Raw genomic sequence first — 60,948 nt, 5'->3', positions numbered from 1 at the left:
CTCCTCCCCACTCCAAACACCAAACCCTGTACAACCTCAGAATTTGCTTGAGAGTATTTTAAATTTCACATGGTGCTTATACACGTAAATCCTGGATTTTCCACTTATTAGCTGAGGGCTGTGGCCAAGTTATGTGACTTCTCCTAACCTTGGTTTTCTCTTCTTTAAAATGGCAATAGCTATTATACGTCAGCTCTGAAAGTTGGGGGAATTAGATGTGAAAATCCATATAAAGCACCTACTGTATGTATAGTAAAAGCTCAAACACTGATATGCTGTCAATAAGTTACATGTTGTGAAACTGAACTGAATTGTGAGAGGATGGGCAGGCTTCAGATGGGGGTGCGACCGCGTGCAAAGTGAGCAGGTACAGTTATGGAGGTGGCACTACTATTCCTCCATCTGGAAAGATGGACTGAAAGTCAGCCAGGCCCCAGGAGAGACTTAAAACTCCACAGTGGGCCCATTCTTCCCGCACAGGGGTGTGCAGGAATAAGTGAGGAAGCCTGAAAAGTCACACACGACTTGCTTCCTCCTCTGACTCTGCTGCTGATCAGAAGGGTTCTGAAGTGAGGGCAGTATGAGGACAGTGAGTGCTGGCCCACTGGGGTAGGAAGCTTCTCAGTGGCCCCAACAACTCCCATCTCCTGATATTCATGCCCTCATGTCATCCCCCCTCTGTGTGGGCTGCATCTACTGGCTTGCTTCTAAAGAATAGAATAAGGGCTGGCTGGTTAGCACACAGCCTTGTAACACTAAGGTCACAGGTTCATCACAGGTTCAGATTCCTGTCCCAGCCAGCCACCAAAAAAAAAAAAAAAAAAAAAACAGCAAAAAATAAAGAATAGAATAGGTAGGCAAAACTGATGGGATAGCACATCTAAGATTAGGTTATGAAAGACAATGACCTTTGTCTTGCTCTCTCTCTCTCTCTTTCTCTGACTCTCTCTGATGCTGTGAGCTGCCCTATGGAAAGAGTCACATGAAAAGTAACTGAGGGAGGCCCTCAGTGCAACAGCCTGTGGAGAACTGAATTTTGCCAATAACCTCGTGGGTGAGCTTGGAAGCAGATTCTACACCAGGTTGAGCCTTGAGATGACTGCAGTCCTGGCCAACACCTTGACTGCAGCCTTGTGACAGTTGCTAAAGTAGAGGACCCAGCTAAAACACCCTTGGGTTCCTGACCTGTAGAAACTGTCAGATAATAAATGTTGTTTTAAGCCACTAAGTTTCTGGGTAACTTATTACACGGCAATAGATAACTAATACACCCATCAAATGCAGACTGCCTAGGTTTTATTGACTTTGCTTCATACTAAAGCGTTTGGTTCATCCTGAAGCAGGGAACACAAAAAATTCTGAGTGCTTTTGCCGTTAAGCAGGAAACACTCCCCAGATGGGCCACAGGGAATAAGTTACCAATAATTATTGCCCAACATCCTGGCATTTACCTTCCTTAGGAAGCAAAACAGACCATGTAGGTCCACCATATCCAGTCTTCCTGAATAAGAACTAAGTGGAAAGTCTGAAAATAACCAGATAAACAGGATGGGCAATTAGGTAATTACATAACTGCTCTCATTCAAAGATATGTAATGCATAAAGAAGCAAACAAATAAACATAAAAAAAACACAAAACACCTGCAACTAAAATGGAGTAAATTAACACAAAGTACAAAAGATAGATGAGGAACATTCCTTGGAAGATTTGCACTATGAAACTAAATACTTTGCTCCCTCCTGGGGAAATTAAAGCAAACATGGAGTCTATGAAATTAGAAATTTAAAAGGAGATGAAAAGACAATGGTAATAAGGTGAAACAGCAGCTGGCATAACTAGAGAAAATAAATTAAGGAGAAAGATAGTTATGGAAGTTAAAAGCACCTTTGAAATTCAAAGTATAGAGTTGACATTACTGAAAATGAAGTGGTGATGTTGATGGCAGTCTTGAGAAAAGGTACTTAGAATGAAAGCTAAAGGACAAAAAAGTGAGAAAAAGATTTTAAAACAATATTCAGATATATACTGGAAAACATTGCTAAACTGAAGATTTGAACCTATGGATCAAAACTCACTACATATCAGGCAAAATTAATTAAGAACTATAAACATTAATCTAACCATCTGAAGTTACCAATTTACAAGATTAAACAAAGATGTTTACAGTATCCAGGTATTAAAATAAACTGATTGTTTACAAAAGTGAAAAAAAAAGTCAAGGTGGTTTCAAATTTCTCAGCAACATTAGATGCCAACAATATGAGAAAGATGGGACTCAAGAGTTCTATATCTGATCAAGCTGTTGTTCACCTGTATAGGCAATAGGAAGACATTATCAAAATGCAGATTCCAATTGTGGGGGATTTTGAATACGTTAAAATAATTAAGTTTAAATAACTATATCAATCAGGATTCCATCAGAGAAACAGAACTATTTGCACATGCACACGTGTGCATATGTGTGCACACACGTGTGCGTGCATGTGTGTGTGTTACAGGGGTTTGACTTACACAGTGTGGGAGCTGGTTAGGCAGTCTTCATAAGGCTGTTGTATCCAAATCTGATGCTGGAAATTGAAGCACAGTCAGGAAGGGATGATGGATACAAAGTGGAGAAGAGTAAGAACAGCATGAATCCACAAGCACAAGACCGAGTCCAAGAGGACAGTCCATGGGACACAAATGCATACCAGTTTTTTGAGTCCTTTTCAGAGCACTAAGCACACCCATCTGGTCCAGGAGGCAGAGAAGCTCCACGAGGATCCAAGGGAGGGTGGAGCAGGTGCAGGCCTGGCTGCTAACAAGCTGAGCAGCAGAAAAATGACGACACGCTGAGATAAAAGTGGCTGCTGCTTCCCTTCTGTCCTCCAAATCCCCACAAGAATCTCCCTTGTGGGCAACCCTAATCAAAACATACGGGAAAGATGTCTTAGTCCTTTTTATGCTGCTATAGCAGAATGCTCGGGACTGGGTAATTTATAAAGGATAGAAATTTATTTCTTTACAGCGCTGGAGGCTGGGAAGTCCACGATCAGGGGGCCCACATCTGGTGAGGGCCTTCTTGCTACATTGTTGCATGGTGGAAGGTGGAAGAGCAAGAGAGCAGCACAGGAGAGAGCAGGGAAGAGGGCCAAATTCATCCTTTTACCAAAAATCCACTTCTGCGATAACCAGCTCACTCCCACAATAACAGCATTAGAGCTCTCACAACCTAATCACCTCTTAAAGGTTCCACCTCTCAACACTGTTGCATTAGGGATTAACATTCCAACACATGAATGTTGGGGCACACATTCAAACCACAGCAAAAGGAGCAAAAGGTAATTCTGGAAAGAGTAATTTAGTCTGGCCAAATTGAAACATTACAAAGATATTATAGTCCACCCCTTGTCAACTTGGCATCCATACATGTTGCCCTAAACCATACTTAATCTCCAACTAAAGACAATAACAAAGTCATAACATTCCTCCTATGACCAAAACCACTAACCTTTTCCCCAGAAGAGCATCAGAGTCCTTTTTTATCTTTGGATAATGTTCATGCTTTTCATAGCTGATTCACACTCCCTCCTTGATATCTTATAGCATAAATACTTACATATAAAGTTATGTATTATTAGCACATCTGAGATGACAAAGGGATGAGAGGGGAGGTGAAAACAAAAATATTTGGTTCATATTTACTAAAATAGTTTCACATCAAAATATGCAAGAACTACTCATAACTATCACAGTCCTCGTTTCTATGACAGGTCACAAGGTCACAGCTAGTATTTATAACTACTGTTGTCCACTACCTATTCCATATTTCTTTTACCCTCACTTAGTGCTTGGTCATAGTTCCCTGCCTGATGAAATGACCCAGACCTTTTGTGAAAGGTCTGGGTCATTAGCAGTCTAAATTGGATTTTAATAGTTTTCCATTGAAATTGATCAGAGGGGTGCCCCCCAAGGATCTCCTGCAATCCTTCACCTTACCCCCATTGTGTAGTAGCAGTCCAATTTCCCCTTGATAGTCAGGACCTCAGCCACTAGTCTGCCTGTTGATGCACTGCCCAAAGAGGCCAGATGGCAGCTTCAAGTTCCAGTTCAGCAGAATCTTTGCTGTGTCTCCTGGTAAAAACATTTCTTCCTTTGTAACTAAGACCTTTAGACCAGCAGTGCCTAAAGTTGCAGGGATGGGAAGCAAAATTTTTACTACTGGATCAGTAGGATTAATAGTGAGAGGAGTCACTTTCATTTTTACCCCTTGATTCCTGGACTCATAAATCCTGGGTTCAGGAGAAAGATGGACATTGATTTAGAGCATCTATCACATACCAGAAGACAATGCCCCGGCCCCACAAGGTATCACCACCTAGCTGAGACAGTAACTAAATTTTCAAAAGGCCATTCAACCATCTGTCAAAGCAGTTGCTTCAAGATGATGGGGAACATGGTGAGACCAGTGGATTCCATATGTATAAATGCACTGCTGCATTTCATTTGCTGTGAATACCATGGCCATGGATAAGGCATTCTGTAGGTCCACAGGAGGTGGTTTTGGCAGAAGCATGCGGGCAGGGAAGGCAAACCTATGTCCAGAGCAGGTGTTAACACCAGTAAGAACAAAGTGCTGCCTCTTCCATAATGAAAGTGGTCCGATGCAATCAACCTAACACCAGGTAGCTGGCTGATCCCTTCGGGCAATGGTGTCACATTAGGGGCTCAGTCTTGTCTCTTCTGCTGGCAGATTGAGCACACACATCAGTGGTATAGCCAGGTCAGCCTTGGTGAATACAGTCCATGTTGCTGAGCCCATGCATAACCTCTATTCCTGTCACTATGGCCACTGTGTTCATGATTCCACAGGAGAGGCTGGAGAAGGAGGCTGTCTGATGTCTGTGGGATTGCTCATCCTACCCACCTGATTATTAAAATCTTCCTTTACCCTTTGGTGAGCATTCACATAGAACACAAGTATCTTCATACTCCACCATTCAGAGGTCTAGCTTCATACCTCTTCCTCAGACCTCCTGGTCATCAATTTTCCAATCATGCCTCTTCCAAGTCCCTGACGACTCAACCAAACCATGATTTGGTGCAGACCCATTCTTCTGTCTATCTCTTTCCAGGCAAAATGACCAACCAGGTGCACCGCTCTGTATTGCTCATGGGGAGGATTTCCCTTCACCACCGCCTTCCAGGGCTGTCCAGAGTGGGGCTGTGTGCTGTAGCTATGCATTTTCAGGTGATGCATGCTTGTTGTGCAGAACTGTCTGCAAACCAACCCTGAGAGCTGTCTTCCTTGGTCAACTGATCGTAGGGAATTCCCATGAAGGCATGGGTGTGGCTTCAGAATGTAATGTAGCAGGAATGGGGGCCGCGGGCAAGGCTAGGAATTGATTATAGGATCTTAGAGCAAGAGAAAATTAACCTCATCAGGCAGGGACGGGAAGGCTGCTTCTAGTGACCACAAAGGTTTGAGGTCCTAGCTTCAGTGGAATCTCGTCCTTTGACCCATTGTAATGTTGAGAATCATACAGCTTCCCAACCAACGCACTCACTTCCTGCAGAAGAGACCCTGTGAGGCTGGGAAATTTTTTTTTTTAAAGATGATGGGTAAGAGGATCTTAAGCCTTGATTTGGTGTTGTCAGCACCACGCTCACCCAGTGAGCTAATGGGCCATCCCTATATAGGGATCTGAACCCATGGCCTTTGTGTTATTAGCACCACACTCTCCCAAGTGAGCCACAGGCTGGCCCGAGGCTGGGAATTTAATTTACATTGTAATACAATGCTTTGTTTGATGATTTGCCGGAGAGACTCACAAGATACAATAGCAGGTTTTACTTACAGCTAAAAATTTTTATAACAAAGCATATACAGCAAAAGCAGCAGAAAACAAGATATGCATTGGTGGAGTGCAGGGGGATCCAGCAAAGACTTCTAATGCTCTTCCCGTCCAAGGGCACACTGGAGAGCTCACTCTCTAACAGCAAACCACAGGGATGTGTAGAGTCTCTGTCCAGGACGCCTGTTTTAGTCTCAACGTGTGAAGGGGCTGGGCATGTAGGCCTAGCCTGCTATGAACTCTTTCCTCACATTCTGCAGGAATAGACTTTGGGTTTGGTTTCCAAAATCTCAACCCTGCAACTACAGGTGGTGGTGTTTCTTTCAGGACAGTTCTAGAAGCTATCAGTTCCCTTATGTAAACTTTAAGCTGTGAATTAAAAGTCCTGTACTAGTCATTTTAATTTAATTTTATTTATTTATTTATTTATTTATTTATTTATTATTTATTTATTTATTTATTTATTTATTATTTATTTAATTTTTATTTTGTCGATATACATTGTGGCTGATTATTGCTCCCCATCACCAAAACCTCCCTCCCTTTTCCCTCCCCCCCTCCCCCCCAACAATGTCCTTTCTGTTTGCTTGTCGTATCAACTTCAAATAATTGTGGTTGTTATATCTTCTTCCCCCCCCCCAGTTTTGTGTGTGTGTGTGTGTGTGTGTGTGTGTGTGTGAATTTATATATTAATTTTTAGCTCCCACCAATAAGTGAGAACATGTGGTATTTCTCTTTCTGTGCCTGACTTGTTTCACTTAATATAATTCTCTCGAGGTCCATCCATGTTGTTGCAAATGGCAGTATTTCATTCGTTTTTATAGCTGAGTAGTATTCCATTGTGTAGATGTACCACATTTTCCTTATCCACTCATCTGATGATGGACATTTGGGCTGGTTCCAACTCTTGGCTATTGTAAAGAGTGCTGCGATGAACATTGGGGAACAGGTATACCTTCGACTTGATGATTTCCATTCCTCTGGGTATATTCCAAACAGTGGGATAGCTGGGTCGTATGGTAGATCTATCTGCAATTGTTTGAGGAACCTCCATACCATTTTCCATAGAGGCTGCACCATTTTGCAGTCCCACCAACAATGTATGAGAGTTCCCTTTTCTCCACAGCCTTGCCAGCATTTATCGTTCATAGTCTTTAGTCATTTTAATTTTAAAGAAACATGACAATCCTTTGACTAAACAACTATACATTTACCAATTTATTTTAAGGAAATGGTAAGGATATGAATACAAATATCACTATCAGGATGAATCACCATAGCACTGTTAAATAATAGTGACGAACTGGAAATTACTTGTGAGAAACAATTGGGAATTTGTTAAATAAATTATGGTACAACCATAAAATAGAATTCTCAGCAGCCATTAAAAATGTTATAGAAGAACATTTATTGACATGATATGGTATTTAGGACATATTGATATGTAAACAAAATAGACAGTAGAATAACATACAGGAATGATTCCATTTTTTGTAAAAAATATATATGTATATATAGCAAAAAAAGATCTGCAAGGATATATACTAAATTGGTAACAGTGCTTATCTCTGGGAAGGGAGTATATGGGAAGGGAGTTTATTTTGTTCTTTATTTACCTGTATTTCTTGCTTTTTCTATAAATTGCATCATTTGCTTTTGCAATAAGAAAAAGTTAATACAATCCTTTGTTTTGATTAAAACAGATCCATTTTTAAAAACTTAGACTTTTTTAAGAAGCAGAAATGAATTTTAAGTTGCCACAGAGGCAATGATTTTATCCTCTAAGGAAGCTGGTTGGAACCTTCGTAATTACAGCCCAAGTTAGATTCAGGGAAGAAATTTCTTCCAGCAGCTTCAGAGTCCTCGGCTTGGCTCCTGTGCCTGAGGCCAAGCTCAGTCATCTCCAGCCCAGTCCATCCTATTCTTGTTGAGTCACCAATCTCAGCATCTTCAGAGCCATGTCCCCTTGGTCAGAAGGAACCTAGAACCAATCAGCATCCGAGTTAGTGCTCCTGGTGCTATTCCTGGGGCTGCGATCAGGAGTGACATCCTAAAACCTAGCTCCCAGAAAAGCCAGCTCTGTGACAGCAACCTGTGAGCACAGCCGCACTTGGGTGCATCCCACAAAGAAAGGGTCCCTTCTGGAAATGTCTCTTGCACTGGACAAAAGCTCTTCTGGACCCCAACCGTGTTGGGTGACAGGTGCCTGGAGAAGTCAGCATGTAGGAAAGAACCATCTACTCTGGGAGGGGGGCTGATCTGTTGAATTCTTTATAAGGGCTATGCTTATGTCACTGGGACCTAGCCTGATCATGGAAAAAGGATGATTGTAAACATTTTAAAGGATTCACTGTGTAGGAGGGATCCCAGATTGGGAATGGAGTGAAGAAGGAGCTGAGAGGTAAGCTAACAGGAGAGCTGCGAACAAACACAAACCAACCAAGCCCTTTGTTTTGATGGCATCCGAATTTTGCACTGTTATTCAATTTTCTTTTGTTCTCCCTCAGATTTTTAGAATCAATCCTTTAAAAACAAATCTCCTCCCACATACCATCAAAATGGGCAAGGGCGGAAGCTTCAGTTTCTCCTCTTCATAGAAAGGGGTAGAGTAGATGGTCTCCCAGTTCTTTAAGTCTCTGGCTCCATAATTCCCTATGGCACACCCCATCTTTGACTCTCCTGCCAAGCAGGAGTCCCTAGGAGGCACAGGCACAGGGGGCATTCTAAAATGACATTAATCAACTAAAGAGGAAGTGGTCTGGGGATGACTTAATAACAGTCTCCGAGTGGTATTTTAAGGACGTCTCCAACTGATCTCTTGCTCAATGTGACAAACCAAGAGAAAAAGGCCTATACTCCAGCACGCTAGTGTGTGGCCAGCTCATCCTAGCCTCTCCTACCAGCCTGGGAAGGGACCTCTCTCTAGCTCAGTAACAGTGGTTTTTGTTTGTTTTTTTTTATTTTGGGGTGGCTGGTCGGTACGGGAATCTGAACCCTTGACCTTGGTGTTATCAATACCACGCTCTAACCAACTTGAGCAAACCGGCCAGCCTGAGTAACAATGTTTTGCACGAGGACTTCCTACTAGAGTTTCCCCAGTCAACACTGAAGGCACTCAGACACTCAGTGCCATCAACAGTGCCCTCTTCACCCTGTCCCCACTGCCTTCCTTCTGCATCCTTAAAGGAAGTAGCTGTCTCCTCTCCCTCTCTGCCCATTCACTTTCTCTGACTCTGGTTTCTGATCTTGCCATTTCACCAAAAATGTTCACCATAATTACTAAAGATACCAGTGTCACCAAATCATTGCTTCCATCTCAGTCCTTCCTCTGAGTTCTCAGCAGCACTTAACAGGGCTGGTCCCCCACTGCTGTGGGGATGTGATGTGTCCCCGGTCTCCCTCCTACTTCTCTCGCTGCTTCTTTCTTAGCCTCATCTGTGGGATCCTCTCTTGCCTCCTGCCTCTTTTATGTACTGGTGTATACTTTTCTATATCTGACTGTCAAACCTCTCTCTCCAAGACAAGTGTTTGTCTTGACTCCAGATTCACACGTATCGGTTCATACACTCAATTGTTTTATGCGCACCCCACCTGGCTACTCTCCAGGCGGTTCACACTCAACTCATGCAAACTGCCTCCGCATCCCAAACCATGGCGCTGGAGCAGGAGCCAGAAAGCCACCCTTCATTTCCTCTCCACCCCAAATGATGACCAAGTCCTGCCAATTCTCCCTTCTTACACTTTATCAAATTCATCCACTTTTCTCCCTCCTGGATTACCATAACAGCCTCATTGATTGGTTCTCTGCCCCAGTCTTGCCCCACGCCCTCTGCTGCTAGAATATGATTTCTTAGACAAATCTGAAAATTTCACTTTTTTGCTTAAAATCCTTCTGTGGCACCATGCTGTCTGAACTTCTCAGCATGATGTGCAAAGTCACCTTTCACCAGCCTCACCTCTTCCCAGCGTCTCATTGGAGGCCTCACTATGTGAAGGCTTCTCTAGACCTCATACGCCTTCTCTACTTAACTCCTACTCATTCTGTAGGGCCCAGGCTCCTAGCCCCCCAAGCTGGAGCTGGCACCCTTCCCCAGACCATCTCAGCCTTGCTTGCTCTGTGTAATAGGAATCTACCTGCCTGTCTGCCCCTTCATCTTTCTGCCCCCAGCTCCTAGCACTGCACAGTGTGCAGCACTCAGGAGACACTCAAATGTTTGCTCAATGAATAAATGAACAAAAGAGAAACTTTGGTTTCTCTTAAAGCCTGCAGGATCTTCATTTCTGGGATGTCTTAAGGAGATACTAAGGATCAGAGAGATTAAGAATAAGTCATCCAAACTGTCTGGTTATCTTGGTTAGTTAGAGCACAGTGCTGATAACACCAAGGTCTGGCATTCGATCCTTGTACTGGCCAGTAGAAGAAAAACAAACAAAAACAAAAATAAATCAACAACAATAGAAGAGACAGGCAATATTAGAATATGTAACTTGAAACAAGAAAATGTCAAGAATTGGGGGGGACGGTGCACTCACTGGCTGAGCACCGGTCACAAAAAAGACAAAAAAAAAAAAAAGAATTGGGGGGGAAATGACATCAAAGCATAGAGTTGGTTTTGGTTTCTTCTTTTTTCTTAGCAATCAAAGTTAAGTTTTTATTAGTTTAAAATAATCTGTCATAACTGTAACATGTTTTTTTGTAAGCCTCATCATAACCATAACACAAAATCCTATAACAGACATACTAAGAATAAACATCAAGAAATCAAAATATACTACTAGAGAAAACACTTAATCACGAAGAAAGAAAGACCAGAAAAAAGGATCTACAAATCAACCAGAAAACAAGTAACAAAATGGCAGTAACAAGTCCCTATGTATCAATTATAACTTTAAATATCAATGGATTAAATTCCCCAATCAAAAGACACAGTGGCTGAATGGATTATAAAACAAGAACTGACACATGGAGGTTCTAAAAGGGCTGCGTGGCCAGGGAGGCCATGGAAGCTCTGCACCCCTTCTCCCATACTTGGCCCTATGTGTCTCTTCATCTGTATCCATTGCAGCATCCTTAATTATAAATGGGTAAATGTGAGGAGAGTGGACTGGAAAGAATGTTATTTGCTCGGGAGTATACAACTAGCATATGTCCAGAACCCAGAATCAGATATTCTATCTTCTCAAAGATTAAATAAACCAGTAGTTGTTTTACACCTATACCATAACTAAATGATTAGGAAGTAATTGGTATCAAGAAATAAAGAAGGTCGCTGGCTCTCCTGGCTTCTGGCAGCATCTCCAAACCATCACAGAATAAGTTGTTGTTCTTGGCTGCCTATGTATGGACGTGGTCTGTATTAACTGATTCCTGATCAAAATGAGTCTATGTCAGGAGGTGAAGGAGGTAAAGCCACAAGAGAGGTGCTCTGAAGTGACCATACTTACAGAAAGCTCTGGCTTCTTTTGGCTGATCAGAGATCAGCATGCATTTCTAGGTACCCAGATATATCTATTGGACTCATCTTTTGGAGCAAGAGCCATTGGTTTGTGTAAATAATAACTGTAAGCAAACCCATGAGTTCTAAAATGGCCTCTATCAGGGTGGAAGGAAAAGTATCAAACACTGATACTGGAAGTATATATTGGTACAGTCACTTGGGGGGGCAGAGGCAATTTGGCAGTATCTATTAAAATTTAAAATGGTCACCTATGGCTCAGCAATTCTACTTCTTGGGACCTACCCTAGAGAAATACTCCCACATGTGCACAAGAAGTCATGCAAGAATAAGCACTGAAGGAGCTTTTAATAGTGAAAAACAGAAAACAACCAAACTACCCATTGTGATGAACTGAATAATGATGACCTCTAAAATGTCCATGTCCTAATCCCCCAAATCTGTGAATGTGACCTCAGAGGGCAAAAGGGACTTTGCAGAAATGATTAAGTTAAGGACCTTGAGATGGTGAGATTACCGTGTATTATCTGGGAGGGCCCTAAATGTAATCACAAGGGTCCTTATGAAAGGGATGCAGGAGGAGTCAGTCAGAGGAGAGACAGTGAGGTGATAACAAATCAGAGACTAGAGTGACACACTCTGAAGATAAAGGAAAGGGCCGCAAGCCAAGGAATACAGGTGGCCACTAGAAGCTATGAAAAAGGTAAGAGAATAAATTCTCCCCTGGGGCCTGCAGAAGAAACCAGACCAACACTTAACTTTTAGTCCAATGAGACACATTTTTTTTTTTTTTTTTTGTCTTTTTCGTGACCGGCACTTAGACAGTGAGTGCACCAGCCATTCCTATGTAGGATCTGAACCCGTGGCGGGAGCGTCGCCGTGCTCCCAGCGCCGCACTCTCCCGAGTGCGCCACGGGCTCGGCCCAGACACATTTTGAATTTCTGACCTCCAGAAATATAAGAGAATAAATTTGTGTTGTTAAACAACAAAAAAAGAATAAAAAACAAGAACCAACAGTATGCTGCCTATGAAAAACTCCCTTCACCTACGAGGACAAACATTAACTCAAAGTAAAGGGATGGAAAAAGATATTTCATGAAAATGGAAATCAGAAAAGAACAGGAGTAGCTATACTTATACCAGATAAAACAGATTTCAAGTCAGGGAAAGTAAAAAAAAGATAAGGAATTATTATATAATGATAAAGAGGTCCCTTCAACAAGAGGATACAACAACTCTACATATATATGCACCCAACATTGGAGCATCCGCATATATAGAGCAAATACTAGTAGATCTAATGGGAGACATAGACTCTGACACAATAGTAGTTGGAGACCTTAATACCCCACTTTCAGAAACGAACAGATCATCCAGACAGAAAATTAACCAAGAAACATCAGAATTAATCTCCACTCTAGACCTAATGGATACTTTTAGAACATTTCATCCATCAGCTACAGAATACACATTTTCTCAGCAGCACATGGAACATTCTCTAGAACAGGTCACATGTTAGGTCATAAAACAAGTCACAACAAATTTTTAAAAACTGAAATCATACCAACTATTTTGTCTAACCACAAGGGAATAAAACTAGAAATCGATAATAGAAAGATCACTGGAAACTGTACAAAAACACGGAAATTAAACAACATGATCCTAAACAAATGGGTCAAAGAAATCAAAAAGGAAATTTAAAACTTCCAGGAGACAAATGAAAATGAAAACACAACATACCAGAACCTATGGGATATAGCAAAAGCAGTTGTAAGAGGGAAATTTTTAGCAATAAATGCATACATCCAAAAAGAAGAAAGACTTAAACAACCTAATGTTACAACTCAAGGAACTAGAAAAATAAGAACAAAACAAACCCCAAATCAGTAGGAGAGAAATAACAAAGATCAGAGCATAAACATATAAATTAGAGGTTAAAAAAACAATACAAAAGATTGATGAAATACAGGGTAGGTTTTTCAAAAAGTTAAACTAGCTAGACTAACGAAGAAAAGGGAGACTCAAATAAATAAAATCAGAAATGAAAAAGGAGACACTACAACTGATTCCACAGAAATACAAAGGCTCATAAGATACTGTTATGAACAACTACATGCTAGCAAACTTGGAAACCTAAAAGAAATGAATAAATTGCTGGACACATAAGACTTACCAAGATTGAATCTTGAAGAATTAGAAAACCTAAACAGACCAATGAGTAAAGAGACTGAAGTAAAAAATATCTCCCAACAAAGAAAAACCCAAGACCAGACAGTTTTGCTGCTGAATTATACCAAACATTTAAAGAAGAATTAATCCCCATGCTGCCCAGCTGCCTAAACAAGAAAACAAATAGAATTTTTTTTAAAAAAAGAAGACTAATACCAATTCTTCTCAAACTCTTCTGAAAAATTCAAGAGCAAGGGATACTTCCAAACGCATTCTACAAGGCCTGCATTACCCTCAAATCAAAACCAGAAAAAGACACAACAAAAAAAGAAAACTAAAGAACAATATCCCCAACGAACATAGATGTGAAAATCCTCAACAAAATACTAGCAAGCCAAATCCAACAAAACATTAAAAAGATCATTCGCCATAATCCAGTGGGATTCATCCCAGGGACGCAAGGATGGTTCAACATACAGAAATCAATAAATATGACATATCATATCATCAGATGAAAGAAAAAACATATCATATCAATAGATGCAGAAAAAGCATTTGATAAAACCCAACACTGATTCATAACAAAAACACTCAACATATTAGGTATAGAAGGAATGTACCTCAACACAATAAAGGTCATATACAACAAACTCACAGCTAATATCATACTGAATGGACAAAAATTGAAGGCCTTTCCTCTAAGATCTGGAAGAAGACAAGGATGTCCACTTTCCCCAATCTTTTTCAGCATAGTACTGGAAGTTCTAGCCAGTGCAATAAAGCAAGAGAAAGCAATAAAGGGCATCCAAATTGGAAAGGAGGAAGTCAAACCATCCCTATTTGCAGATGACATGATCATATACATAGAAAACCCTAAAGACTACACCATAAAATTACTAGAATAAATGAATTCAGTAAAGTGGCAAGATACAAAATCAACACACAAAAATCAGTAGCATTCCTATATGCCAATAATGAAATATCTGAAGAAAGTAATTCTATTCACAACAGCTACCAAAAAAATGATATATCTAGGAGTTAATTTAACTAAGGAGGTGAAAGACCTCTACAATGAAAACTATAAAACACTGGTGAAAGAAACAGAAGAAGACACAAATGGGAAGATATCCCCTGCTCATGGGTTGGAAGAATTAATAGCACCAAAATGCCATATTACCCAAAGCAATCTACAGATTCACTTCAATCCCTATCAAAATACCAATGACATTCTTCAAAGAAATAGAAAAAAAAATCTTAAAATTTATATGGGCCCCATATAGTTAAAGCAATGTTGAACAAAAAGAAGAGTTGGAGGCATCATACTACTTGACTTCAAAATATACTATAAAGCTATAGTACCCAAAACAGCATGGTTGGTACTGGCATCAAAACGATTGACCAATGGAATACAATTGAGAGCCCAGAAATAAACTCATGCATCTGCAGCCAACTGATTTTTGACAAACATGCCAAAAATATTCACTGGGGAGAAGACAGCCTCTTCAATAAATGCTGACAGGAAAACTGGATATCCACATGCAAAAGATATAATCTAGACCCCTATGCCTCACCATACACAAAAAAACCAACTCAAAATAGATTAAAGACCTAAATTTAAGACTCAAAACTATGAAACTACTAGAAGAAAACACAGGGGAAATGCTACACAAAATGCGAGTGGGCAGCACTTTTTTGAATGAGGCTACAAAAGGCACAGGCGACTAAAGCAGAAATAGACAAATGGGACTACATCAAAATAAAAAGCTTCCTAACAGCAAAGGACACAATTAACAAAGTGAAGATACAACCTACGGATTGGGAGAAAGTGTTTGCAAAGTACACATCAGATAAGGGGGTCATATCCAGAATATATGAGGAACTCAAACAACTCATCAGCAAAGAATCAAGTAAACTGACTAAAAAATGGGCAAAGGACCGGAATATACACATGGCCAACAGGCAGATGAAAAAATGCTCAGCATCACTACTCATCAGGGAAATGCAAATTAAAACCACAAAATATCAGCTGTCCCCAGTTAGAATGGCTATTACCAAAAAGACAAAAAATAACAAATGGTGATGATGTGGAGAAAAGGGGACTCTCTTACATTGTTGGTGGGAATGCAAACTGTTACAGCCATTGTGGAAAACAGTATGGAGGTTCCTCAGAGATCTAAAAATTTTACTGCCTTAAGATGCAGCAATCCCACTACTGGGTATATACCCAAAGGAAATGAAATCAATATATCGAAGAGACACCTGCACTATTCACAATAGCCAAGAGATGGAATCAACCTAAATGCCCATCAATAGACGAATGGATTAAAAAACTGTGGTATATGTACACAATGTAATACTATGCAGCCGTTAAAAAAAAATGAAATCCTGTCATTTGCATCAACATGGATAGAACTGGAGGCCACTGTGTTAAGTGAAGTAAGCCAGGCACAGAAAGACAAATACCGCATGATCTCACTCATATGTGGAAGCTAAAATTTAAAGACCAGGAGAGTAGGGGGTTGGGGGTGAGATGAAGTGGTTGATTAACGGATACAAAACTATGCTATCTACACTAAGTAAATCTTCGTGCAGTATAGGCAAGAATAGAAACAACACAGTATACCCCACAAATAAGTACAAATAAATGTTAAAAAGAAAAAGAACAAGTTGTCAGTGGTCAGACTAATACGAAGCCTCATAAATTTCGTGAGGCGAAGTCTATCCAATACCCAGACTTCCCCCTTTCCTCTGTATTAGGGTTTCTCATTGTTGACACTACTGACATTCTGGGCTGTACAATTCTTTGCTGTGGGCTTTGTAGGATGTTTACCAGGATCTCTGGCCTCTGCCCACCAGATACCAGTTGTGACAATGAAAAATGTCTCCAGATGTTCAAAGTCCCCTGGGGAGCAAAATCAACCTTGGTGAGAGCCACTAAGGTCCCTAAGGAGAGGCTTAAGGGGAGGGCCCTTTGGTCCTCCCATAATCTCTATCAGCACTTTCTCTGCCATCCAAGTACACACACAATGTGCTGGCTGTACAAACACAGATTTGAGACGGTCCCCCAGGCCCACTTTCCAGCAAGATTGCTGGGGCCCCTTCTAGGTGGAGCCTCTGTCCTTGGGCATAACAGAGCCAAGGAGGGAGGGCCAGCCTGAGGGCCCCTCTGAACTCACATCCTACAGAAAATAACAATCCTCGACAGCAGAGAGACCCTTTATTTAAGTGGCCGGCCCCAGGCATAACCCAGCAGGAAGCATCCGGGCCCTCCTGCCTCCAGCCATTCCTTCTTCACTGTTTTGCAGGTGCATGTGTGGGGTGGGGGTAGGAGCCATATTTAGGCCTCCGTAATCTCCCTCAGCCAAGGAAAGGGAAAATAGCAGGTTTGCTATGCAAATGCAGGAGTGGGATGGCCGCATGGTCCATCTTTGAACCCAAAGCCTCTTCTAAACTAAAATCCCAGAGCGGTTGCTGCTCACAGACACTCCTCTTCCTATGCTACACTCTGGTGACTCAGCTTGACCAAGCACCCAGCTTTGGTTTCCACTCCCCCAAAATGGGAAAAGCAGTTTCTCCCTTCATCCTCCAGGACAAATCATTCCTTCAAGGCAAACCGTGAAGAGGGAGGTAACTTATTAATTCATTTAAACTAAAGAGTCAATGAGAGAAAGCCCTGCTTAACTCAGGAGGATTTACTCTTTAAAATCAGAGTTTCTGTTCACTGTCAAAGGAATGAAGCACTGACGACAGAATTGCATTAGAGAACTCAACATACTTCCAAGCCCAAAGCACTTCTGATAATACCAATCCAGGCAGTGGACAGACCATAATTAGTTGCCCGTACTTCCCTCTCAGAACAATTTTAAGCCTGGAACAAAAGCTGACTCTCTCTCCCTCTCTCATACCATGTGACCAGCTCTTAGGATCCAGTAGAAAGCCAGGTTCTTGTAGGACTTGACAAAAGCGGATGTTTCAGAAGATTCCGGGTTGCTGTACAGGGCCTTCCACTTAAGCTTATTGAATTCGGGCAGTTCTGGCCATTTCAGTTTCCGCAGCCAAGCTTCCTGACCTGAGGAGAGGGGCACAGAGAAGGGCCCAGCATTAATGGCTGGGTAGAGTAGAGAAAAAAAAAAATCTAGGTCCTATAACTTAGTGCTTTCCAAACTGTCATATGCATAAAACTCACCCAGGTTATTGTTAAAATACAGACTCTGATTTCAGTAGGCCTGGGTGGGGCCTAAGCCTCTGCAAGCTCCCAGCGATACCTAGGAGGACTGCAGGAGACCCACCAGCTATGAAGCCTGCCTATCACTGCCTGTGATTCTCCCTCTGCCATCTGCTCTTCAGGAAGGGAAGCAGGGACCTTTGGAGGCTGACGCTGTCAGGAGCAGAGAAGTCTCAGGAATGAGGAGATGGTTAGGAGGATCACCTGGGCAGTTCATGGAAGAAGTGTAGCAGCTTTTCCAAATGTCTTTAGTGTCCTGGCTTACAAATCCAAACTACGCAATCCTGCCAACTTCAAGAGGCACACTACCCCAGACCTCGTGCCTCAACTTGCCTGTCGGTTCTGAGAACCCATCTCTGAGCCTCTACCCGGCCCTACTGAAGTCAGAAGTGAGCATGTGGTAGTGGGCGGCAGGGCAGTACTCAGGGTTCCACATGACCAATTCCCTGGGTCCTCAGGACTAGAGAGTTGTTAGGGTTTAGTTTTAATCCACTTGGCAGTGCTTAACATCTACTGTGACATTGCACAAAAATGAGGTTTTCCCTCAATTAAATAGTGCATTTGTCCAATAGCCAGGAAAATGTCTTTTTTAAAATTTTTGCAGTGGGGGCAGGTGTTGTTCTCTTTCTTAATCATACATGAAGGCCTCAAAACTGGAAGGACCCGGGCTTCTCTGAGAGGTCATGGCTGTGTGCAGCTCTCCCTCTTTGAAAAGTCAGGGTCAGGGGTGGATGGATGTAACAGGAAATGGCCTTCCTCTTGGTATTTCAATGTTACCACCACCAAGACAGATGTGTCTGAGGTCAGTTCCCTTCCAGCTCAACCCATGAAACTGCCTCCACATGTCCCTCAGAGGTGGTTCCTACCCATGGTGTCCACGATGAGATCAAGCTGTCCATTATAGACAGTCACATTGACCCCGGCATTCAGCAGTTCATCCACAATGCTGATGACTGGCTTCATGAAGTCCTTCTCCATGTTAACGAAGACGCTGGTAGCCTGGCCTGCACATAGGGAAGGAGAAAGAGGTAGCAGCTTGGAACCTGCCAGAATAAGAGGCACCTTTCAGCCCAGAGCATCCTGGGCTGCAGAACCTGAAAGTAACCACTGTGCAGCAACTAGCAAAGACTGAATGTACAGATGCTTCGCAAACAGGGCCCAATGTGTCCAGAAATCCGTGCCCTGAGCTGGCCAGGTAGAAGGGAAGTCGATGTGGTCCGTGCAATCTAGAGCTTGCAATGACAGCAGATGCTGTTTTTGATGAGGAACTGAGACCTGGAGAAAGCTGTTGCCCAAGGAAACAGGGAGGCAGTGGCCCAGAAAATCCTGTTCAGACTGGTCTGCTCGGGGAATAAATTGTGCTTTGGGCCAATGTTAGTAGTCCTTTTGTGCTGAGTAACACCAGGGCCACATTTCAAGTTCTGAACAAGTAGGGCTAGTTTACCATAAGCCAAATCAGACTTAAACCAGTTCATTTCAGGAAAGTCAAGCAGGTAACAAGCCCCAGGCAAGAGAGGAGCTGGTCAGCAGAGCATTGCTGGTGGTTTTCTGCTCACCAGCAGAGGCATAATACTGAACAACCACAATAACAGCAGTAGCCATTGTGGACTTGCCAGTCACTGTGCTAAGTAAGCATTTCACAAGGGACATCCCATCTCTTCTTCATCATTACCCTAAGAGATAAGGAGAAGTAACCTGTACAACAGTTAAAGAAAATGAGGGGCTGGCTAGTTAGCTCAGTTGGTTAGAGCTCAGCCTCATAACACCAAGGTCACAGATTTGGATCCCTGTACCAGCCAGCCACAAAAAAAAAAAAAAAAAAAAAAAAAGAAAGAAAGAAAATGAGGCTCAGAGAGCCTAAGGAACATGCCCAGAGTGAAATAGCTAGTCAGAGTAGCAAGCTGAGATTTGAACTCAGGCCTGGCTGACTCTAAGTATGCTTCACTACAAATTGGAACTCAAGACCCTGGGGGTGTTGGCCAACGACAGTCTGTCCTTTCTGAACTATACACAGACAGATCTGGAGCCAAAGAGAGTTTTCTCTAGCAAACATCTGCAAAATCTGATAATCACCTTACCCATCCATCCACACTGGGCAGGGAGGGTACCTCTACCCAGAGAAGCACGGACTGGAAAATACCATCGTAAAGATAAAATGAGGAGGTGAGCTGAACAGATGTGCTCTCAAGGGCTTGGCTTATACCTGGCCTCCTGTGACTCCTCCCATCTCTCAGTGCCATGATAGCTCCCCATAGGTATACCCACCCCTTGCAGCTTCTGACACCATTTTCTATCTTTTTATTTGATCTCATTAATTTTTTTCATTTCTATAAAATTCTAAGGCGTGAGGGGAAATGAAGATACCAGTTTAGGATGAGCCCTCTGGTGACTGCAGGTTGGGATAGCGTGACCCATCTCCCTGAGGAACCCAAGAGCAGAGTCAAATCTTAGCCTCTCAGCAGCTGCCAATTGGTCACCCTAGAATGAAACATCCTAACCCCATAGCTTTGGGGTATCTTGGACACACATTAAAACCATCCTCAGCTTGGACTGTTTTCTCTCCAGAAACCTGGGAGTCCTGCTTGCTCAAGGCCTCCCTATAGGACTAAGTAGGAACTTATCCAAAATTTCTACCTGGCCCTGTCTCTAAGGACCCCAGTAGTTCTTCACTATGGCCTTCAGAACAGAATGTGGTAGATCCTAGACCACATTCAGCATCAGGATGCTTTGGGAGGCTAAGAAGAGAGAGATGGTCAAAACCTGTCCAAGCACATGGGCATGTCTGATATCTGCAAAGCACCCTTGGCTGGGGAAATCTCACCTGCAACCAACTGTGGCCTTGGACATGGCTTTTTAAATCTTTTTTATTATAGAAAAGTTTAAACTGATACAAAAGAGAAGAGTACGGGGTACTTCAAAAGGTTCATTTTTTATCTTAATTCTATTTTTCCACAGACTTTCTGAAGTGCCCTCATAGAAATAATGATCCCCGTGTACCCACATCAGGCTTCAACGATTATGGATTCAATGAATCATGTGTATTTCTCTCCCCATCTACTTCCCTACCAACCTCTTATTTTAAACTGATTTTGGTGGTCATGTACTGTCTCTCATCTGTGTGCTCATCTGTGAAATGTGGACAGTAATATTCTTTTACCTGCAACAAACCATCACCACCAACAAAACCCACTCTACAAATTAAGGCCTCTGAATGTAGAGGCCCCAACTCCTCTTCAACCCCAACTCCACAAACAGCACTTCATTAGGTCATATAAATACCTCCCCAGGAGTAATCCTCAGGAATAATTTTGAGCTTCTTCCTGATGGGACCGTTCATGAGCTGACTTAAGGAGTCTCCATGGAGGTATCTCACGTGGCGTTCACAAAGACGAACTAAAACCAAACTAGTAGATGGTGAGTCAAAGGACAGGAAATGAGACCAAAGGGATATCTTTTCCAAGCTGTTGGGGATGCTGTGCAGTAAGAGGGAGGGTTTCAGCTGGAAAAGGAAAAGTGTCACCTTGATTCACCCCAGAAGGAGGAAGACAGTCAGAAACAGGATGAAAGTGGAGAGGCTTTATTAATATTGATTGCTGCATTCTATGCAGTTTGGGGCATTTGCGATTACCCAGAAGGGTACAAAAAATCATCTGAGAAGTGGAATCTAGGGGTATATGCCTCTTAAGAGGGAGGATGCAGACATTCTGCATCGGAATTGAAGCGGGATCAGCTGAAAGACAACTAAATTCAGCCTTTAAGGGAACTGACATTGTATTTGATGTACAGAAGTTGGTTTCCAAACTTCAAAAACATTATGCTAAGTGATAGAAGCCAGATGCAAAAGACTGACTATTGTACGATTCCATTTATATAAAATGCTCAGACAAAGCAAATCTAGAGACAGAAAACAGATTTGTGGTTGCCTGGGGATGGGAGTGGAAATGGGAACTGACTGCAAACGGACACATGGGATCTTTATGGGGTGACGGAAATGTTCTAAAACTGGATTGTGGTGATGACTGTGAATATACTAAATATACTCTGTGAATATACTAAAAACCACTAATTATATACTTCAAATGGGTGAATTTTCTGGTACATAAATTATGTGTTAATAAAGGTTTTTTAAAAATGGGTTTCTTCTTGCAGGGAGGCTGAGGCAGGGTCTGACAAGTTCAAGGTTCACTCACCAAGGTGGTTCTGTGTGAATTCCAGGCTCGACTCCATTGCAGGCAAGGGAGTGCTTTTAGTTAAGATGTTATAGAAGTTCACCCCATCTGTGTTCTGAAATATAAAAGTATACTTGGCTGTTTTCTTTATTTTTCCATCACCAAAGTTGCAAAACAAAAAGGTGCATGGCTTTCCATCTTATCTAAGGAGAGCTTTAACTTTGTAAATTTGCTCGGACCATAAAGAAATGCAGCTCTGAAGGCTCAGAAACCTGCTGGAAGCGGTGAGCAGCTCCTGTGAGCAGAGCTCAGACACTGTAGGAGAAACCAAAGGCCCGTGTGTTAACCGACAGGGAGAACAGAGCTACTGAAGGACCACACACCTGATCCTCAGCCAGTGCGTTCTTCCCTTCTGGCTCATTGGAGTCAGAATGTTGCTTAGCAAGGATTCAAATAAGGGAATATGTTGTCTCCGAACTACATACTCATCTCTGCAAGACACACTCTTTCTCTTAGAATCCATCCATTCAATCAACGACAACCAAGCCTTACAGGGGCTGGGTGGCTTTCTGACCCAGGGCCACTACGTCACTGCTTAGACCCATCAGAGTTATCATTTAACATGCAATCATTTCCAGATTTGTGGGGAGACTGAGGTTAGACCCCAATCCTGACAACTCCAACAATGGGCCCTGTTCCCATCAGAAAAAGCCAAGTGGGCTGGCCCCTGATTTACCTTTTCAATGACTGTTTCTGCTTTCCCCCAGAGCTGCGTGGCCTCCTTGTAGAACCCCTTATTTACAGCATCCAGGACTTGCTCTGCAACCTCAAACACCTCTGCCAGACCACTGTCATCGAGAAGAGACTGGAATGCAAAAAAGAACAAAAAGACCCACTTGACAGGTAACATCCACCTGGTATGGCTGCAGGTAGGGATGGACAGGAGAGAAAGTGGGAGGAAGGAGAAAGGGAGCTCATGTATGAAAGTGTATTGTTACAAGTCACATATTTATTTGATGGAATAAATACAGCAAAATGTTAACTGAATCCGGATGGTGGGGATGTGGGTGTTCACCGTGTTCTCTCAGCTTTTCTGCATATTTGAAATTTTTTATAATAAAAAGATAGGGAATTAAAAAATTGTGCTTCATATACATGGAAAAATGAAGTATGCTGATTTTCTTTAAATTTGTCCTGGAGGCCAGCTATTGCTTAGGGTCTCCAATTTGATATGGACTAATAGTTCCTGAGGAGCAATGTCAACCACATAGGCAAACTCCTTCCTTCAGACAGAGCCAGAAGTAGTCATTGGGACAGCTGACCATGGAGGGTGCACAGGTAAGGACCCCCCTACTTACCATGCTGTACAGGTAAGGTCCCCAGGAGAGCACCGAATCTAAAGAAAACCACATATGTACAAATTTATTGCATCATGGCTCTGTCTTCCCAAAGATAAACCTAACTGGCTTCCCTCTGAAGCAGAAAGAGATGGAAGCAAGAAACCTGGTGGCTTTGGGTTTGAAGGCTCCTCCACTCACCAGTAACCCGTGTGGGACATGGGCTGACGTCTCAGTGGCTGCAAGGGGGATGAGGGTGTGGGGGCCTTTCTGCTGACTCTGGGGACTAGTGGCACGTTAATTTGGCCTGACACTGGCTTGGCAGGTGAGTCATTGCCAGTGATGGCACCCCACAGGCAGGCTGTGGGTGTGTAGGTGGAGGCTCTTATCTGCAGACTTCTAGACTTTCTGACAGCTTAAAATATTTCCCCGCCTTCACATTTCTGCTCTGCATCCTGTTTGCTCCTCCAGCGTGGAGACACTAGTTTCTGCCAAGGAGCTAATTAAGGAAAAAGACTAATGAGTTAGTAATTCAAGTGTCTGTGGCTAGCCTGCCAATTGATTTACTTCTATTCCACAAACATATTGAGAATTTGCTAAAGGTCTGAAGGCACCAAAGAGCTTGAAAAGACATAAACATGAGTAACAGAATGCCTGCCCTCAATGAGGATAGTCAGGCTTGGTTTAGACGAGGTCATAACTTCCATATCACTAGGTAGGACAAGTGCCATTGAGAGACATGTCAACAGAGAATCAATTTATAAAACACATTTGAGTATGTTACACCTTTGCTGAAAAGCCTCTAAAGGCTCCCTCAGGCCAAGCACCTCAAAGCACATTTTAGGGACTGACTGGTTAGCTCAGTTGCTTAAAGGGTTCTGCTGATAACACCAAGGTCAAGGGTCAATCGCTGTACCAGCCAGCCACCAAAACCCCCCCAAAAAACAGAAAACAGAAAACCCCCCAAAAGTCTCAGTTCTATAGGATTTTAATCTACGTATTAGAAGAAAAAATGATTCTTTGATTAAATACCTTTGGGGTTATGCAAAATATAACCCATTTCTTTACTGCAGGACTTTTCAGAGCCTTTAATGTGCCTGTGAACCTTGAGGAGGTGATTAGCACTTCCGAAACTTTTACAGGGCCCTTTGTATAGCATCTCATTGGACTGGTATTCTTCAGAGTCCATCCTGAGAAATGCAGGAATACCAGGTCCTCCATGAACTCGCTATCACTCACCTCTCCAGCTTAACCTTCAAACCTATGTCTTAGTTTCTTGACATGCAGAATTGTTTGCAATTTTCCAGTGCATCCCATTCCCTCCTTGATCTAGACTTTCTGGCACTGACCAATTTTGTCTGTAAAGGGACAGACAGTAAATAATTGTGGCTCTGCAGACCAGCTGGTCTCTGTTGCAACCACTCAACTCTGTACTTCCAGCCTCCAAATAGCCATAGGCAATATGTAAATGAACAGGTGTGGCTGTGTTCCAATAAAAAACTTATTTACCAAAGCAGGCAGCAGGACAGACTTGACCCATGGCCCATGACTTTGTCAACCTCAAATGTAGACCTTCACTGTCCAATAGAACTTTCTGCGATGAGAGAAATGTTCTATTATCTGTGTGATCCAAAATGGTAGCCAATTGGGCCGGCCCATGGCTCACTCAGGAGAGTGCGGTGCTGATAACACCAAGGCCACGGGTTCGGATCCTACATAGGGATGGCCAGTTCGCTCACTGGCTGAGCGTGGTGCTGACAACACCAAGCCAAGGATTGAGATCCCCTTACCGGTCATCTTTAAAAAAAAAAAAAAAAAAAAAAAACCCAAAATAGTAGCCAATAACCACGTGTCTATTGAGCACTCAAAATGTGGATAGTGCGTGCTCACTTCAGCAACACATATACTAAAATTGGAACGATACAGAGAAGATAAGCATGGTCCCTGCGCAAGGATGACATGCAAATTTGTGAAGCGTTGCATATTTAAAAAAAAAAAAAAGAAATGTGGATAGTGCTATTGAGAAACTGCAATTTTAATTTCATTTGATTTTAACTAATTTAAATTTACATAGTCATGTGTGGCTAGTGTCTACCACACTGTAACAGCCACATGGCGCTAGTGAAGGTGCAAATCGGACCATCTTGAAGACTAGGAGCATATCTGTGTCTTTGCTAGCAACTAGCATGGTACCTATGACCTCACAAGCAAGTAACAATTGTTCATAAAAAGTAACAGCATTTTTCCCTCAAAAAAGGAATGCTTCTGGGATGGAGGGATGATATGTAAAGTGGATCTGGAAGGTTGGATTATAATCTGGACAGGAAAGTTCAGAAGGTGAAATCGATCATGCCAAGGAGAAAGTAATTCTGGGCAGAATGAATAGCACCTGCAAAACCATGAGGCTAAACTTACTGATCTTACAGAGGTAGTGTAGCATAGTGGTTAAGGGCATGGATTCCAGTACCTGCTACCTGGGTTTGAATCCCAGCTCTATCACTTTAGCTGTGTGACTCTAGGAAAGTTGCTTAACCTCTCTGAGTCTCAGTTTCACCATTTATAAAATTAGGATAATAATAGAATCCATACCATGGAGTTGTTACAAGGATTAAATGAAGTTACCCCGTGTGAAGTGTTGTTTCATGCTATTGTGAAACTGTGATGAGACCCCATCAGGAAGTGTGAGGGCCAGTGCTGTAATTTTAAGTTATAAATAACTCTTATCTGCTCTCTTAACAGGGATGCTTAGTTATGAAACTATAAATGTCTGAGTTGCAAAACCTGATGATAACCTCATTTGGCCATCAACATGAGCAACAGAGCAACATCTGACAAGAAACCTGCTGGACTGTCAGGCCACTGATCAAGGCATCTGTGATTTCACGATGTCCTACGAGGTCCATCCAGGAAGGAAAAACAAACAGCAACCATCCTCTTCACGCTCACTCAGTTTTATGCTATTTCAGTCCCACCCTGGAGATGCCAAACATGAGGGCAAGAAATAACCATTCCAAGTATCATCAAACTATCCTGAATTCATTAGGGACATGGCTCTGTAATAAGTCACATCCCTATCTTTTAGGGGGAAAGCATTACCTTTTACAAACTATTATTCTTAAAAATTGAGCCATAATCACACCCACAAATCACAAATGTACCTTTAGAAGAGTTTTGGTAAATGCATACACCCATGTAACCACCACCCTGATCAAGATACAGAGCACTGACAGCCTAGAAAGTTCACTCATGTCCCTTTTCAGCTCATTCCCTCTCTCATCCAGAGGCAACCTCTGTTCTGATCTTTAACTCCACAGTTTCATTTTGCCTGTGAAAAGTCACCTTTTTGTTAGATTAGAACAGTAGTTCTCAGCCAGGCACGATTTTGTCCCCTGGTGACAATGTCTGGAGACACTTTTGGTTGCCACACTATAGTGGTGCTACTAGCATCTTGTGAGTAGAGGCCACGTATGCTGCTAAAATATCCGACAATACACAGGACAGTCCCCCACAACAAAGAATTATATGACCCAAAATGTCAAAAGTGCTGAGGTTGAGGAACCCCATGTTAGAGTTAACCAGATCAAGATGACTATTTCAGATGCCTGAAGCCACACCCTGGATGTCTGCAATGTAAACAACCCTTATCTATGCTTCCAACAAGGATGCTCAGTTATGAAACTGCAAACCTCTGAGTTGCAAGACCTGATGATAACCTTGTTTCCCCATCAACATGAGCAACAGATGGGAATTTCACCCCAAATGCTCATGCCAGCATCACGGTGGTGGAGGTGGAGAGGACAAGGTGACAAAACAGATTCACCCTCGTACTAAGTCACACAGACCTGGGTTTGAATCCTTACTAGGCCACTCAGTCTGTGTCAGAGGCATATTTCTTCACTTCTTGGAGTCTTTAGAATGTCTACAACTGTAAAATTAGTTTCTTTTGTTGTGAGAATCAAATAGGAGAACTCAGTTGAGCCCTTAGTGGCCCATGTAGGCGCTATAAATGAGTTCTCATCCCCCAACTTCTTAGATGCACCTGTGACAAACACTTTCTGTGCTGACTTCTCCAAGGACCCAGAAAATTCTGCTGCCTTGTTCTTTAATCTGGACAACACAGCCCATAGTCCCAGGACAGGGTGGGGGAAAGGGAAGTAAATAAACGCCTGTGAACTCCGTACTTACCAATGGGGGAGATCCAGGAATCACCCAAAGCAACCCCAGCAAAGTTGCATTTGACGGTCCCTTGCTGAATGGCCTGAAAGACGAGTGAAGAAACATCCTTGTCAGGGGACCCCGGGGGCTTCCATCCCCTCATCATCAGAGGGAGGGAGCCAGGCCTTGATATGCTGCCTTTCCTGAGCACAGAAAACTTCTGCCCATCCTTTTCCAACAGTCCCCAGGTATCAAAAGACTACATACAGATCCAAGAGCAAGGACAACTCTTTTCTGCTGCCATGTGCAAAACAAGTAGAAGTGTTTAAGCCTCTTTCTACCTCCATCACAGGGTGTTGGCAGGATGTGTGTGGGGTCTGGTGCAGCCCTTGTGTTCTTTAGGAGGGACAATGCCACCCCTGCCCCTGAGGTCTGTGATTTCTCACAAGGTGCTCAGGGGCTCCTTGGGTACATTCACCACTGCCAAGCAGCAGTCACTGAAGGGCTGGGAGGCCTCCTCAGGAGGTCCTCGAGGTTGGAATGGATGGATTAGGACCAGAAGCTCATACCTCTCTGCTCCTACTCATTTTAAAAGTAATACATCTGTCCAGTAGCAGAAAGCTGGAAACAATTTAAACATTTATCAATAAGATGAGCTAAATGAATTATGGTTATTTCCACGGTACACAATGCAACTTAAAAAACAAAGGAGGAGGCTCTTTATGGGCTGATATGAAAAGATCTCCAGGGTATATTGTTAAATTTTTTAAAAAGAGATATAAAATAGTGTGTAGTGTATACTATCATTTGTATAAAAATGGGAAAAAAAGAATACTTATGAATTAGCTCACACAGGCATATAACATCTCTGCAAAGATACAGAGGAAACTAACAACAGAGGGAGAAGGACGGGGCAAGAGGGAGAATTTTTACAATATACTTTGTGCATTTTTTAAAATTGTGAATTATGTGATTGCGCAAGCTATTCAGAGATCTAAAGCAAGAAAACAATGAACATCCTGACTTTGAACAATAAGAGAAATAATTATGCATATATCTGGCTTTTCCAGAAGGAACTTATTGCACAGTAACTTAAATAGTGCCAGGTGCTGAGGGAAGTTCCACTTTGAGCAGAATGCCAGCTGATAGATGTGAACACAAGGACAGGAGGATAAAACTGAAATTCTGAACCTCCTAATGAAATTAGTGATTTAGGTGAAAATTACAAATCAATGATAAAACCATTAGGTGAAAGGTGGATGAGGAACTGGACCTCCACAGAGTGTTAAAATAATACCACTCACATAACTTTCTGTCTCAAGGGAGGCCATAAGAGTTCAAGGGAGGGATCACACTATGTGTCTTTTGGTTTGATTCAAAACAGGTGCACAACATCACCTATGACAGAGGCTGGCAATTTTTTCTATAAAGGGCCAGATGTCAAATATTTTAGGCTTTGTAAACCAAATGGTCTATGTTGCAATCTCTCAACTCCACCATTGTGGTGCTAATGCAGCCACAGCCAATATGTAAACAAATGAGCATTCTAATAAAACTTCATTTATGGACATTGAAATTCGAGTTTCATATAACTTTCATGTGTCATGAAATTACCCTTCTTTTGATGCTCTCCATCCTCAACTGTTTAAAAAGGTAAAAACCATTCTTAGCTCATGGGTGGTACAAAAACAGGTGGCAGGCTGCATTTTACCTATAGACCATAGTTTGTTGAAAACTCACCTATAACATACAGTGTTCTAGTCATAACATTTACCATCAAGCCTTCAGATATAACTTCCAGTGTTGTAGGAAATAAAGTGAATAGAGGAATAGGCTAAATAACACCATGAAAAAGCAACCAGGCAAATCCAGAAAACAAGACATTCTGTAACACAAACGGTCTGGTCTCTTCCACAAATCATGGTCATAAAAAAGGGGACTGAGTTGCATGAAAAGAGACCTTATGACCTCACAGCCTGATGCAATTCATGGATCGGGACTGAGTATTGGCTTGAACAAACCAGTTATAAAGGACCTATTGGGATCAATGTAAGAAGTCTGAATATTCAAGATCAAAATCTACTGAAATAGAAAGGTGAGGACTATTGATTGAAGAAAGCAGGCTGAAGACAGGATGTATACTATGATGTCATTTGGTTAAAAAATTATTTATAAATGTGCAGAAAAATACTTAGAAAGGTATACATTAAGGTGTTAACAGTGGTGACCTCTATCTGGTGGGAAGGTGAAATTTCATTGGTGCCTGTTCTATTTTCCAGTTTTCTGAAATGTACATATACTGCTTCTATAAAAGGTTCTTTTTTTAAAAGAAATCAATAAATCTTAAAAAAAAAAAGAACTTATACAAGATCACTGTACAAAATTGAAACACAGGAGGACACAGGAGAGAGTGGGAAACTCTTTTACTTTGCCCCCTTTTACTGTCATTACTCCCCAGTTAACATTTTGTGTTCTTCTAACACTTTCTTTGCCTTCACAAGCACACACCCGAACACACATTTACAAACAAGTTATCTCATCTTGTGCTACAACTTGCCTACAACTTAATACCCAAAGGACAACCTTCCATACCAGTACATACAGATCTCTCTATTCTTTACGACGGCTGCAAAGTGCTTCCATTATGGAAGGATGCGTCTACTTTAAGTAATCCTCCAATGATAGCGACTGAGCTGTTTTCAGTTTACGGACATTATAAACAGCGGTGAATATACGTCCTCTGACACATACATATGTGTAAGTATTCCCATAGGACAGATGCTTGGAAGTGAAATTATTGAGTCAAAGGGCACATACATTTGAAAAGTGGATAGATATTGCAAAATTGCCCTTTTAAAATGATTTGCCAATTTCCATCCCCACCAAAAGTGCATGAGAGCAGTTATTTTCCTGACTTCTTACCAAAACGGGGTGTTATCAATCTTTGAAATATTGGCAAATCTCATGGACTTGGCTTATTAATAAAAGTTGAAGAGTTTTCATATGTCCACAGGCTGTTTGTGTTTTTTCTATAAATTAGCTTGTCCACGTTCTTTGCCCATTTTTCTAGTAGGATATTGTGTTTTTTAATTTTTTTATTGATACGAACACCTTTTTCTATTATAGATTTGTATATGTGTGTATTTGTCTATATGTATATATTTGCATATACATATAATCTCTTTCTGGATTCTTTATCCTGTTGCATTTAATCTATATGTCTGTGGCTATATCAGAACCACATTCTTTTACTCACTGTAGCTTTATAGCTTGCTCAGCACCTAGTAGGGCAACCTTCTCTGTTCTTTTTAAAACTTTTCAGTTATCATTACAGACTTAACCTTACTCTCCATGTACAAGGCCCTATTCAAAGTTATGTTCAAACAGGTGAGTATAAAAAAGTAACAATCAGTTTTCTATCCCAACCCATAACAACAAAACCATTTTCTCGGTTACCTTATAAAGTTCTAGACCAATGCCAGCAGCCATTTTTCCTCCGTAGGACTCTGAGAAAATGTAGAATGGAACTGTCTAGCAAGAAAAGGAATTTACAAAGAATTAAATATCCTCATTGCCTTTTAATTCACACAAATTAATTTCAAATTTCTATTGCATGTAATTGCCAGAAAAAACAAACTTGCTTTTGTCTTCCCCCCCCCTATGTGATTATTATGCCTGACTAGAATACTGACTCCAGGGTCATTCTTTGAAGCCAAAAATGTCTTTACAAATGATAGAAACAAAAGTCCACAACCCAATCTTGGGTGTAAAAAGGTTTTCTCTCATATCAGCTGGGCATTGAACGCTGGGAAAAGTTTACATTTATCCTTTTTTGTTAAGTTGGCAGCTGGCTGGTAAAGGGATCCAGACCCTTGATCTTGGTGTTATCAGTGCCACACTCTAACCAAGTGAGCTACCCAGCCAGCCCCCGCATTTATTCTGATGTAGTGCTGCTACTGCTAGCCCTTTACTTAGCTGTTCCTGAGTCTTTGCTTACCTGGAATTCTTTGTGGCAATCGAAGAAGGTCTTCAGGAGAACCATCATGTCTGAAGACACTGTAGCAAGGTCCTTGGCATAGGCACCACTCTGGTTCACGTAACTGAACCCACTGCCTACAGGATTATCCACAAATAGGAGACTGGCAGCCTGCAGCTATATGCCACAGAGGAAACCCAAATGTTGCAATCAGTCAGTTGGTTACCAATTTTCTTTTAATCATCTTGTACGAGCTCAGCAAAAACTACACATGTGAGGATATCAGTGTGGTAATGATGTCCTGCGGCTCAGAGGGATTTTTAAAAAATAAGGGTTGGGAACACAGACTGCAGCAAAGAAAGGCAAAATTTTTTTTAAAAAAGGAAAGGGCTGGCTCTGGTTAGCTCACTTAGAGTGTGATACTGCTAACACCAAGGTCAAGGGTTTGAATCCCCATACCAGCCAGCACCACTCACCGCACACCCCCAAAAAAAAGGAGGCAAGAAGGAAAGATTAACATATACATGGGGATCAAAGAATTGAAGCTACTGCCATGTACACAACACAAATGTACTAAATGTAATACACTAGTGCAGATGGAACCCTGCAGTGTCACTCCGTGCAATGAGTCCGAGCAGTGAGAGGACACTCAAGGTGTGAATATAACATGTCAGCTTCTTAGAGATTAATCAAATTTCCACTTGGGCCTGGCTTTCCTGTATACTGCAAAAACAGGTGTTTATTCTAATACCTTTTCCAAAGAGGTGGAGAGTATAAAATTTTACATCTGAAAGGATCCTTAGCAATGACAGTCCAGACATATCTTTTACTGACCAGGAAATTAAAGCCCTGCAAAGGTCACAAAGTTGGATAAGTAAAGGCAGCACCAGGACTAGGACCTGGGGCTCCTCACCCCTCATTCAGTCTCTGCCTCAGTCATATTGCCCTTTTAGCTCTGGGGTGTTTAGGGACAAGCCATTGGGTTGCTCTGCTACTGCTACTAGAAGTGATATTTCAGTTGGAACCAAGTATGGAACGTTCCAGGCCAAGAAAGCAGCATATGCAAAGACGCTGAGGCAAGAGTAAGTAAAATGCACTTATGAAAGAACAGATAGGTGAGCTCCTGGTGAGAGAGGAAGGCTGGAGGAGCCTTGAGGAAAGTGGGGAACATTCACAGCAGCAGGTGTCACTGGGAGAGGCGCAGAGCAGAGGCACAGAGCCAAGGACAGCTGTAAGCCCTGAGGGAAGCCAGCAATTGTGTAACTCCAGCCTGCCACCAGTGCGGTTTTGCCCGTCAGTGTGTGGCAGCCTGAGAGAAGGGGTGGATGGGTAGACAGTGGGACTGGCCCAAGGGTGGGCTTGGCAAGGCTGTAAAGGGAGCCAGGGGGTGAGGGGCTGACCAGAGGGGCTAGGAAAAAAAGTGACGCTAAGAATGGGGTAGGGGTGGGAGGTGTGGAGACAGAGAACCAGAGAGACATCAAAAGGGGAGGAGACACCGAACTTGAAGTCTTGATATTGTTAAGACACAGGTAGGAGAGTAGGGAGAAGAGGATTGGAAATCACAGTCAGAGGGTGGGGCCCTGGAGTCTGAGACTACAGAGATGGCCAACATGTGAGTAATGACAGGGACCCGGGTGTCTGCTAGAGTAGGTTTCTGAAGGCAGGTGGAGAGAAAGGTCACCAGGTTGGAGAAGGCAAGAGAGATTAGTGTGGGATAAACTGTCCCAAGAAATGGGAGAAGCTGGGCTACAGAGGAAGCCCTTGGACAAGTGCCCTGGCCCTCAGGACACAAAAGAGAGAGAAAAGGCATGACAGGGTGGATTGCTAACCCCACCCAGAGTTAGGCAGGGCTGGGCGGGGCCCAGCATCTGACAGGCCACAGGGCAGGTTCAGTTAGGGCCTGTCCTCACTGTACCCAGGTGGTTTTTCGTGGTTTGAGATCACTGTCAAGGGGCCCAATTTCCTCAAAGTTTCCAAATCCAGTGCTGGAACCTCCTGGACCACCCTGTGGACAAGAAAAGAAATAAACATAATACAGAGAAAATTTGAGCCAAATCTCAGTCATTACAATGGATGACCACATTCACTGTAAAGGATTTATAATTCAGGAATGGCTGGGTCGACCTGCCCAAAAGACAATCTCTGCAGTGAACCAGGGGCTTCTGCACTAACTGAACTTCCCTGGTAACTACTGAGTCTTGCTCTTCGAAAGGAATGCAGCTGGGCTAAGAGGCTGTCGAGGGAACTTTCCTACCTCCTGATTCTCTGAGCTGGCGCCTTCACCTGCTGTGGGACTCATGGGCTTTCAGCATTGGAAGCGCCTTCAAGAACATCTCATCTAACCTCTCTCATTTCAGAGAGGAGCAGGGATATGGCTGGCCATGGGCCACACAACCATTCAGGTCTCTGCCAGGACCAGACCCTAGGCCTTGCAACTCGCCAGCCCCCACTCTCTCTTCAGGGTCCCTGTGGGTTGATAAGGGATGCAGACAGGGGCAGTTTACCGAGCTGATTCTCTGAACATAATGTAGGAAATGCAGAAATCCCAGGGCAGGGAGCACTTGTGGCCAGCTAGGGGCAAGGGACAGGCGGGATTCTGAATTGAAGCTTGGTGCTGGCCCCCCCAAACTGAAAGAGGGCTCCAAAGGGCTCAGAGGGGAAGGGGAAAAAACTAAAGGGCGAGATGGGGTGGGTTGGGTGGACTTTTGGGGGGGCCTTTGGAAGATGGTCAGGGGAAAGGGTGGTACTTTTCTGGACAAAATCTAGGAGCCAGCTGAGCCGGGGAGACTGTGAGGACAGCATTGTCAGCTGAGGCTAGGGGACAAGCCCCGGGCCTATAATAAAGGGATACGGCCACTCTGTGCATGAGCAGATGGGCAGGAAAGGGAGATGTGACAAATGAAAGAGAATAGCTCAGTCAAAACAAAACCCAAGGCAATCTGTTTAGGGAGATCTGAATAAAAAAAAAAAAAAAAGACAAAGTCAGGTCAGGGCCAGGAGTAACTAGACAACTGCAAGAGGGCCCCAATAGGGAAAGACTTTATAACACTAATGGTTTGAACCTGCACCAACCTAACTGTGACAAAACTGGAAGGCTATAACTCCCTCTGATTATATGCACTTTGTATCTTAAGATTCCCTAACACAGTGGTAAAAAGTTCACAGACCAGATGGAGATGTCCATCACAGTACTGTTTATAAGAACAACAACAAGGGTGCAACTCAAGTGTCCCCCAGAGGGAAGGGGTTAGTAAATCACCGCCCATCAACAGGATGGAATGCTGCACTGCCATTTAGAATCATGAACTGTGAAAAACTATGCAGTGATGTGGAAAAATGCTTATAATGCAATACACAATATATTAAAACCACGTAGATATGCTCAAATGAAAGCTGGATCCCTTTTTCCTAAGAGGACTTATTGGGATAGGGCAGGATCAAAGCGAAAGCTGGGAATCCTAGAGATTTGGTCATTGTGGGAGAAATCCCATTTCTCTGCCTGCTGTGGTGCTCCCTCCAAATACTTCCCCCCACCCCATGGTAAGATGCTGGCTGGAGGATTGTTGTGCTCTATTTGAACATATCCTATTGCAAAATCTTTATTTGTCTAGAACTTTGGGATGGGGTGCTACCATGGCCCAGGGCTATCCAGTGACTGAAGTACAGTAAATGTGTCAGTGGGTCAAATGAAATGTTTAAATGACTTGAAAGTATACCTAAAATAGCTTGCTACTCTGCTCAAATGATGTGACCTCAATTCTCAAAGACGGCCCCAGAGAAGTCAGTGTACACGTCCTCAGCAGCATGCTAAAACAGATCTCCTTTTAATCTAAATGACTTATTTCTTCCTTAAGCATAATCTTTTTTCTTCTCCCTTGGGCCTCTGCGGGAATGGAGAACAGCAATAATAACGTGCCTTCAGCTGACAATCTTCAAATAGCATCTCAGATCAAAGGGTTAGTCTAACCAAAAGGTCACAAACTGGATGGCCTCCAGGGACCAAGCAGAGGCTATGGAGCAGAACAACTTAGATGGGAGCAGGGGCCTCTCTTGCAGGAGCTCTGGCCTTCTCTGAATGGGAACCACCATCATTCAGCTTTGGGGACAGTGAGTTCAGGCTCCAAGCTGCTAGATCTCCTGATTTTTGGAAACAGGAAGAAAATGTCCTGATTTTAAAATGTTGGCAACTAATTCAATTCAAATAACAATTCCAGTCTGCAGTCAACCAAAAGGACAGTTTGCAACTTCTGAAATTCAGTGTTTTTCAAATTGATTTCCTGAGTACCCAGAAAGGGTCCCTGGGGTAGCCTGGGACATGGGAGGCCCTGTCCCAGCCTCAGCACTTCTGCTTTTCTCTGCTTTGGTTCCTATGTGTCAACTGACACTGGGGGTGAAAAAAAGTTCTGCTGGTTAATAAAAAGTTTGAAAACCACAGAAATTCCCCAGATTAGAAAACCAAGGCCCAGAAAAGGGAAGTATCTTGCCACTGCTGTAAGTGGCAGCACAATGGCAAGGAGAACCTATGTCTCCTGGCCAGCACGCCTGGGCTTGTCCATGACCTGGTTATCCTGAGGTGGTCAGAGCTTCCTGGGCTGGCACAGATGGGTTCTTTTTCTGAGGCATTTTCCTATCTGCATCCTCGGACTGAGTGAGCCTCACCTCTAGGCCTTGGAGGAGGCCCATGTGATAATCCTAAGTGAGAAAGCCTCGTCCCTGAAAACTGCTCATCTTCACTCTATCACCATAAAATCTGCATTGACTGGCCTGGGAGGCTGCTTAGAAACACTGGTATTTTTGGAGGAAGTCTCATTTGCATCCCATGGAGGTGAGTCCCTGGGTGCCCTACTTACTGAAGCAACCTGGAGCCCAGCTGGGCCATGCCCACATTTTCCAGAGGCTGAAGCAAGGGCATGTTCCCCAACCCCTCCCAAGAGATTGTTCTTCTGGGTGGGCATGGGTCACTTTTGGACAAATATTTCAGGAATTCCAGGAAGGATTCCTCTGCTGGCCTCTAAACACCATCCAACCAATTCCCCACCTTCAATCCCACAGTCAGAGCTCAAAGTTAAAATGTAAACACACTTAGGGAGAAAGGGAGGGCTTAACATTCACACTAAGATACAGAAGGCTGGTAGCAGTCCTTTCAAAAGATCAGCTTTTCTAGGGGCCAGAAGTTAGGGTCCATGAGAGGCTTGTGGGGAGAGGGAGAAGATACGAGGGTCAGGGTACCTCAGTCTTTGCTTTGGAACCTTTCAAAACACTTTCTATGAGTAGGAAGTCAAATGCATCATTGGGAGCTTTCAGCAAGGGTTCCTGCAACTGTCTGGACTCAATATAAAAATATCCTGGCAAACGACTAAAACCCGCTCACCCTCTGATTTAGCTTCTTTGGTTGTACCATTGCCACAGCCTGCTCAGAAGGATGCCAACCCCCCAGGCCTGGCTGCTGGACCAAATTAGTGCTTCACTGCTGAGCTATGAACCCTGATGAGCAAACAAAGTGGTAATTTGGAGAGACCTGGCTTCACCCTCAGGCCAGGCAGGGAAGCCTCTTTACCTGAAGCCACATGACCAGGGGCAGTTCTGAGAAGTTCTTGCATGGGTTGGTGGCATAGTAGAGCCACCAGAACATGTGGGCATCCTTGCGGACAGTCACGTAATCCCATACTTCCTTGCCCTCCTCTGTGGGCCAGTCGATGACAGCTCCTGAAACAGAAGCTCAATTTCATTTTCCTGAAGAATGTCTAATGTCCAGGTAAATTCCAAGTCTGGTAGAGATGGCCATGACAGAGTAGAGATGATTTATTTTATATTTTAGGCAATTTACTCACTTCAGTATATTTTGAGGATAAAAAAAAGAACCTTGGCTATGAAAAAAGAAACCAAACTTAATAATAGCAAAGGAGGCTGGGGCTTTCCCTCTTTCTTCTACACCTTTCTGTAACTGGATTTTTAATAATAACCATGAAACACTTATAATTCTGCAAAAACAAGAGATGCTTATATTTTGAGGGAAAAAAAGAAAAATTTAAAATTCAATACACTGGGTTTTGTTTTGTTTTGTTTTGTTTTAAGATGATTGGTAAAGGGATCTTAATGCTCTTCCAAATGAACTAACCAGCCATCCCGATATAGGGATCTGAACCTGTGGCCTTGGTGTTATCAGCACCACACTCTCCCAAGCAAGCCACGGGCTGGCCCTATATACCCTGGTTTTTATATTGCATTTAACACATGATTTAAAAAGTATCACAAATTCGCTGGCCCCAGACAAAAATAAATCTGGTCTGACCAGGTCAGCTACACTGTAGTGCCTTGGGGGATCTGGAATAAGTCAGTAGTCACCTGCACATGTCCTGGAAAACTATCAATAAGACCATCTTTACTTAGAAGCAGATATGATGGCACCATAAAGTCATAAAATAACCTAGAATGCTTCTTGTAACCCTTACCCTAGATCCCTACACATAGTATATAACCTAGTAACATCCCATCATGTATAGAAAAACTGATGTAATAATAAGGCAGGGCTAGGACTGTCCTCTCTCTCCTTTGATTCTTTCGCCTTCTTGTGATTATAGAATGCTGAGCTCTGCTGGCCCTCTTTGCAGCGCATTTCTCAGGGCGACCCGACCTATGCGCTTCCCTGATTGTAACAGTCATACTGGCTGTGTAAGTCCTATGCTTTACATGTTTGGCCTTAGTTTCTTTTAGGTTGACACTATTCAATACACATTATGGGGGCAACTGTGATTTATTTATTTATTTTTAGAGGAAAAAAATAGAAATTTAGGACCTTTCAACACTATTTAAAAAAAAACAAAATGCTGGCCAGTTAGCTCAGTTGGTTAGAGCACAGTGTTATAACACCAAGGTCTGAGGTTTTGGATCTGCCTAAAACAAACAGACAAACAAAAAGTCACATGCTATAAACCAAACTAAGTTCCAAGTGGATCAAGTATTTAAATTTTAAAATTTAAATATTAAAAATAATACAGAAATACCGTTGAATATTTTTCTGACTTTTGGATGGAGAAAGGATTTAAACAAACCCCAGAAACTGTAAGGAAAAATATCAAGAGGTGAGGTGAGGACAGAAACTTGTTAAAATTCTATACAACAAAATTTCTGCACATCAGAAATAAAAACGCAGACAGCACGGAAAGATGTGTATCAAATATGAAAAAGGGTGATTTTCCTTACTCATGTAGATCAACTTTTTAAAACAATTGGGGGAGACAGGTATCTATACGTAGATATCCTTTAACCCCCACACCCAACTCCAATTTTCCTTAGTTAACTTTTAGCATCTGCAACATATGTATCAGAAAAGAGTAAGTGAAATATATTTTCCATGTCACTTTTTGCTAAAGTAACAACTTCTAAGATACAGCATCTTTCTTTCTCAAAAACCCCTCTGTGGGTAAAAACAAAGCTGGTGTTAAAAGATGATAGGAGGAATCTCGTTGGTGACTGCAGTTTTCTGCTCTGTACATTCTCCTTTCTCACATTTCAAGTCTTTTGGCAAGTAGGAGAGGTCCTCAAAAAGTGCATGGAAAGGTTTGTATTATCTTTCAGTTCTATTTTTCCACGAACTTTTTGAAGTGCTCTAGCAAGATGTGGCTATAAGGTTCTACATACAAGTAATACAAGATTAACAGTCTCCTGGAAAATGACAATTAAGACTGGGGTCTCTTGAGAATAACGATAAGGCTCTGGCCTCCTGTGACCTAACCCCTGGCAGTGGCCACTGTTAAAATTTGGAGGGCAACATATTTTATAAACAACATTTCCCAGACACAAGCTGAAGGGTCAGAAGATCCCCATTTTCCAAAAGGGAAAACAAGAACTGTTAAGCAAGTTGCTTAAGACCACAAGACAAGTTTGTGGCCTGTTCGAATTCTCAGTTCTTGATTCAGACCAGGAGACATTTTGCTGAATGAAGAATGAAAGTCAATTTGCAAGTCATCTTATTACACATAAAAGGGATCACTGTGGGGCGAGATGTTACCTTGTCCGTTCTTCTCAAGGAGAGAGAGAAACACCTTATTTCAATGAAATGGCCTACTCCCGATAGGATTTTTTTTTTTTTTTTTTTTTTTTTTTTTTTTTGGCTGCTGGCCGGTTCAGGAATCGAACCCTACCCTCTAACCAACTGAGCTAACCGGCTAGTCCTGGTAGGATTTTTAAAGTATTTATTTATTTTTTTTTAAAAGATGACCGGTAAGGGGATCTTAACCTTTGACTTGGTGTTGTCAGCACCACGCTCTCCCAAGTGAGCTAACCGGCCATCCATATATGGGAACCGAACCTGTAGCCTTAGTGTTATCAGCACCACACTCTCCCAAGTGAGCCACAGGCCGGCCCTAAAGGATCTTTTTGACCACGTTTCAGCTCAAAATCAAAAGACCTTATGACCTCATATAGCAGCCAATCACAGCAGGAAAAGGGGGGTGGCCTTAAGATCGTGGAAACCTCATTGATCAGCAGTTTCCCCAAATCATACACTCTTGCACAAACGTTTCTCCCTAGGCGTAGGAAAGAAAGAAAACACCAGACCACTCGAGCCAGAAAAGGGTAGAAAGAACACTCTAAATTAAAAAATAAGAGTGCGATTTAAGAGCAACATAATTACTCAAGGTTAAGAATCAGGAAAAAAAAGATTTGCTTTGAAAAGCACAAACCCATTAACGAACTCTCATCCCTAGAGTCAAAGGAGGCACCGGCCGCTGGTGCGACTTCTGCACGAACCTACCCGCGCTCAGGCCCAGCAGCAGCAGCAGCGGCGGGAGCCACCGCCGGACGGGACAGCTCCGCGGCGCCAGCTCCATGACGAACACTGCGCGGCAGCTTCAGCCACAGACTGGACCCGGCGCTCCGCCACGTGACGGCAGCGGGCGGAGCGGGGCCGGGGCGGGGGCGGGACCTGGGTGGTAGGGGCGGGGCCTGATCGGTCCAGGCGGCTGGCAGAGCCCCGCGCGCCCTCTGCTGGCCAGGGGTGGGCCAGGCAGGACCCTTGCACTCGCCCTCTGGGGTTCTGTCTGCCTGGCCCAGTCTTTCCTTGCCATTTAGGGAGGTGGTTGCTGGGACAAGGCGTTCACTGCATCTATTTGACTCAGGTTGTGCGACCAGATTGAGAGACTGCAAGGGAATAACCACAGTCTTTCCTGCCCCGCGCATCTCTTCCTTTCCCAACAAAAGGCCTGGCATTTCAAAAACTGCTCCATCTGCCCCAAATCGGATTAAGTCTGAACCAGTTGGTCATTGAAAACTGCGGGATTCCGTTTGCAGAGCTGTGTTTTAAAAATTATTCTTCTCTTAAAATTACAAATATTACGCTTACCAGCCAGCTGAAAAAAAAATAAGTAAACGAAATAAAATAAAACTACGTACGTTATGAACATTTTGGAAGTGCAAAAAAATTTTTAGATCATACGTAATCATTGTTGGCATTTGGGATTTTTTTTTCAGTCCTTTACTTCATCTTTTAAAACACAGTAGTAAACATTTTTACCGTTTTTTTCTCTAGCGTTGTCCTATGTTGTTACATGATCTTCACAATAGTCATTTAATTTATTTATGTATTTACTTAGGTGGCCGTCAACAGTCATTTTAAAGAGGGAATTGGAGTTTGAGAAGGGGAAGGAAGAAAGTTGTATGGCAGAGACGTTTTCGTGTGTGTGTCTGTCTCTGTGTCTGACAGTCATTTTTATTTTAGGGGGTATCGAATAACTCAGCTCACAGAGCTAGGAAACAAGATACAGCAGGGGCTGTATGAGGGTCACGTTACTTCTGTTACTCTATTACAAAGTACACATGACAAAAACAAATGAACAAACAAGAAAACCAACCGGCCACACACATACAACAAAACAAGAAATGCGGCAACAACTCCCTTTTTCCTCCTCCCCTCCCTGCTCCCTTCACTCCTGTCCCTCATAAATCGACAGAGTTTTTTTGTTTTTTGTTTTTTTAAAAAAGATGACCGGTAAGGGGATCTTAACCCTTGATTTGGTGTTGTCAGCACCACGCTGTCCAAGTGAGCTAACCAGCCATCACTATATGGGATCTGAACCCGTGGCCTTGGTGTTATCAGCACCACACTCTCCCCAGTGAGCCACAGGCCGGCCCTCGACAGAGGTTTTTACTCGGCAGGTTTGTGGTATGGCAGAGCCCTGACCCCACTCTGCTGGTGAGGGGAGAGGTCACTCACCCAGAACTGGGGAAGCAAAAGAAATTTGCTTCCAGCTCCTTTCATGACTTATCATGGGGTTGTCCCGAAGACATCAAATCCCATAATACCAGTATTGGGGAGGGCCTCTGGACAAACATTTGGAAGACACATTAAAGTTACACCCTTAGTCAAAAAGGAATAACTATGTAGCAAACACTATCCTAAACTTTTCCTGCTTAAGCTTTCTCGACTGTCTGTAATCATCAGAGCCTCGAATACACCTAACCATTCCACTGTACAGTAGTTACCATTTTTAGTTAGGGTTTCAGTTTTTTTTTTTCTGCAAAAAAAAAACTGCAATAAATATATTTTTGCATATGGTATTTTTCATATTTGGGATTATTTCTCTAAAATAAAATAGAAATGATACTGTTAAATAAAAGGCCACAAATGTTATTATATAACTTATAAATTGTTATTTTCTAAAAATCATGGTGGGCTTATTCAATAGGGATGATGGAGGGACAGGTAAGGACAAAGGAACTGCCTTATGAAACAATCATGTAAAAACAACCAGAAACTGTGATTGCCCCTGGGGCAGTAAGGGCAGGCATTGACTGGGAAAAGACAGGAGGGAATTTCCTGCAGTGAAGGAAATATTGTATATTTTGATAGGGGTTTGGATTACACAGGTGTATGGGTGTGTCAAAACTCAGCAAATGCATACTCAAGATTTGTGCATTTCATAATATGCTAATATTACCCCAAAAGGAACAAAATTGTAAACAAAAGCTGACCTCCAATTAATGATACGCATGTTGAAGTGTTTAGGGGGAAGTGTACTAATGTATGTAATTTTCTTCGAAATACACCCAGAATATAATATGGGATTGATGGATAGAAAGAGGAATGAAGATGGATAGATACATGATAAAGCAAGGATTACAGTAAGATGTTAATGGTAGAATATGGGAGGTGGGTAAATGGGACTTTTTTTTTTTTCTTTTTAGGTGGCTGACGACTGGTTCAGAGATCTGAACCCTTGACCTTGGTGTTATCAACAAACACCATGCTCTAACCCGGTAAGCTAACCGACCAGCCCTAAATGGGTCTTGTTGATAAAATTTTTTCAACATTTCTATGTTTGAAATTTTTTATAATAAAATGTAGGGAAAATTAGCTAGAAAAAAAGTGAGGCTGGACTTCTTGTGGATTTTTTTTTTTTTTTTTAAAGATGACCAGTAAGGGGATCTTAATCCTTGACTTGGTGTTGTCAGCACCACGCTCACCCAGTGAGCTAACCGGCCATTCCTATATGGGATCTGAACCTGTAGCCTCGGTGTTATCAGCACCGCACTCTCCCGAGTGAGGCACGGGCCGGCCCCGGAATTTATTTTTTTTATCATTATACAATGTAAATATTTTTTGTGGCCCTTCCTGGTAGATTTAAAAAGCCCATTCTTACAATATCTTAATATGTGATTTTGAAAGCATACTATTTCATCTATTTTCTAAGTCACTATTGTTTCCAGGGTGGAACTTTTTGATGATATAAGCAAAGGCTAACTGAGTTAGGGAATCTCCAAAGTGCTCTTCTGACACAAAGAATCATCAAACATAGAAATGCAAAATCTTGCCAAAGAGAAAAAGAAAAATCATCAAACAATGGACTACTTATGGGAGTTGTAATGTTGACAAGTGTGTCATGCTATGAGTAGGTGCACTATAACCTGGTCTTCAACAATACATAGTCTTTTACTAGGGCAAACACTAACATTTTCCTTTTTCATTACAGTTTGTAATCACCAGAACTAAACAAATAAACAAAAAAATACATCTGGAAACCAAATGAAACTTGTCATCCTAATGGCCAGCAGCAAAATTCCAAACTTAAGGACTGAATTGGTCTGTGCTTGAGATGAATAGTATATTGGTTCACTGAAATTAGGAGACAGGAGCTGATGGTTTAGGGGTGTCAGCCAAGGCAACAAGGGATAATTGCTAAACTGCACAGCACGGGACTGTAAGAGGAATTTTATTTTGTTCCTAGGAGGAAAGAAGAGAGAGAGATGAAAAGAAATGGACTGTGTAGAGAGAAAAGAGAGCCAGTGGAAATTTCCCTGATGAGTTAGCTCAGTTGGTTAGAGCACAGTGCTGCTAACACCAAGGTCCAGGGTTCAATCCCTGTACTGGACAGCTGCCAAAAAAACCAAAAAACTGGTATCAGAAATTTCCCTGATGGGAAGTGGCTACAGAACATTTTTTAAAAAGCGATGCTTGTGGTTCAATTTGAATTTGTTTGCATTTCTGCAATGTAAACCTGTCCTCTTGAGGCAGCTCAAAAATATAATAGGGCTGCAAGGGAGGCCAGATTAAAGAAAGATACTGGAAGAAATCTGGATAGATACTGGAAACTCACTTCAACACTGTGTTTGCCAAAATTATTTTTTAAAATTATATGTTTATTTTGGGAAGGGTTGGGAAGCTGATGGAGATTGGTTGGGGGCTTGTTATAGGCCCTTCCAGCAAATTCTTGGTTGAGATGTTGCTGGTAATCCTTGGCGTTACATGGCTGTCTTCTGTTGATGTGTCTTTGCATCTTCTTCCCTTCTTGCATATTGGTCTCTGGGCACTTGCATGTGCTGTTCTACCTGCATGGAATGAACCTTTCATGCCTTTCCTTCTCCTGCATCTGGATAGTTATTGTTGAACCTTCGGCTGCCAGTTTAAACATCCCTCCTGAGGGAAGCCTTTTCCAGCGCTGCAGACTAGGTTAAGACTAGGACCCTCTTAATAAATCTTTATATCATCCTGTACCTCGCCTTCATGATTCATAATTGTTTTAAAACAATCACTTGGGTGGTTATTTATTTTAATTATTTCTTCCTTGCTAAACTGTGAGCTCCATGAGGTTGAGGATTGGGTTGTCATTGATGGTTGGTCAAATGGACTCTAATTATAACGTTGTGTTTGAGAGTATCGTACATGAGCCAGGAAGGGTTATTGGAAAATGCTCTTCCATGATGCCAGAAAGTCATCATTTTTCCTTTGTCTAGGTTTGGGATAAATTATTATTTTGTGGTGTGCAGGGCCTAAGCGGCCCTGGCATATTTGGGGAGCTACAAGTAATGGGGGAGTTGTTGGAGAATAAAGTATAAGAGGACTTGCGTAAGTCTGGACCAGAATGCAGGATCCTGAGCATGCTTGGCAGTCATGCCACCAGTTTCCTATTTATCAAAGGTGATGTGAAGAGGGTTGGGCATGCAGTGTGCCATGCTATGAGTAGGTGCAATATATAGCTAGATCTGCATGTCAGTCACTTTTGTTATGCTGGTATGATTATCTCTTAATCACTACAGGAACTATCAGAACTCAAATTGGCTAATAGAAGTGATGTAAAATCATATAACAAAGCCCTCAGGTCAAGGAGGAGGCAAGATGTAAATGTGCTTAACAAGCTGAGTAAGGACAGGAAAATATGGGAGGTGAAATGGATTAAGAATCATTCTCAGGAGCAAGGGAAACCCAGAAAGGCCAGAGGGATGTTTTGTACCCCTCTCCTCCTCTGCAGATTTCCAGAAGCCTGGTTTAATGAGTCATTTAAAATTATATACTTTTTGGTGAGTGCTTTTTTAAAAGTGGCAGTGTGAGCTGTTCATAAAAGGACATGTTAGGAATAACCCAAAAAAATTTGTGGTGATGGACCCCTATATCCAGAAGTTGTTTGGAGCCCTATTTTCAGCTTCAGTTTCTAAATTTAAATTCCTGTAGGTGCAAAAACAGAAATAATAATTCAACTCTATGTGTAGGATGCATCAAAATGCAGTTAATTCTTGAATTTTCAAACTCAAATGAAAGAAAATCAGGAAGGGCTGGCAGATTTGCTCAGTTGATTAGAGTGCCTTATTACAACACCAATGTCAAGGGTTCAGAACACCATACCGACTAGCCACCAAAAAAAAAAAAAAAAAAAAAAGTAAATAAGAACTTGAGTTCATTTGTACACATCAGCCAGGATGAGACCTGTACAAAGAATTCCTGCCACCAGCAGCAGTGATGAGAAGCCCACCCCCTTTTCAAAGGTCAACAGAGCCCAGGTAGGGAACCTGGACTTCTATCCCCACCTGGGAATGATGAGGTGGTAACTTCCCTCTCCCTGCCAGGGCAGTGTCAGAAAGCCAGATAAAATGAAATAAACAAGATCCAAACAAACAAGATCTCAGAACATAATATGAAAATGTTTAGATTTCATTTGAGAATCACTTATACCAAGAACCAGGAGGATTTAAAACTGAATGGAGACAGACAACCAATAGATGCCAATTCTGAAATAACAAAGAAATTAGAATTATGGGACAAAGATCTTAAAGTAGGCATAATAAAGATGCTTCAATGAACAATTACCAACATGTTTGAAACAAATGAGAAAATAGAAAGACTCAGCAAAGAAATAGAAATTTACAGCAAAGAAATAGAAAATAACTGAAATTCAAAGCTCAGTTATGGACTCAACAGCAGAACGATAGGGACAGAGGAAAGAATCAGTCAGAGTGTGGTGCTGACAACACCAAGTCAAGGGTGAAGATCCCCTTAGCGGTCATCTTTAAAAAAAAAAAAAAGATAGCAGACTTATCAGAAACCACGGAGGAGACAAAAAAGTGTCAATATTTTACAAGAGAAAGAACAGAGCCGACAGCCCAGAATCCTGCACTCTGCAAAAATATTCTTCAGAAATGAGGAGGAAATCAAGACGTTCTTAGAGGACAGGAAACAATGAAATTGAAAATAGAAAACAGAGAAAATGAAACAAAGAATGAGTTCTTTGATCTTTCACAAACTTCTAGCAAGACTGACAAGGGGAAAAAACAAGAGAGAGAGAGAGAGAGAGAGGAGAGAAGACCCCAATTACCAATATCAGGAATGAAACAGAGGATATTACTACAAATCCTGAAGATACTGAAAGGATAATAAGGGAATACTATGAAAACTCTATACACAAATTTGACAACTTAGACAAAATGGACTAAGTCTTTGAAAAACCCAAACTACAACAATTTGCCCAATATAAAATAGGTCATTTGAATAGTCTTTTTTCTTCTTTCTTTTGGCAACTGGCTGATATGAGGATCCAAACCTGTGACTTTGATGTTATAAGGCTGTGCTCTAACCAACTGAGCTAACTGGCTAACCCCAAAACAGAGCATCTGAATAGCTCTATAACTATTAAGGAAATTGAATCCATAATTTAAAAAACTGGGGCTGGCCAATTAGCTCAGTTTGTTAGAAGGCAGCCTTGTAACACCCATGTCATGGGTTCAGATCCCTGTATTGGCCAACCACCAGAAAAGAAAGAAAAAGAAAGAAAGAAGGGAAAAACAAACATAATTTTTAAAACTCTCTTAAGATAATAAAAAACTAGCCACAAACTAGGAGAAAATATTTGCAAAACACATTTGATAAAAAATTTCTATCCGAAATACACAAAGGTGCCCAGCTGCATAAACAAACTACACATAGAACTCTTAAAACTCAGCAGTAAAAAAACCAAACAGCCCAATTTAAAAATGGATAAAAGATCTGAACAGACACTTCATGAATTAAGATAAACAGATGGAAAATAAGCATATGAAAAGATGCTCAACATCTTTGTTATAAGGGATATACAAATTAAAAAAAAACAATGAGATACCATTACACACAATATTACAGCTAAAATCCAAAACACTGACAACATCAAATGCTGGCAAGGATGTGGAGCAACAGGAACTCTCGTTCATTGTTGCTGGGAATGCAAAATGGTACAGTTATTTTGGAAGACAGTTTGGCAGTTTCTTACAAAACTTAACATAGTCTTACCCTACAATCCAGCAATCATGCTCCTTGGTATATACCAATGTGAGTTGAATATCTTATGTGCACACAAATGCAGCCTTGTTGATAATTGCCCAAACTTGGAAGCAACCAAGATGTCCTTCAAAAAGTGAATGACCGCTGGAGCTCGGGGAAGAGGAGGAGAGACCAACGGAGTGCATGAAGGGAAAGAAACCATGATGAGAGAAAGAAAAAACTGTTTGGAGAATTTCAGGCCATGGCTGCTTTAAGCCTGGAACTGCTGAGTGCATGGAGCAGGAGCCAGCAGAAGCAGCAGCTGTACCCTTCGGATGGAGTTGCTTGGAGGTGGCAGGGGAGAAGAGGGCCTTGGTGGCCCCCAGGACAGCAAGACCACTAATAGGGTTCCCATGGATCCATGCAGGAGCGAGGAGCCAGAACAGCTGAAAATGGGGAGCCATTCAGAGGCCAGTGAGTCATTGCAAGGGACCTGTGCAGGGCCTGTCCCATGGGAAGTGTTTGAAGCACGGGCAGCGGGGGAGACAGGCCCACCAGGAGAACACTGGGACACAGCAAGGACAGATGATCCACGCCCCAATCAGTGCAGGACCACTCAGAGGAGACTGGTCGGGAATGCAGAATTGCATGGGGTGCAGTTTGATGAAAAGATTCAGGCCCAGATCAGAGTTTATATGCAACCCAGGTGCACCCAGTCTCTGGAGAGCTGGAAGTACCTGTAAGGTCAACCATTAAACCCTGAGCTGCACAAAAAGTCTTCCCTAGGGAAACAGCAGCAAAACAGCAATTTAGCTCAACCACACAGCTCAAGTACTGGTTCCCAAAGGAAGTTCCACAGTGTCAGAAGTAAGCAAAGGACAAGAAATTAGTTCCAGCCCAGGCACACCACCAGCACATGGGGGCCCACCAGGGGACCTGAGGTATGGAGCTGGGGACCAGACCCCCCCACTCCCACAACCAGCCACACCGCCAGCACTGTGGGGCCCTGCCTTGGGGCCCAGGGCTTGGAGCCAGGGACTGGACACCCTCGCCCACAACCAGGCACACCACCAGTTCTGCGGGGCCCACCCAGGGACCTGGGGTATGGAGTCAGGGACCGGACCCCCCTGCAACAACCAGGCACACCACCAGTGCCAAGGAGCATGCCAAAAGCATCACCTCCATGTGGGTGGTCCACCACAGCCAACACAGTAACCTCAGCTGCCGTGGAAGTGGCTAGATGTCACAACCACCACACAGATGATCCGCCAGACACTTGAGTGCATTGACACAAGGAGAGTCACCAGCAGAGACCAAAGAAAAGAATAGGATGTCTCTCTCCACAAAACCCATTCCAGAGTGACAGAAGAAGCATCTGCTCTATGATAATATTGGGGGACCTGAACCCACCTTTCAGCATTGGACAGATCATCTAGGCAACAAATCAACAGAGTAACCATTACTGTTTCAGAGGGAGAGAAGAAATCTAGGGTTATCAGTGGTGTGAGGTGGGAGGGAGAGGGGGACAGGGAGAGATTGGACAAGGGGCATAAAGAATAAGTACAATTTGTAACAATATATACATACTAGTAATATTGATTTGATCAACATACGTCAACATTGAACCCCCAAAATATGTATAATCAATTATGATTCAATAAAAAAGCATAGAAAAGTTACAGATTATAATAAAAAAAAAAGTGAATGGATAAACAAACTGTGGTATATTCATACAGTGAAATATCACTTAGCAATTAAAAAAAAAACAAAAACACCCCTACCCTATGAAGCCATAAAAAGACATGGAAGTACTTTAAATGTGTATTTCTAAGTGAAAGAAACTAGTCTGAAAAGGCTACATACTGTGTGAGTCCAACTATCAGACATTCTGGAAAAGACAAAACTGTAGAGACAGTAAAAAGATTAGTGGCTGCCAGGGTTTGGGAGTTGAAAGGGAAGGAGGGAAGAATAGGTGGCGCACAGGGGATTTTTAGGGCAGTGAAACAATTCTGTTTGGTACTGTAACTGGATGCATGACATCATACATTTGTCAAAAGTCAAAGGACTGTAAAACACAGAGTGAACCCTAATGTAAAGTATAAACTTTAGTTAATTAAAAATGTATCGATATTGATTCATCAGTTGTAACGAACATACCACACTAATGCAAGATCTTAAACAGGGAAAACTGTGTAAAAGTGGGTGGGATTGGGAGAGATGGGGTATATGTGTTACTGAACCCAAGTCCTGCTGCCTGCCACCAGACAGAAATAGATGATTCAAAAGTCAGTTAGTTGGTGAAAAGGGAAGGCAGCTTTATTTAGGACCCGTAAACCTGAAGGACATGGTAGGCTAACCCATCTCATATTCTCAAGTCAACTGAGGGTTTTTATGGGGTAAAAAGTGGGAAGTGAAAAGCAGGAGGGAGGGGGACGTGAGCTGTGGGGGCTCCCTGTAAGGAGCCTGGTGCAAAATCTCAGCAAGGTTCCGTCTGGCTTCTCTTCCCATCCTTGATCTTATCTTAGGTCTTGCAGGATTTTGATTTATTTGGGGGGTGGAATCAGCATAACTTTATTGATGTCTTCCTTTGTTTCTCAGGGTCTGGAAAACAGCTCTACATTTATGTAAATAACGTCATCTTGCCCTGGAACCAAAGTTCAAAATATCAAGTAACCATGGGAAAAGAGAGAACTCAGAGAAATGCATGCTAGCTAGCCTTTATGCTTATCTTATATTCTGCTAGACAAGCATACTCCTATTTCTGGGGATTCAGCCAGCAAGTTTGTCTTGCAAACTTCCTCCAAGGCTGAGGCCTGCTCCAGCCCTAGGGACAAAAGGATAAAATATGATCAAATACGAGGAGTCCTGCTGTTACAAGATAAGATAAAATAAACATCCATTTGTGGTAAAAAAAAAAAAAAAAAAAAAAAAATTCAGAAAATAGAAATGGAGGGGAACTTCCTCCACTTGACAGAGAGCATTTACAAAAACCTGCAGCTAACATTTTACCTAATGGTGAAAGACTGAATGCTTTTCCCCTAAGCTTGGGATGGTGTTAAGGGATGCCCCAACCCCTACTGACCTTAACATATGCATTCTGCTTCTGTACAAATCACTTGCTAAAATAAATGGGGAATCCAAAATGGGGAGGGGCTACAGGGCTAACCGCAAAATTAGCTTATGTACTGCTGGCTTGCTTGCATTGGCTAGATTGTGTCAGGCGCGAAAAAGTCCCACCTAGCTAAAAATAAAAGCTGCGAGAGGTTTCAACTCGGGGCTGCGCTTCTCCATTGGCCTGTGCAGCCCTGGCTGCCAGAAATAAACTCTTTTCCTTTTCCTATCACCCGGTTCTCGTGGGCAAATTTCTTTTACCCGTCGGACGTTGGCCATAACAATGGAAGTGAAAATTCTACTCTCACCACTCATATTCAACATAGTCCCGGGTCCTGAAGATGGTATAATAAAGCAAGAAGAGAAAAGAAAAGGTATACAGTTGGGAAAGGAAGAAATAAAACTGTCCCTATTTGTAGATAACATAATTGCTTAGATAGAAAATCCTGAAGAATTTACACACACACACACACACACACACAAAACCCTACCAGAATTAATAAGTTGTTCAACAAAATAAACTTATAAAATCAATTTATTTCTCTATAGTTGCAGGGAACACATGGACAACAAATTTTAAAATACAATACCATTAACACTGCTCAAAAAAAAAAAAAAGATATGTAAGGGTAAATCTAATGATATAGGAGTTGAATGCTGAAAACTACACAATGCTGATGAAAGAAACCAGAAATCTAAACAAATGGAGAGACATCCTGTGTTCATGAATTAGAAGAGTCAACATAGTAAAGATGTTAATTCTTCCCAAATTGATATACAGGTTTAACGCAATTCCTATCAAAGTCCCAGCAAGATTTCTTTTGTAGATATAGACAAACAAGATTATTCTAAAATGTATAAGAAAAGGCAAACGAACTAGAATAACTTAGACAATTAAGATAAAGTATAAATAAAGTAGCTGAAAATGGCCTACATTATTTCAAGACTTATTGTAAACTACTGTAATCAAGACTGTGTAGTGTTGATGGAGGGATAGACACACGGATCAATGGAACAGAATGGAAAATCCAGATATAGACCTATACAAACACACCCAAAGGATTTTTGACAAAGTTTCAAAAGCCACTTTGGAAAACAGTTCAGCAGTTTCTTAAAATATTAAACATGCAAATATCCTATGACCCAGCAATTGGCTCTCCCAAGTATTTATCACAGAGAAATGAAGGCTTATATTCACATAAAAACCTGTAAATAAATGTTGACAGCAGCTTTATTTGTAATAGCCCTGAACTGGAAACAACCCATATGTCTTTCAACAGGTGAAAGACTAAACAAACTGGGGTTCATTTATATCATGGAATACTACTCAGCCATATAAAGGAGCACACTTTTGACACACACAACGACTTGGATGAGTCTCTAGAGAACTATGCTGAGTGAAAAAGGACAATCCCAAAAGGTTACTTACTGTACAATTCCCTTTACAGAACATTCTTGCAACGACAAAGCAATGATAAAATTATAGAAACGCATTTGGTCAGAGCATGGTGTCGATAACACCAAGGTCAAGGGTTTGGATCCCCTTACCAGCCAGCTGCAAAAAAATAAATAAATAAATAATAAAGTACAGACTGGAGAACAACTTGTGGTTGCCAAGGGTGAGGGCAGTAGAGAATTGGGCATGTCTTTAAAAGAACAAGAAAATGGCCTTGTGATGATGGAATTGTTCTGTATTTTTAAGTATCAGTGTTAACATTCTTGTAATCATTGGGGGACATTGGGAATATGGATCTCTGTGGGTATATGGAATCTCTTTCAGTTATTTTCTACAATTACATGTGAACCTACAATTATCTCATATTAAAAATTTAATTAAAAAAGAAAGCAAGAGACAACTTACAGAACGGAAGAAAATATGTGTTAACCATATATTTCATATAATACCTGAAATATGTAAGGAACTCAGCTAACTCAATTGCAAGAAAACAAATAACCCAATTTTAAAATGGGCAAGTAGGTCCTTTCTCAAAAGAAGACATACAAATGGCCAACAGGCATATGAAAAGATGCTCAAAATCACTAATCATCAGGGAATTGCAAATCAAAACCACCCTTGCAAAATATCACATCGCACTTGTTAGAATGGCTATTACAAAAAAGATGAAAGATAATAAGTATTGGCAAGGATGTGGAAAAAAGGGAACCCCTGTACATGGCTTGTGGAAATGTAAATTAGTACATCTACTATGGAAATAGTATGGAAGTTTCTAAGAAAATTAAAAATAAAACTACCATATGATCTAGCAATCCCCCTAATAGGTATATATCCAAAATAAATGAAATCAGTATGTCCAAGAGATATTTGCACTCTCATATTTATTGCAGCATTATTTACAATAGCCAAGATACAGAATAATAAAAAAAAAGGATATTAATCTAAGTGTCCATCATTGAATGAATAAAGAAAACATTGTGTATATATATATACACACAATGGAATACAATTTGGCCTTTAAAAAGAAGAAAATCCTATTATTTGTGACAACATGAATGAATCTGGAGGACATTATGTTAAGTGAAATAAGCCAGGCACAGAAAGACAAATATTGCATGATCTCACTAATGATATGTGGAAACTAAAAAAAGTCCACCTCATAGAAGCAGAGAGTGGAATGGTGGTTACCAGGGGCTGGTGGGAAAGTGGGTTGGGATTGGAGTTGGTCAAAGGGTACAAAATTTCAATTAGTGGGAGGAATAAATGCAAGAGATCTACTGTACAACATGGTGACTATAGTTAATAACAATGTGTTGTATATAGTACCTGAAAATTGCTGAGAGTAGATATTGTGTTCTCACCACAAAAAAATAATTATGTTAGGTAATGCATATGTTAAATACCTTGATTTGACAATTCCACAATGTAAATGTATTTCAAAACGTCATGTTGCATACCATAAATATATATAATTTTTATTTGTCAATTAAAAAATTAAAAAAGCAAATAGAAGTGTAGAGTATGTATGGTTGTTCTTCTTGCTCTTCTCTCGCTATATCCTAGACACCTTTCCATATCAATATATTTGGAACTACCTCATTGGGGATTGAATTGAATAAATTATGGTATATCCATACATTGGAATTCTATACAGCTATTGTATAGACATACACTAATTTTTTCAGTTTGATCCCTATTGGTGGGCATTTACTTTGTTTCCAGTAGCTTGCTATTACAAATGATGTTGCCATAATCATTGCACAGGAGTCTTTGCACATGGTGTTAGTCTGTCAGATAAATGCCTAGAAGTGGAATTGCTGGGTCAAAGAACACATGCATTTATAATTTAGGCAAATACTGCCAGATTGTCAGGTCCACCGCCGGCCAACCCGAACAGCCCTAGCCTCGTTCTTTGGTGGGTGAGCAAATGGCCCGGATTCCTCTTTCCCTCCTGTCCCCTTCGGAAGGAGACGGGGGAAGAGAGCCGTGAAGAGAGGTGAGCACACCACTGGCCCCAACCAGCCTGGTTTAAAGGACACTCAGACGCAGCGGGGGTTCTGTCCGAGCAGTTCCGTTTATTATCACACAAGCACTTGCTTTTAAAGGGAAATGGGGAAGGCAGATTTTTACATCCTCCAATCAGCTTAAAGGTCAAGGGCATGCATCCTGTCTCAATGCCTAGCTATTGCAATCACGCAGTGTTCACGAGCACAGAAGCACGTATTTGGCCAATAAGGGCTAAGGCAAGGTCCCCGCAGACACTCCCACCCTACTTCCTCCCGGCACCGTCTTAGGCTGCCACGTTAATATGCCCTTGTGGGCCCCTAATGGCGCCGCTTATAATGTCACTTAAGATGGCGTTAGTTTTTAAGGCCCGACACCAGATAACCCTTTAGAGGTATCTAAGGGGTCATTTAACAAAAAAATACATCCCTTCTATAAATTTTTGCAATCATGAATATGAGTAACACTTGAGTTCTCTTTTTGAAAAGCATAACTTATATTCCATCTTTTGTCTTCACTCTAGGTCCCCACGGTGGTAAAATGGTGATATTTTACCTACCTCTATGGAAGGAAAAAAGAATAGTCAGGTAAGCACTTAGAAGCCACCCACTGCTTAGGTAACTTTCCATGTTATAGAGTAGCACTTTCAGACTGGGGGTAAATATGTTCTGAAGAGTGATGGAACACTTTTTTTGGACGCTGGCCAGTCTGGGGTGGAACACTTTGAGAGGAGAAAGGCACGGATAGTTTTAAGGGAATCAAGTTCCACATCTCCCTCTTTCAGCTGGACTCTGCTAAAGCTGACTGCCTGATAAAGCGCCTGTGCACTGTTTGCTGTTCTCTCTCCCCAAAATGCATCCCACCCTCACCATTTTATTCATTATTTGTTTCTATCAGGTATTATTAAGCATAGATTTATTTAGGGGAATGTGTAGTGGATTCTACTGTAAACAATGCACAGAGCAATGATACATAAACCCTAGTAATGCCCTGAACTTGAGAAAATAACTTCATTTTATCAAGATTAACTCTTTCTTAGATTAGGCTCTTCCAATTCTGTCAAATGCATAGTTATTAATATCATTTATTTTGACTATGAGATTAAATTGCTAATAAATCTATATATAATAGTTCACAAATGTCCATCTCTCTGTCCATCTGTTATGAATATATAGGTCTTGAGTCATAGCCAATGGGAAAATCCTAAACTCCACAGTCCCCATTTTTATGAAATTGTCATTTTTACCCGTTTCATCTAATTTTAGCTCATTAAGCCAGGCACCTCTAAATATAAGAGTTAAGTGATATAATAAACATTTAAGTCACAGTAGAGCCTTCCCAGATATTGAGAAAGTGAACAAGTCTAGTGATGGGGTAAACATTCCTTTTGAAAATCAGGTGATTCCCAATTCTTTGTTTTTTAACATTATTGAACAAGAACCTAACTGAATTGTTGGCTGTTGGAGTACTGAAAGTAATTTTTAAAGATAAATTTCTAGGTAATTTTAGCATGTAGCTTGGAAGGAGTGTAATGAATTGACATTTGTCAAAAACATAAGTCCTTCCATTTTTATCTACTTATATATATGAACAAGTTTTCTCAGGACTTTACATCTACAAAAACAAAAACAGATCCAGAATTAATGTGGATGGAGCCCTGTCTCATTTAGTAATTGCTGTTGTTGGAATGTCCCCTCCAAACCTCATCTTGAAACTTGATGCCCATTCTAACAGCGCTAACAGGGTGGGAAATCCGAATACAATATTTGAAAGGTGGGGCCTTTGGGAGGTTGATCAAATCCTAAGGGCTATGCCCTCCTCAATAGATCAATCCATTCACGGAGTAATGGGTTAGGAGTTTAATGAGTTATCAGGGTATAAACTGGGAGCTTTATAAGGAGAGGAGGAAGCATGAGCTCTTGCTCAGCCCTCACCAGGTGACACGATGCGTTGCCACGGGACTCTGTAGAGAGTTCCCACCAGGAAGAAGGCTCTTACCAGCTGTGTCCCTCAACTTTGGACTTCCCAGCCTCCATAACTGGAAGAAATAAAATTCATATTCCTTATAAACTACCCAATTTCAGGTATTCGGTTATAGGCAACGGAAAATGGATTCATGCAGTAATACTCATGGATATTTGAACCCATTTTAAAAAATACGCAGCCCCATCTGTTTCATTAATAGATACATTTCCACATCCCTTTTACTTTCCTTGTGTGATGTTTTATGCTATCTGTGTGCCACTAGTAATAGTAATGGCAAATTAATCCAGAAGATCTACAACGTTAGAATCACAAGGAAAGAAAATTTAAAAAAATTTTTTTTCTATGCATCTGACTGCCAGGTACCACTTACTAGTCTAGTGACCTTGGGAAGTTACTTAACCTCTTTGAACTTTGGTTTTTAAAATCTTCTAAATGAGGATAATAATTCATAACTCATAACTTTGTCCTGAAAATTAAAGGAGTTAATATATATTGTGTGGGAGAAATGGAAATTCTAGTTCAAGAAGTAAATGATGTCAAATTTCTGATTTACTTTCCTAAAGGCAAATAAAAGGACTTATTTTTATATTTTAAAATATCCCTGGTGGTGGTGGGTATTAAACGGCTAAGGTATTTATATTCCACAGAATACATTTAGAAGAGTGATTAATGGTATTATCTTAAAATGTCAATACTGGCAATACGCTAGGAATTACATCTTTTTCAAGTCTTTGTCAACTAAATCTGTTCGGAGTTACTGTTTTTAAAAATTCTTTTACATATATGAGCAAATATCTTAGAGACCACTACTGAGGAAAAGTGCTTGTTTATCCAGACTCGCTTAAATTCGGACCCTACAGAGTCCGAATGCTGAGTAAGAAAGGAATGAAGGCAATTTCATTCATACTCTTCCCTAGACCTGTCGTGAACAAAATCGAATTGGATCAACCATGCTCGCAGTTTTCGCCACTGACGAAGGCTGTAGTAGCCTCCTGCCACCAATAGGTGGCACACGTTAAAGGCTCCGGGGGGCGGGCCGCCCGAGCACGCCTCTCGGTAGCCCTGTGGTCTCTCTCGGCTTCCGTTGAGCACCGGGCAAGATGGCAGCCTCCGAGACGGTTAGGCTACGGCTTCAATTTGACTACCCGCCGCCAGCTACCCCACACTGCACGGCCTTCTGGCTCCTGGTCGACTTGAACAGATGCCGAGTCGTCACGGATCTCATCAGTCTCATCCGTCAGCGCTTCGGCTTCAGTTCTGGGGCCCTCCTAGGCCTCTACCTGGAGGGGGGACTCTTGCCCCCTGCCGAAAGCGCGCGCCTGGTGAGAGACAACGACTGCCTCAGGTGCGCGCGGCGGATGGGCGGCGGGCCGGGGACGCGCCTGCGCACGCCCGGGGGCGCCTCCGGCCGCTGGACGGCGAGGGAGAGGGGGGCGGGGGATGGGGATGGGGTGGGGCTGTAAAAATGCTCGTTCGTGAACACGGGAGGTCCTGATGGGTGTAGTCGAGGATGGGGCTTAGGGCTGCATCCTTCCGTGGGATGCTTCGGATTGCGGGTGGACCAAAGTTAGAAAAACCCTGAGGCGTACGGGCAGGGCCAGTGTTTCTGAATTTCAGCCTTGATTTAGCAAGTCGTCAGGCAAGCCAGGCAGGGTGTTCCCTGCGCCTGGTGCAGGTGTGCCGGCGCATCTCACGGTCAGGTGCAGGTGACACCAGCAGACGGGGAGGAATCGTCATGTCTTCTTCATAACGTGCGGGTCGTCCAGCCTTAACTCTCCTGCGATATCCCCTGAGAATTCTGGTGGGTGTCATTCTGTATCGCAGCCAGGCATTTTGAGGTTCACTCAAGTAGGTGTTTGGGTCTTTTTGGTTTGTGAATTGGGAAACAAAATAATCTTAAATATGCTTTGGGAAATTTTAGAAAATGATATTGAGTATCTATGAGCGATTATATGTATTGCCTACATGTTATTGTCTCGATAAGTTGTTGAGATGTGATCACTCCAGTTCAGATTCCTATCTCGGACCAGTTTATGCGGGGCTTTTTTTTCTTTAAGCTTCAGCTACAGTGAAATTAATTCCAGAGTTGTGAACCAGGCTTGCCCTTTGTTGTTGAATATTCCTTTCCGCAGAGCATGTCAGATACATAAGATTTGTTCAGAATATTAGGAAATTTAATTTGGAACAATGACAATATCTTTGAGTGTCTCTCTTAAATCAGGAACGCTATGAAATATTAATAAGTAATGTTCAACTGTTTCAAATCACAAATTGAAATAGTCCAGATTTCAAAAAGAGTTCATTTTCTTTTTCATTGACTGCAAAACAGGTCTCTATTTTCTTTGCAATTCAGCGACTATTTAAATATTACAATTGTAAGGACTGCATCCCCTCCTATTAAGTTTACTTTCTGAACTGTCCCCTGTCTAACAAATTAATAACTTGCTGCTAGCTAGCTACAGTTATACTTCAGTTAATGAATCATCTGGGAATTGTATTTTTTATAATGAAGTTAATGTCAAAAACAAACAAAGCTGTTATTAGTAATAATTATAGCACAATGGCAGACAAATTCCAAAGTGTTTCAAGTGCACAATTGCATAAGGCAAGAAATGCCTCGGCAGTGCCTTCAGTGGTAAATTGGGCGTACTTTAAGAAAAAACTCAATTTGGAAAAATTTCGTTTTTGTCGTTTCATGCCCCCAATCATTCTGTCTGCCCCTGACACATCACTTTTCTTCAGAGCTATAGAAGAAAACATAGTCTCTGTTCTCAAAGACTGAGAACAATGTGGAGTAGACGCACATTACTAGTTTCATGTTTTATTTATTTTCTTCTTATGTGACGTAGGGATTTAGACTGAATAGTTAGATCAGGTTATACTGCTAAGTGCAGAAGATGGTTGAGAAAGGAGAGATCAGTGTGGAAAAATGGTCAGGGAATTCCGCAGTACCTTGAAGGATGGGTGGGAAATGTTGGATGGCCAAAGCATAGTTGTAGGGGCAAAAGCTGACCTGACTTGGTAAAGGGACAAGTCTGACCAGCAAAGGATTCTGTTGGGAGTGCTGGGGGTACTGAGAAAAGTCTAATGAACAAAGGTGGAGCCAGATTGTGAGAATCCTGAGAAGTATCCTTTGAGGCTCGGGAGGTACAACCACACTTGGGTGCCACCACCATTTCCTTATAGCCCATTCTCTTCAGCCCTGGGTATCCAACTTCTGCTCCCAGGCTGCTGACAGTGAGCTCCCAAAGGTAGTCTCCAACTCTGCTGGGAGGAAGAAGTACTCACATTTGCGTAGAGCCCTCTGTTTTAGTTTGCCAGGGCTGCTATAACAAAATACCACAGACTGGGTGGCTTAAACTACAAAAATTTGTTTCTCACAATTTGGAGGCTGAAAGTCCAAGATTAAGGTGTTGGCAGGTTTGGTTTCTTATGAGGCCTCTCTCATTGGTTTTTAGATGGCTTCCTTCTCTCGTGTGTCCTCAGATAGCTTTTCTCTGTGTGCATTCATCCCTCCTGTCTCTTTGTCCAAATTTCCTCCTTATAAAGACACCAGTCAGATTGGATTAGAACTCACCCTAATCACCTCATCTTAACTTTATCACTACTTTAAGGGTTCTATCTCCAAATACAGTTGCGTTGAGGTACTGGGAATTAGAGCTTCAACATAAAAATTTTAGGGGGACACAGTTCAGCCCATAACACCTGTCGAAGAGGGCTTCACAGAGGCCTGGCTGCAGCAACTGGTTTGGAGGCTGACCAGGTGGAGTGGAGAGCTCTCTATTGAGTCCTTCTGTAAGGAAACCAAGTGCATTCTCTCCTTCCTCACTCTTTTAATTCTCTATGGCATTTAATACTTGAGTAAATATTAGAGATGGATTCTCATTTCATATTGCTGTAGCTAGTGGCTCCTTGGATATCAAGTTAAGCCATGCTGAAATGTCTGTGTGGGCTGGCAATAGGAGTTAGGAGGACAGAGTGTCTGACCCACGCTGAGGATAATTTGATTTCCTGAAACCTTGAGTACCAGTGATAGTTGCCATTAAGGTTACCCAGCTTTGTAAAGCTCTAGGTCTCTTGACAATAAATATTGTAATGGTTTCTGGGATGGGCTATAAAATACTAAGAGCTGTTCTCATATACAAAGTGGCATGTTGTCTAATGCTCATGGGACAATAAAGTTAAGGCCTTGGCTACATTGATTTTTGGAATTTGTAGTCCCTTCCCGTTCTTTTATTTAAAAAAACCAAAAACAACAAAAAAACTTTGTTATCAAAATAGTCTTAAGTAAAATGTCCGCCATTTCTCTTGTCACATATTCTTCCCACCCCCTGCTCTCCAGAAGTATCCTTGGTTACGTTTGAGGTATATCTTTCCAGATCCTTTCCGTACATGGGCAAACATACATTTTAAATACAAATGTTATAACATACATTTGCACCTTGCTTTTCTACCCAACATATCATGGGTATCTTTCATTGTAGTATATACAGTAATGGGATGTACGTGATTCTTTTTATTTATTTATGTATTTATGTATGTATGTATTTTTTTATTTATTTTTGGCGGTTCAGCTTTGAGCCCTTGACCTTGGTGTTACAACACTGAGCTCTAACCCAGTGAACTAACTGGCCAGCCAGCATCATTCTTTTTAAATGCGACATAGAATTCCTTTGTCTGAGCATGTCATAATTTATTTAACCAACTCCTTATTAATGAACATTTTAGGTTGTTTCCTGTTTTTTCATTGTTACACAGTGCTTCAGTGAATTCTTTGTGTGTTTGGTCAGTGATCCAGTAGGATATTGTATTAGTCCATTTCTGTTGCTTATAAAAAAAATACTTGAAACTGGGTAGTTTATAAGAAAACAGAATGTATTGCTTACAGTTTCAGAGGCTAGGAAGTCCAAAGTCTGGAACACAGCTGGTGAAGGCTTTCTTTGGTGATGACTTCGGTGACGGCAGGGTATCACATTGCAAAAATGGCAGAACAGAGAGAACAAAGAGAGAGTGTAAGAGAGAGAGAGACACACACTCTCTCTTCTTTTAAAGCCCTCAGAAACACGCC

At 41.9% G+C, this 60,948-nt stretch overlaps 2 protein-coding genes and 1 non-coding gene across 3 annotated transcripts in view; 2 read left to right on the top strand and 1 right to left on the bottom strand.

Annotated features, from left to right (window-relative positions):
- Nucleotides 1-7,255: 7,255 nt before the first annotated feature.
- SCPEP1 (serine carboxypeptidase 1) lies at nucleotides 7,256-40,172 on the bottom strand. Its single transcript, XM_063112070.1, has 13 exons — nucleotides 40,079-40,172; nucleotides 36,881-37,029; nucleotides 33,239-33,328; nucleotides 31,345-31,500; nucleotides 30,804-30,878; nucleotides 27,378-27,450; nucleotides 23,214-23,251; nucleotides 22,592-22,720; nucleotides 21,877-21,970; nucleotides 20,966-21,079; nucleotides 18,553-18,690; nucleotides 17,367-17,530; nucleotides 7,256-7,816 (listed from the first exon to the last, which is right to left on the bottom strand). The coding sequence occupies exons 1-13, from the start codon at nucleotides 40,152-40,154 to the stop codon at nucleotides 7,754-7,756; spliced, it is 1,359 nt and encodes a 452-aa protein (XP_062968140.1). The 5' UTR covers nucleotides 40,155-40,172; the 3' UTR covers nucleotides 7,256-7,753.
- On the top strand, nucleotides 25,075-25,181 carry LOC134389771 (U6 spliceosomal RNA). The gene has a single exon (XR_010024747.1). It is a non-coding gene; the product is annotated as a U6 spliceosomal RNA (small nuclear RNA).
- Nucleotides 40,173-56,974: 16,802 nt separating the features above from the next.
- COIL (coilin) overlaps nucleotides 56,975-60,948 on the top strand; it is a 20,206-nt gene continuing 16,232 nt past the window's right edge. The window contains exon 1 of the mRNA XM_063111830.1: nucleotides 56,975-57,225. Within this exon, the coding sequence (XP_062967900.1) occupies nucleotides 56,981-57,225 (245 nt within the window). The 5' untranslated portion in view covers nucleotides 56,975-56,980. The remainder of the gene's footprint in view (nucleotides 57,226-60,948) is intronic.

The sequence above is a fragment of the Cynocephalus volans genome, chromosome 10 (genome assembly GCF_027409185.1).
Source record: "Cynocephalus volans isolate mCynVol1 chromosome 10, mCynVol1.pri, whole genome shotgun sequence".
NCBI lineage: Eukaryota > Metazoa > Chordata > Mammalia > Dermoptera > Cynocephalidae > Cynocephalus > Cynocephalus volans.
The sequence above is the reverse complement of the archived record's forward strand: the minus strand, read 5'-3'. Positions and strand labels throughout refer to the sequence as shown.

Coding starts and splice junctions, on each gene's coding strand:
- SCPEP1 (XM_063112070.1), bottom strand. CDS start 40,154: ATGGAGCTGGCGCCGCGGAGCTGTCCCGTCCGGCGGTGGCTCCCGCCG. Junction 37,030..40,078: donor GCTGCTGGGCCTGAGCGCGG/GTAGGTTCGTGC, acceptor CTTCTGTTTCAG/GAGCTGTCATCGACTGGCCC. Junction 33,329..36,880: donor CCCTGGTCATGTGGCTTCAG/GTAAAGAGGCTT, acceptor TCTTGTCCACAG/GGTGGTCCAGGAGGTTCCAG.